Source organism: Salmo trutta, chromosome 38, assembly GCF_901001165.1.
Source record: "Salmo trutta chromosome 38, fSalTru1.1, whole genome shotgun sequence".
Classification (NCBI taxonomy): Eukaryota; Metazoa; Chordata; class Actinopteri; order Salmoniformes; family Salmonidae; genus Salmo; species Salmo trutta.
The window spans coordinates 14,816,320-14,888,408 of record NC_042994.1 but is presented as its reverse complement, the minus strand read 5'-3'; the positions used below and the strand labels follow the sequence as shown (position 1 = coordinate 14,888,408).

Sequence of the window (72,089 nt, the reverse complement as noted above, 5' to 3'; positions counted from 1 at the left end):
GCTGGTACTAAGACCGCACTCAGTCAGCTGTATAAGTAAATAAGCAAACAGGAAACCGCTCACCCAGAGGCGGCGCTCCTAGCGGCCAAGGACTTTAATGCAGGGAAACTTAAATCAGTTTTACCTCATTTCTATCAGCATCTTAAATATGCAACCTGAGGGGAAAAAAATTCTAGATCACTTTTACTCCACACACATAGACTCGTACAAAGCTCTCCCTCGCCCTCCATTTGGCAAATCTGACCATAACTCTATCCTCCTGATTCCTGCTTACAAGCAAATATTTAAGAAACCAGTGACTCGGTCTATAAAAAAAATGGTCAGATGAAGCAGATGCTAAACTACAGGACTGTTTTGCTAGCACAGACAGGAATATGTTCTGGGATTCTTCCAATGGCATTGAGGAGTACACCACATCAGTCACTGGCTTCATCAATAAGTGCTTCGAGGACGTTGTCCCCACAGTGACTGTACGTATATACCCCAACCAGAAGCCATGGATTACAGGCAGCATTCGCACTGAGCTAAAGGGTAGAGCTGCCGCTTTCAAGTTCTCTAACCCGGAAGTTTATGAGAAATCCTGCTATGCCCTCCGATGAACCATCAAACAGGCAAAGCGCCAATACAGGACTAAGATTGAATCGTACTACACCGGCTCCGACGCTCGTCGGATGTGTCAGGGCCTACAAACTATTACAGACTACAAAGGGAAGCACAGCCGCGAGCTGCCCAGTGACACGAGCCTAAAGCTAAATCACTTCTATGCTCGCTTCGATGCAAGCAACACTGAGGCATGCATGAGAGCATCAGCTGTTCCAGATGACTGTGTGATCACTCTATCCGTAGCCGACGTGAGTAAGACCACAAGGCTGCTGGGCCAGACGGATTACCAGGACTTGTGCTCCAGGCATGTGCTGACCAACTGGCAGGTGTCTTCACTGACATTTTCAACATGTCCCTGATTGAGTCTGCAGTACCAACATGTTTCAAGCAGACCACCATAGTCCTTGTGCCCAAGAACACAAAGGTAACCTGCCTAAATGACTACAGACCGATAGCGCACAAGTCCGTAGCCATGAAGTGCTTTGAAAGGCTGGTAATGGCTCACATTAACATCATTATCCCAGAAACCCTAGACCCACTTTAATTTGCATACCACCCCAACAGATCCACAGATGATGCAATCTCTATTGCACTCCACAGGGCCCTTTCCCACCTGGACAAAAGGAACACCTACGTGAGAGTGTTATTCATTGACTACAGCTCAGCATTCAACACCTCAAAGCTCATCAATAAGCTAAGGATCGTGGGACTAAACACCTCCCTCTGCAACTGGATCCTGGACTTCCTGACGGGCCACCCCCAGGTGGTGAGGGTAGGTAGCAACACATCTGCCACACTGATCCTCAACACTGGAGCCCCTCAGGGGTGTTTGTTCAGTCCCCTCCTATCCTCCCTGTTCACCCACGACTGCATAGCCAGGCATGACTCCAACACCACCATTAAGTTTACAGACGACACAACAGTGGTTGGCCTGATCACCGACAACGACGAGACAGTCTATATGGAGGAGGTCAGAGATCTGGCAGGGTGGTGCCAGAACAACAACCTATCCCTCAACGGTATCAAGACTAAGGAGATGATTGTGGACTACAGGAAACGGAGGACCGAGCACACCCCCATTCTCGTCTGTGGTGGAGCAGGTTGAGAGCTTCAAGTTCCTTGGTGTCCACATCTCCAACAAACTAGAATGGTCCAAACACACCAAGACAGTCGTGAAGAGGGCATGACAAAACCTATTCCTTCTCAGGAGACTGAAAAGATTTGGCATGGGTCTTCAGATCCTCAAAAAAGGTTCTACAGCTGCAACATCTAGAGCATCCTGACTGGCACTACAGAGGGTAGTGGGTAGTGAGTACGGCCCAGTACATCACTGGGGCTAAGCTGCTTGCCATCCAGGACCTCTTCACCAGGCGGTGTCAGAGGAAGGCCATAAAATTGTCAAAGACCCCAGCCACCACAGTTATAGACTGTTCTCTCTGCTACCGCATGGCAAGCGATACCAGAGCGCCAAGTCTAGGACCAAAAGGCTTCTCAACAGCTTTTACCCCCAAGCCATAAGACTCCTGAACAGGTAATGAAATGGCTACCCGGACTATCTGCATTGTGTCCCTGACTTAAAAATTGCACTGTTGGTTAGGGCTTGTAAGTAAGCATTTCACTGTAAGGTCTACTACACCTTTTGTGTTCACCGCACATGACAAATAAACTGTGATTTGAACACACTGTCCTATCTATCTATCTATCTATCTATCTATCTATCTATCTATCTATCTATCTATCTATCTATCTATCTATCTATCTATCTATCTATCTATCTATCTATCTATCTATCTATCTATCTATCTATCCTATTCTATTCTATTCAAGGGGCTTTATTGTAATGGGAAACATATGTTAACATTGCCAAAGCAAGTGAGGTAAATAATATACAATATACAATAAAAATGAACAGTAAACATTACACTCACAGAAGTTCCAAAAGAATAAAGACATTACAAATGTCATATTATGTATATATACAGTGTTGTAATGATGTACAAATGGTTAAAGTACAAAAATGAAAATAAATAAGCATAAATATGGGTTGTATTTACAATGGTGCTTGTTCTTCACTGGTTGACCTTTTCTTGTGGCAATAGGTCACAAATCTTGCTGCTGTGATGGCACTCTGTGGTATTTCACCCAGTAGATATGGGAGTTTATCAAAATCGGGTTTGTTTTCGAATTCTTTGTGGATCTGTGTAATCTGAGGGAAATATGTGTCTCTAATATGGCCATACATTGGGCAGGAGGTTAGGAAGCAGCTCAGTTTCCACCTCATTTTGTGGGCAGTGTGCACATAGCCTGTCTTCTCTTGAGAGCCAGGTCTGCCTGGCAGCAAGGCTATGCTCACTGAGTCTGTACACAGTCAAAGCTTTCCTTAAGTTTGGGTCAGTCACAGTGGTCAGTTATTCTGCCACTGTGTACTCTCTGTTTAGGGCCAAATAGCATTCTAGTTCGCACTGTTTTTTGTTAATTCTTTCCACGGCTCTTTTCTGGATTTTGATAATTAGTGGGTATCAGCCTAATTCTCCTCTGCATGCATTATTTGGTGTTCTACGTTGTACACAGAAGATATTTTTGCAGAATTCTGCATGCAGAGTCTAAATTTGGAGTTTGTCCCATTTTGTGAATTCTTGGTTGGTGAGCGGACCCCAGACCTCACAACCATAAAGGGCAATGGGTTCTATAACTGATTCAAGTATTTTTAGCCAGATCCTAATTGGTATGTTGAATTTTATGTTCCTTTTGATGGCATAGAATGCCCTTCTTGTCTTGTCTCTCAGATTGTTCACAGCTTTGTGGAAGTTACCTGTGGCGCTGATGTTTAGGCCAAGGTACGTATAGTTTTTTGTGTGCTCTAGGGCAACGGTGTCTAGATGGAATTTGTATTTGTTGTCCTGGCGACTGGACCTTTTTTGGAACACCATTATTTTGGTCTTACTGAGATTTACTGTCAGGGCCCAGGTCTGGCAGAATCTGTGAAGAATATCTAGGTGCTGCTGTAGGCCCTCCTTGGTTGGTGACAGAAGCACCAGATCATCAGCAAACAGTAGACATTTGACTTCAGATTCTAGTAGGGTGAGGCCGGGTGCTGCAGACTTTTCTAGTGCCCGCGCCAATTTGTTGATATATATGTAGAAGAGCGTGGGGCTTACGCTGCATCCCTGTGTCACCCCACGGCCCTGTGGGAAGAAATGTGTGTTTTTTGCCTATTTTAATCGCACACCTGTTGTTTGTGTACATGGATTTTATAATGTTGTATGTTTTTCCCCCAACACCACTTTCCATCAATTTGTATAGCAGACCCTCATGCCAAATTGAGTCGAAGGCTTTTTTGAAATCAACAAAACATGAGAAGACTTTGCCTTTGTTTTGCTTTGTTTGTTTGTCAATTAGGGTGTGCAGGGTGAATACGTGGTCTGTTGTACAGTAATTTGGTAAAAAGCCAATTTGACATTTCCTTAAGCTGCATCCCTGTGTCACCCCACGGCCCTGTGGGAAGAAATGTGTGTGTTTTTTGCCTATTTTAACCGCACACCTGCTGTTTGTGTACATGGATTTTATAATGTCGTATGTTTTTCCCCCAACACCACTTTCCATCAATTTGTATAGCAGACCCGAATTGTTTTCACTGAGGAAATGTACGAGTCTGCTGTTAATGATAATGCAAAGGATTTTCCCAAGGTTGCTGTTGACGCATATCCCACGGTAATTATTGGGGTCAAATTTGTCTCCACTTTTGTGGATTGGGCTGATCAGTCCTTGGTTCCAAATATTGGGGAAGATGCCAGAGCTAAGGATGATGTTAAAGAGTTTTAGTATAGCCAATTGGAATTTGTTGTCTGTATATTTTAGCTTTTCATTGAGGATACCATCAACACCACATGCCTTTTTGGGTTGGAGAGTTTTTATTTTGTAGCTCATTCAAGGTAATTGGAGAATCCAGTGTGTTTTGGTAGTCTTTAATAGTTGATTCTAAGATTTGTATTTGATCATGTATATGTTTTTGCTGTTTGTTCTTTGTTAAAGAGCCAAAAAGATTGGAGAAGTGGTTTACCCATACATCTCCATTTTGGATAGATAATTCTTCGTGTTGTTTGTTTAGTGTTTTCCAATTTTCCCAGAAGTGGTTAGAGTCTATGGATTCTTCAATTACATTGAGCTGATTTCTGACGTGCTGTTCCTTCTTTTTCCGTAGTGTAGTATCTATCTATCTATCTATCTATCTATCTATCTATCTATCTATCTATCTATCTATCTATCTATCTATCTATCTATCTATCTATCTATCTATCTATCTATCTATCTATCTATCTATCTATCTATCTATCTATCTATCTATCTATCTATCATCTATCTATCTCACAGCCCCAGTAAATCACCCCATCCATCTACCTCCACTTCCTACTTCCCCTCGCCTACATACAGTATCTGTCTCCCTCTGTCTTATCTATGAGTGCTGCTGTCACTCCCCCATCCCTCCTCCCTCTCACCAACATTGCTCTCCACTGTGGCTCTGATCAGGGCTTTGTGAGACTTCTCTCCATCATGTGGTTAAGGCCTGAGAGGGAAAAATGCCTGGCGGCGGGTTGAATTAGTCAACTGTTTCCTCTATTGCGGTCCAACCCACCTCCATCTCAAAGTTCTTACAGCTCTTTACTTATTCATCAATCACACCTGTCTCTGTGAGCACCTCAGACAAATTAAAGTTGAATTAGCCAACTGTATGCTGTATCTTACTGTCATCTTCATCAGCCCTTCACTCATTCTCCAATCACACCTGTCCCTCCACCTGTCACAACGTGAAGAGCTTCACTATGGCATTTCAATGATTGGCAAAAAGCCACAGCGGATCCCTGCGACAATGAAGGTCCCATCCCTCATGTCCCTCCATTTGTCCCTACGCAAATAGAAGAAATCAGGCCCCATGTACCAATACACAGATGGAAATCAATCTGAGAGATTACAGTGATAGCTGTACATCCACTTGTGAGCTGGCCCTGGAATTACCTTTCTTACCTTTGCGCTAGGAAGGCATCCTTTGGAGAGGAAGTCGGGGTGTCTGTGGAAAATGTAGATCAAATTTGTAAAGATACAGAGTAGCCTGCTAAAACCTGTGAGTGGATTGCATTTCAATTGGTTCAGGGGAACGTGATCTGGGTGCGAACATGGTGGTGTAGAGACATCAGAAGGAGACAGGGGAAGTGATAACTCAGCTGCCTGCTGTGACACAGGGCTATCTTCATATATGGGTTTAAGTCACGGGTTACGTCCCAAATGGCACAGTATTCTCTTTACAGTTTTTCTCCATTGGTTTGGCTCATTTCTTGAAACAGAAATTACATTCTCAAAACTACATGGACAAACCTCCAAACCACTTGGCAATTGTTCACAACAGAATTGAATTTCTCATTCATTTCATCAAATTGCAAATGCCTAAGTACATGTCTCAATGTCTCAGTACATCTTTGCAAATGATTAAGTACATGTAGCCTACATTTAGCACAATTTCCAAGTGAATAGATCTTATCGATCTAAACTGATTGTTGATTCTCAGTCTAATGGTTGTTCGCTCCAAAACGTGTCAGCGTCATTTCATTGTATAAGTCATCACATGCACAATAGTCTGTTCAATTGTCAAAATTAGTTAAGAACATAATACCATGAATACCATATATGAATCCCTTGGAACATTTGATAAATTTATTACAGCAATTGACAGTCAGGTGAAACTAGAACTTGACTAACGAAGGAGGAGTTTCACACATCTCAGATGACCAATCAAACAGTATGTTTAGTTACCTGACAGGTGCTGTCCATGACTGTGAATGCTGCCAAACATGTATGTAAAGAGCTTGACCATGCAGGACCAGTACAATTTCTGAACATGGAGGCACCTGGCCAAGTAAATGAACAAAGGCAACTGCCTGCTCGAGGAAGAGGAAGAGGAAGAAGAAGAGGAGGAGGAGGAGGAGTAAGGGTGCGTGGTGGTGGAATAGGGGGAAGAGTCCGAGGAGCACGAAGACACCATGCTGTCCCGGATGAAATTCAGGCCACAATTATAGACCATGTCATCAACCATGGCCTCACAATGGCGGAGGCAGGTCGCCGAATGCAGCCTAATGTGCCTCGCTCAACAGTCTCCTCCATCATCCAAACCTTTCGCAGGGAAAACAGGTATGTAGTCAGTCAATGGTGGAATTATATGTTGTATAGGACAGGACACTGTGCATAGAGCAAGAAATATATTTATTTACACATTTACCTATTCATTTAGTGTGTGTGTGTGTGTGTGTGTGTGTGTGTGTGTGTGTGTGTGTGTGTGTGTGTGTGTGTGTATGTGTGTGTGTGTGTGTGTGTGTGTGTGTGTGTGTGTGTGTGTGTGTGTGTGTGTGTGATAGGCCTACAGTAATATCTTACCTCAATGGGATGTTATGATACTAAAAATGACAAGAAAAACATTGTAGAAAATAAACTATGGAATAGTTTATTTTCTACAGTATTGATGATACAATTTACAGTAGTATTCCAGTCACTGTGCAGTGATGCATTAGAATTGTGGTAAAGTTACTGTAAGTAAAACAACAATACAATTACATAGGTAACTCATTCTGTAAGGAATACATAAGGTATACATTATGAATGGAGTGTTGTCCTTTGACTTCTATATCTAGGATTGGACGACAACCTTGCACGGGTGGCAGAGGAAAACTTCTCAATGAACAACAAGAACAAGAGATCTGTAACATGGTGATGGCAAATAATGCCATCACATTGAGACAGATCCGTGCTGCAATCCTACTAGACAATGCCATATTCCAAAATGTCAACTCTATAAGCAACTCCACAATAGACCGGATATTGAAGAAGCATCAGATGACAATGAAGCAAATTTACAGGGTACCATTTGAGAGGAACTCTGATAGAGTGAAAGAGCTGCGGTACCAGTATGTACATGTAAGTCAGTTACTGGTTGTCCATCATTATAACCTTTTTACAATTAAGCAGTGGTTCCCAAACTTTTTGGGCTTCAGTACCCACTTTACCTGATTTGTGTATCCAGGTAATCCAGGTATGGAAGTATTTGATTTATCTGACTTCAACATTTCGCCTAAAAACTGCAGCTTACTGTATGATGCAATTATCATTATAATCCTTATTTTGAAGAATTTAACATACAATAAGAAAAGGGGTCAAAGAGCTGCAATTAGTGCCTCGCATGTAAATCTATCTAATACTGTGGGTTTTATTGTAACATTTCAGTAAGTCTAGTCATTGATGATTTCCCCCCTCCCCTTTCTGTCAAATACCCCCTGTAGTACCTCTGCATAGGGGTACATGTACCCCGGGTTTGGAACCACTGGAGTAGTGGCCAGTAGTATATTGAACTTGTGGAGAACATAGAACATTCCTACATAATTGTCTGTAACTGTAGTGTATGACTCTTCTGTATGACTGATTTGATGTTTTCTTTTTTTACGCTATTGTAGAGAATAATGGCATTGGAAGGAAACGAGACCCATCACATCCTCGTGTTTGTGGATGAAGCTGGCTTCAACCTGGCCAAGGGCCGAAGACGTGGCCGTAATATTATTGGCCACCGGGCCACGGCGGATGTCCCAGGCCAGCGAGGGGGCAATATAACTATGTGTGCTGCCATATCTGAGAATGGTGTGGCCACTCACATCCCCAGTCTTGGCCCATACAATACACAGAAGCTCCTCATCTTCTTGGACCGCCTTCAATTTTATTTGATCCCTGAAAATGAGAGAGGTCTCGTAGGGCCTCACCTACCACAATATGTCATTGTATGGGACAATGTGAATTTCCACCGTGGCCCGCTCATCAGGGCCTGGTTCACTACTCACCCAAGGATGGTCATGGTGTTCCTACCACCTTACTCTCCTTTCCTCAATCCTATTGAGGAGTATTCCTCCGCTTGGAGGTGGAGAGTGTATGAGCATTGGGCTCAAGATCAGAGGTCCCTGCTCCATGCAATGGACGCTGCGTGTGAGGATATTACAGGAGATCAGTGTAGGGGATGGTTGCGACATGCACGCCGTTTCTTCCCTCGTTGCATCGCAAGGGAGAATATACGCTGTGATGTGGATGAGAATCTGTGGCCAGACAGACAGCAGCGTGTGGATGGCCAGGAGGGTGAGGATGGTGGCCAGGAGAGGGAGGGTGAGGACAGCGACCAGTGAACAACTGTTAGTTGTGAAACTCCAGCTTTATTTACAGCACTGTAGGCTGCATATCATTTTCATAGTTTTTGTTTGTGTGTTTATATTACAGTATATTATGCTGTATACATTTTCTTTTTACTCTGATGTATGGAAGTTACTTTATGTGTGTGAATGATAATGGTTACAATTTCCTTGGCAGTATGAGTGCAATGTGTGATGTCAAACCTTGGAGGCTACTCTTACCCTAAAATCCTATTTCTTTTTTTCAGTTTTATACACAATTGTATTCTGTTAGCTGGACAAAAAACAGTACAGTAACCATTGTCAATGAAGGACTGGGCTAAGACTGAAAGGTGGACATGAGGGATATTGCAATGGTCCTCTGCCATAGTGACAAAACATCTAAACATTTTGACTTGCAGTGCTTACACAATGCCAAAGGGACGAAGCATTTTGGGGGCAGTGACTGTTAAATGAGAAGGAAATTTAGTTTTGGTTAAAGCACCAAGAGTGTTGAGAACGTCCAGTCTGTTTCAAGAAATGAGCCAAAGCAATTGAGAAGGATCTTTGCCATTTTCGTGGCACTGACTCTTTATATGGGAAAGGAATTTGAGTGAACAGTTTTAGGAGAGATATGAGCTTTTGCAAATGAGCTATAGTGTTGTGCTGAACTGTAAGACTGTTTTGCCAAATTATCTTAGAGTTTTGAGAATGTAATTTCTGTTTCAAGAAATGAGCCAAACCAATGGAGAAAAACTGTAATATAGGGCCCTGGTCAAAAGTAGTGCACTACATAGGGAAAAGGTAACCCCTGTGGATATAATCACTGCAATATAGTTCTCGGTTAATAACCAATTACCAATTACCGTATTATCTCCCTTCTCTAGTGGACTTTATTTCTGCATGCTCCGCCATGGAATAATTAGACAAACCAGTCAGGTATTCTACAAGATTAAATTAATTAATAAATCACCCTTTTCTTAATTGAAGGAATGCATCCTCCTTTCTTTCACATATCCCCTAAAAGCACCTCTTGATCCCTTACTACCATCAAAAGGCCAGGGGTGTGTCCGAAGTGGCAATAGGATGCCATTTCAGTCGCGGCCCTGGCTCTGATGTACAGGAGAGCATCAGTGTGCATATCACTCACATAGGAATACATCTCCCTCCTAAACCTCCTTTTTCCCCCCGTGGCTCTGATAATCCTGGAATGTCTTATCTCAGAAAGACGTTAGCGAGAAACCCATGGCAGCTCAAAAATTCATCATCACATTCCCTTCACTCCTCCTCTCCTCTGTGTAATTTTTGTATACTTTTTGCAGTAATTTATGATTATTTGTGTACTTGACTGACATTTTACTGCATTGTTAGGAGCAAGTAACATAAGCATTTCACAGCACCTGCTATAACATCTGCTAAACTGTGTACGTAACCAATTAACTTTGATTTGATTTGTATATCCCCCTCTTTCTCTTTCTCTCTCTCCTTCTCCTCAATCTCTGGCACAGATATTGAGCTCTACTGTGCAGTGGCTGTGCAGTGACTGGTTTCCATGGCTTTTCAAGAGTATTACAACACAAACTAATTGCCACATCGATTCACTGTTCTACACAGGTCCACCGAGAGCCTCTACAGCCTCCACATTTGCATGTCAAACAGATAGAGGGGAGAACCACAGAACTGTCCTTCACTCAATACAGGTTAGCATTAAGACTGGATATGAATGATAACAAAGCTTCTAACTCCAAATAATAACGCATGATGTGTCAAATCAAATAAAATCATATTGTATTGGTCACATAGACATATTTAGCAGATGTTATTGAGGGTGTTCCTAGACTATGTAGTGACTATATGACTATATGACAAATAAAGCGGGGACACCCACTTTATTTGAAGGGTATCTTATGATTCCTTCATATAGACTTCATAAGCACAACAATAAGCACTACAATAATCTGCAACCGTATATCATGCTCTATAAAAATTCACAACGTGGCACAACTGTGTGACATAACCATCCATTTATTTGTTCACATGTATTCATCTTTTATAGAGCATGAAATACAGTTCTAGATGATTTGTGACCCATTTTGTAGTGCTTATGAAGCCTATATAAATGCTTTATGAAGCCTTCATAAGATGAACTTCGGGACCAGATGATGTATAGGCCTAATGACTATTAGTCCTAAGAGGCCATGCATTAAATCTTAACATTTACATTTTTCTTCTGTTTTAGTGAATCTTAAATAAACCATCAAGTAATTAATAGGTTAACACTATGTAATTACCAGTCTACCATATCATTTCTAATTAAATATCTCTGTTCCATAAAATATATCTAATTGCTAACCAAGTATTATGGTTATTGCATGAGCACAGGAGTAAAAGAGAGAGGGAGAGAGAAATAAAGGGAGGGAATGATAGCATATCCAAGGTTAATAGGTGGATGTCTTTGGCCCGTTTCTGTCTTTCCATCTGTAGTGGGCTCTCCTGTGCCCTACCTTCCTCATGGTGCCTTACTTTCTGTTTCTCGCTCTGTGGAGAGGGCCCTTGTGTCCTACTTGAGGTTCTCACGACTTTGGCCCACTCCAAATTCAACAGGCTTTGATCCAAGGAGCAGAGGAGTGGGAGGGATATCCTCCATCTTCCACACACACACACCAAGTGTTGTAGTACTACTTCAGTAGTTTTCGTTCGCATCTGTCCTTTACTTTACTATTTCAATTTTTTGACAACTTCTACTTTTACTTCACTACATTCCTAAAGAATATAATGTACTTTTTACGTCATACATTTTCCCTGACACTCAAAAGTACTCGTTACATTTTGAATGGCTAGCAGGACAAGAAAATGGTCCAATTCATGCACTTATCAAGAGAACATCCCTGGTCATCCCTACTGCCTCTGATCTGGCAGACTCACTAAACATAAATGCTTCTTTTGTAAATTATGTCTCAGTGTTGGAGTGTGCCCCTGGTTATCAATAAATAAAAAATAAAATGGGGCCATCTGGTTTGCTTAATATAGGGAATTTTACACTCAATACTTAAGTATATTTTAGCAATTACATTTACTTTTGATACTTAAGTATATTTAAAACCAAATACTTTTAGAGTTTCACTCAAATAGTATTTTACTGGGTGACTATCACTTTTACTTGAGTCATTTTCTATTAAGGTATCTTCACATTTACCCGAGTTTGACAATTGGGTACTTTTTCCACCACTGTCAAAGTCCACAGCTGAGTGTATAACAAGGCTCTCTATAATTAGACTGGTGAGTGGTGAATTACCATAACACTGCCACATCTCTCATGCAGTAACGACAGAGATGAGCGTGAGATTCATATGTCCAATTATAGAGAGGTTGTTTCATAAGACAGAGCTTTTGTGCTCAGAAGTAGAAGATAATTTCCCTTAGTATTTGTGTGTGTGTGAGTGAGTGAGTGAGTGAGTGAGTGAGTGAGTGAGTGAGTGTGTGTGTTTGTCAACAATTTCCCCCCCAACCTCCTTCGATAGTAATTCAAATATATTTTACTGCTCCACATGATTACAGTAGCGAAGATGGTCAGCTTTGTCCTTGCAGCTGCTGCCAACACAGACAAACGGTGGTTGCCTTGCGTTGTCCTGCCCACTATATGTACAAAAGTATGTGGACACTCCTTCAAATGAGTGGATTCGGCTATTTCAGCCACAACCATTGCTGATAGGTGTATAAAACCGAGCACACAGCCATGCGATCTCCATAGACATACATTGGCAGTAGTAGAATGGCTTTACTGAAGAGCTCAGTGACTTTCAACGTGGCACCGTCTTTCCAAAAAGTCAGTTCGTCAAATTTCTGCCCTGCTAGAGCTACCCCGGTCAATTGTAAGTGCTGTTATTGTGAAGTGGAAACATCTTGGAGCAAAAATGGCTCAGCTGCGAAGTGGTAGGCCACACAAGGTCACAGAATGGGACCGGCGAGTCCTGAAGCGTGTAAAAATCGTCTGTCCTCGGTTGCAACACTCACTACCTGTCACGCCCTGATCTGTTTCACCTGTCCTTGTGATTGTCTCCACCCTGTCCAGGTGTCGCTGATTTTCCCCAGTGTATTTATCCCTATGTTTCCTGTCTCTCTGTGCCAATTCGTCTTGTATGTTTTTCCAAGTCAACCAGCATTTTCCCCGTTCTCATGCTTTTTGCTATTCTCCTTTTTCTAGTCCTCCCAGTTTTGACCCTTGCCTGTTTCTGGACTCTGTACCCACCTGCCCGACCATTCTGCCTGCCTTGACCACGAGCCTGTCTGCCACTCTGTACCTGCTGGACTCTGATCTCGTTTTGGCCTTTTGCCTGTCCACGTCCATTCTCTTGCCTACTCCTTTTGGATTAATAAACATTGTAAGACCATCTGCCTCCTGTGTTTGCATCTGGGTCTCGCCTTGTGTCATGATAGTACGAAGTGGTCATGACAGACCCAGCAGACTTGGACCAGCTCCGCCACGCTGTCTCCCTGCAGGGAGCCACCATTGGGAGACATGAGGAGTTGTTACAGGGCCTTTTGGAAGGGCTCAGTTCCTTGACGGAATGCTACGACCATGGGTCAAAGGATATTATGGAGCAAATGAGGGAGTTAGCTCAGAGGCTGCCTTCTACCTCTGAAAAATCCCAATCACCCAGTAACTTTTTCCCTCTCTGAGGTGAGTTTGTATAGCCTATTCCTGGGTCCCCGAGAACCCCGCTTACCTCTTCCAGAGCGATATTCGGGGAATCCTGGTGCCTGCTGGGGTTTTCTTTCTCAGTGCTCACACATTTTTGAGCTACAGCCATCTTCGTTTCCTTCAGAACGATCGAAGATAGCGTATATCATTACGCTAATGTTGGGAAGCGCGCTCTCCTGGACTACGGCAGTTTGGGAGCAACTTTCTGCCATTTGTGGTCATCTGGAGGAATTTAGTGCAGAGGTGAGAAAGGTATTTGAGTCTCCGGTATCTGGGAGAAAGGCGGCCAGTAAACTGTTTGACTTACGTCAAAACTCCCGTAGTGTGGCACATGCAGTGCTTGAGCAAGCGGTGCCGTGCGGTCCAAAAGGCTTCTTAACATTTCTACCCCCAAGCCATAAGACTCCTGAACAGCTAATCAAATGGCTACCCGGACTATTTGCATTGTCCCCCACCACCCCCATTTTTATACTGCTGCTTCTCTCTGTTATTATCTATGCATAGTCACTTTACCTCTACCTACATGTACATATTACTTCAATGACCTCGACTAACCGGTGCCCCCGCACATTGACTCTGTACTGGTACCCCCTGTATATACCCTTGCTAAATTGCTTTTTTTACTTCAGTTTACTTTAGTAAATACTTTCTTACACATTTTTTCTTAACTGAATTTTTGGTTAAGGACTTGTAAGTAAGTAAGCATTTCACTGTAAGGTCTACACCTGTTGTATTCGGCGCATGTAACAAATAACATTTGATTTGATTTGTTTTGAAATCAATGAAAATTCAAAGTGTTCACGTCACTGTCTTGGTTGTGCTCATAGTGTCTAAGTCAATGTGTGTTTTGATACAGGCTTTTACACAACATTTGGCACACTCTCACTCCTTTATCCTTTCATCTAACCTCTCCCGCCAGTCTCCATGGCAATGCCAGGAGCACCAAGCCAGCTCCTTAAATGGGCAAGTGAATTGGCAGTGAAACACAAACCCATCTGGCTAGAGAGAGAGAGAGAGAGGTTGTGTCAACCTGGAGTACAACCCCTTCATTAGCTCAAATGATGATTGAACAGAGAACAGAGGCAGGGTAAACAACACTGTTTCTATGTACAGAGCATAGCTGACCGGGACACCACTCTGAAAATGTACTAGGGAACAACCCTTGTGCTTCACTTTCATATGTCCTCCTCCCTTACTTGACCTTGGAAAGCAGCCTGGGTTTGCAAATGATTATAATTTATTTGTTCTGTATATTTGCTACTCGTGCTGTGCCATCACACCATGTTATTACCAGAATTGCATGTAATTGCCTGGTTGTTATGCTGCAGTTAGAGCAGTGATCTCTATTAGAGGGTTTTTTAGACACGTGGTTAAGGGCAACTTCTACCTCACACATTTGACAGTTCATTTACATTTCAGTCATTTAGCAGACATTCTTATCCAGACCAATTTACAGTAGTGAGCAGATACATTTTCATTATTTTTTCATACCAGTCCCCCATGGGAATTGAACCCACAACCCTAGCATTGCAAGCGCCATGCTCTACCAACTGAGCTTCATTGGGACTAACCTTCATTAAGAGGAGGTTACAATGTCAAGGTTACAATGCCAAGTTTAGGCCGAGACACAGTACCTGAAGCACATTGTGCATCTCCTTCCATCCACATTCATGCTATCGTTGCCTAATGGTGTCTTAATGGTGTCTACAGTTTTTAGCAGTTGTAATAGTGCTGCTTGTTTGTAATCCCTGTGGGACTAACCTGTGTTTAAGTCAGGGGTGAGTCAGGGGTGAGTCTGGGTTGAGGTTCAGAGTGCGTCTGTCCTGCCCTTTCCTTGTGCCAAAACACTGCACATCTGTCATCGGCCCAGGAGACAGACAAAAGCCTCTGCCACCACTCTACCGTGCCCATCTACAGTAGCTGCACCTGTTCCCCTTCTACCCACCTGTCCCCAATGCCATGCAAGGGAGATTGAGTGTATGGAGTATTGAAGCAGGTCCAAACCAATCATCTACCCCATACCATCCCTCCTCCAGGGTGAAAGGCCATCAGCATGTGTGGGTTGACCAAACTGGAGGCTGCTGAGGGGAGGACGGTTCATGAAATTGCTTGGAACGGAACGGCATCAAACACATGGAAACCAAGTTTTTTCGTTTTTACCCCTTTTTCTCCCTAATTTCATGGTATCCAATTGGTAGTTACAGTCTTGTCTCATCGCTGCAACTCGCGTACAGACTCGGGAGAGGCGAAGGACAAGAGCCGTGCATCCTCCGAAACACAACCCAACCAAGCCGCACTGCTTCTTGACACAATGCCCGCTTAACCCAGAAGCCAGCCACACCAATGTGTCAGAGGAACCACTACACCGGACCACCATGTCAGCATGCACTGCGCCGGGACCACCACAGGAGTCACTAGTGTGCGATGGGACAAGGACATCCGTGCCGGCCAAACCCTCCCCTAACCCGAACAACGCTGGGCCAAATGTGCCCCATTGGTCTTCCAGTTTGCGGCCGGGAGACCGAGCCTGGACTCAAACTCAGAATCTCTAGTGGCACAGCTAGCACTGCGATGTAGTGCTTTAGATCACTGTGCCACTTGGGAGGCTGAAACCATGTGTTTTTATTTATTACATTTTTGTTTGATGTATTTGATACCATTCCACTTGTAACCGATGTGAAATGGCTAGTTAGTTAGCGGTGGTGCGCGCTAATAGCGTTTCAATCAGTGACGTCACTCGCTCTGAGACCTGAAGTGGTTGTTCCCCTTGCGTTGCAAGGGCTGCGGCTTTTGTGGCGCGATGGGTAACGATGCTTCGTGGGTGTCAGTTGTTGATGTGTGCAAGGGTCCCTGGTTCGAGTCCAGGTTGGGGCGAAGAGAGGGATGGAACCTACACTGTTACACACTAATTCTCACGTAGAAAGAACGAGTCATGAGTGGTGTGGTAGGTAAGTAAGAGCTTGTATTGCATGTATTCATGTGATCTAAAGCCATCTTGCCTGAGCTCTAAAGCCAACTGTCGCTCACAAAGTAATGGACAAGTTGCTCTCCTGGCTAAGCAATTGGTTTTGAGTAGTGTGTTGTTGTGCAGAAGGATGCGGGTTTGATTCCTGCTCGGGGCAGAACGGAATGCACCCTGTTACATGTACGCAACCTCCCCCACTTCTCCTTCACCCAAATCCAGATAGCTGATGTTCTGAAAGAGCTGTAAAATCTGGACCCCCACAAATCAGCCGGGCTAGACAATCTGGACTCTCTCTTTCTAAAATGATCTGCTGAAATTGTTGCAACCCCTATTACTAGCCTGTTCAACCCCTTTTTCGTATCGTCTGAGATTCCCATAGATTGGAAAGCTGCCGCGGTCATCCCCTTCTTCAAAGGGGGAGACACTCTAGACCAAAACTTCTACAGACCTATATCTATTCTACCCTGCCTTTCTAAGGTCTTCGAAGGCCAAATTAACAAGCAGATTACTGACCATTTCGAATCCCACCGTACCTTCTCTGCTATGCAATCTGGTTTCAGAGCTGGTCGTGGGTGCACCTCAGCCACGCTCAAGGTCCTAAACGGTATCATAAACGCCATCGATAAGAGACATTACTGTGCAGCCATATTCATCGACCTGGCTAAGGCTTTCGATTCTGTCAATCAAAACATTCTTATTGGCAGACTCAACTGCCTTGGTTTCTCAAATGATTGCCTCGCCTGGTTCACCAACTACTTCTCTGATAGAGTTCAGTATGTCAAATCGGAGGGCCTGTTGTCCGGACCTCTGGCAGTCTCTATGGGGGTGCCACAAGGTTCAATTCTCTTGCCGACTCTCTTCTCTGTATACATCAATGATGTCTCTCTTGCTGCTGGTGATTCTCTGATCCACCTCTACGCAGACGACACCATTCTGTATACCTTTGGCCCTTCTTTGGACACTGTGTTAACTAACCTCCAAATGAGCTTCAATGCCATACAACTCTCCTTCCGTGGCCTCCAACTGCTCTTAAATGCAAGTAAAACTAAATGCATGCTCTTCAACCGATCGCTGCCCGCACCTGCCCGCCCGTCCAGCATCACCACTCTGGACAGTTCTGACTTAGAATATGTGGACAATTACAAATACCTAGGTGTCTGGTTAGACTGTAAACTCTCCTTCCAGACTCACATTAAACATCTCCAATCCAAAATTAAATCTAGAATCGGCTTCCTATTTCGCAACAAAGCATCCTTCACTCATGCTGCCAAACATACCCTCGTAACACTGACCATCCTACCGATCCTCGACTTCGGCGATGTCATTTACAAAATAGCCTCCAACACTCTACTCAACAAATTGGATGCAGTCTATCACAGTGCCATCCGTTTTGTCTCCAAAGCCCCATATACTACCCATCACTGCGACCTGTACACTCTCGTTGGCTGGCTCTCGCTTCATACTCGTCGCCAAACCCACGGGCTCCAGGTCATCTACAAGTCTCTGCTAGGTAAAGCCCCGCCTTATCTCAGCTCACTGGCCACCATAGCAGCACCCACCCGTAGCACGCGCTCCAGCAGGTAAATCTCACTGGTCACCCCCAAAGCCAATTCCTCCTTTGTCCGCCTCTCCTTCCAGTTCTCTGCTGCCAATGACTGGAACGAACTGCAAAAATCACTAAAGCTGGAGACTCTTACCTCCCTCACTAGCTTTAAGCACCAGCTGTCAGAGCAGCTCACAGATCACTGCACCTGTACATAGCTCATCTGTAATTAGCCCATCCAATCTACCTCATCCCCATACTGTATTTATTTATTTATTTATCTTGCTCCTTTGCACCCCAGTATCTCTACTTGCACAGTCATCTTCTGAACATTCTACCATTCCAGTGTTTAATTGCTATATTGTAATTACTTCGCCACCATGGCCTATTAATTGCCTTACCTCTCTTATCCTACCTCATTTGTACATGCTGTATATACATTTTTCTACTGTTTTATTGATTGTATGTTTGTTTATTCCATGTGTAACTCCGTGTTGTTGTATGTGTCGAAGTGCTATGCTTTATCTTGGCCAGGTCGCAGTTGTAAATGAGAACTTGTTCTCAACTAGTCTACCTGGTTAAATAAAGGTGAAAGAAAATGAAAAAGAAACTCGCACACCCCTATCCACCCATCATCACTGTGCATTTTCTAAAATATCAGTCACATTTGACTGCTGAGCTGAATGTCAACTGTCAATGAAACTCAATAGTGAGCACTGCTGAGATCTCGCTTAAAAACTGCTGAAGGAACCGCTTGTTGTTGCTACGATCGTTTGAGTGTGCTCTCCTATCCGATGCCTTTCACTAATTCAATCTGATTGCTTCAAACTATTTTGGGGAACAGGAGCAGGGTGCTGATTGATTGATTGTGCCTCAAACGTTTTTGAAGACGGTCATTGCGACCCAATAACCAGAAACCCCCTCAGCTCTCCTTTAGCTGTCCTTAGCTGTCGCCCAACCTGCAGGCTGAATGTTCCCAATGGCACCGCATGTCCTTATTTGTTCAACTCAATTGAGGCTTGTTGCTTTGAGTCTTTTTAGGACATTGATGGTCCTAAATGGCATCCTATTCCCTATGGGCCCTGGTCAAAAGTAGTGCACTAAACAGTGCCACTTGAAAAACACCCAATGTATCTATGCATGTAAGGCTTCAACTAATGCAGGATTAAGCAGTCTTTCATTTTCCTGACTGTGTGCTTGCGTTTTAACTTCCAGTACAATGACCGGTACTGTGGTACAGATGATTAGTAAACAAGCTAAGCTATAGCTACTCAACCCTTGGCCTAGTATTATCAACATCCACTATCTATGATATCTGTTTTCATCCAGTTTATGCTCAGCCATCAATAATATGTATTCACACCTTTTGGAATAACAGATTTATTGATTTATAAATGTTACTTTTGCTGTACAATGTTTATGCATACTTATTCTCAGTCAGCACATGAGATAACAAAACAACACTGGAGCTGAATAACAGTTGAGACAAAGGCTTGAGATACAGACTGTCAGCTGTTCACTCAGCTGTTCACTCTTTCCATGGATCAAACGAGGACTCGTGACTGATCTTTGTTTCACCGTCTCTCTAAAGCCATGTATTATCTCATACCCGGACCAATATTACCTCATGTCAACTTTTGATATTTGATTATGAGGAAGTCGATTTGCATTGACACTGTGCCCGGTCCAGTACATATTTGGAACAGGAGACAACAACCGAAATGATGAATCAATATTTAGATTGGTTCTCATTGGTCCGGTGGGAATATTGATTTAACCAGATTTGGGTTCCTGGCGCCTTGCTGGCTCGTGTTGCCTCTCTTTCCAAACGCATTGTGCGTTTTCAGTCTGTGTTTGCAGACAGTCGGAAGGCTTAATGTGGTTGTGTTTCCACAAATCCAGTGTCAAAAGGAACAGACGGTGTGTCAGTGTTCTGGGTACATAACAGGTAGTTGCTTCCAATGGGCGCACAGTACCCTGAGACTGCCAAGCAACTCTGCACGGAGCACAGAACAATCAGACCACTGAGAGAGGCACGAGGTTGAATTTCACTCAACTTTCTAGAGTTTTCCCTGTTAACACTATCAACGTTTACCCTTTACTGTGGCAAATGTGATCGAATCAACGCAATATTAGCACATTTCAATGCAACGTACCAAAACAAAACAAACTATGCAAGACATTTTGTTGTGGGCAGAACGCATCGGAGTACGATTCTATTGTGCATAACTCTGCCCCTACTCTACACAGACCTGTGCGTCATAACCAATCAGAGCTGCAGTAGGCCTATATGCAAATAGATCATTGCCATATATGGATCTGTGCCATTTACTTTGAACTGGACTGTGTTTACAGCTGTGGCCTTGAATAGATGCGTGCACATTTTGTTCATATCCTTTGCTAGTTAGTGAGTTATTAGCCCAGTTATATATCATTTGTAGTCAGCAATAGGGGAGTGATTGCTTCCTAGACATCTTTGAAAAGTAAGTCAGGTAAAGAGCTTTTTTTTGTCTTAAAGGGGCAGTGTTGTATTTTGAGACAGGCTTGAATAAGCTAAGTAGTAACAGTGTGTTAGTTGCATAATTTGTCTGATTCTCTGTAATAATGGTATGCGAATAATAATGCATTTTATTTTGTAAAGTGTTTTTTTTGCATCAAACAGCACAAACATTTTCAGTTACCTTCTCTGAAGGACAAGTGGAATGTAGGCCTACACTGAACACCACACATTAGGCTATACCACTCAACTAATCTTCAAGCCTTTGATTAATTGAATCATGTGCATTGGTGCTGGGCTGGAACAAAATTATGCAACCATTGGAGCACTCAGAGGTTGAGAAACTCTAAGTGACTGTTACTGCCTCTTCCCCCCATTTGCCCAGCAAGATAGAGGAGTCCATGCCTAATAAGGAATTGAATATGAGGGTAAACACCCAACAATCCCTCCTCCTTCACGCCCTTCCTATCCATTTCAGGCACTCTCTGCTCTTCAAAGGGGCCTCCCACTGTATTTGCCCTATGGACTGTGTGTGAGGGTGTGTGCATGTGTATCGCCCTCAGCCCTTGGGCCAAAGTCTGAATGATTGGCCCCATCGGTCTGTTAACTGGCTTCCCAGTCAGGCCTGTCCCACTTACTCTTTATAATAGTGACTGACACTGTCTTCTCTCTCTCTCTCTCTCTCTCTCTCTCTCTCTCTCTCTCTCCAATTCAAAGGGCTTTATTGTCATGGGAAACATATGTTTACATTTCCAAAGCAAGTGAAATTGATAATTAACCAAAGTGAAGTAAACAATCAAAAATGAACAGTAAACTCTTCATCTCTCTCTCTCTCATACCCTATCTCCCTTCAAAGTCCTATGTTGTGCTGCAAAGCACTCAGGCCTAATGGAGGAGACTCTGGAGTATAAATACAACAAAAGCAGAGGAATATGCCCTCAATGCTTTCAAGACAACCTAGAATGTGAGGAGGGGGAGGAGGGCTGGGTTGCCAGGCGTTACATAAACACAGCAACATAGGTTACTTAACCGCCTCCCCCTTTGATGAGAAGGAAATGGCCGAAGCAGTGGTGCATGGGAAAGGTGTGGGGGTCTTCCCTAACGAGATCCATCTGCAGCCCTATTCTCTGTGTACTCTGTGTATACATTGACCACATGTCCCCATTCAAGCCAGCACCGGCAGGACTATTGACTCATCTGCCCACATGAAGAGGACTTTGATTTCAAGGAGCAGAAAGCCACAGACATACATTACTGTAGATTCTTCATAGTTTGGTCAATTATTCTTGGAACTAGGAATTGTTGAGGCAAGACGAATCTAGAAGTTTGCTCTTTAAATGGAGAGGTAGAGAGAGTTGCTGTTTGAGATGAGCTCATTAATTGTCTATCTTGCTGTGAGAGCGCGTGTGCCCGTGTTCTCAAGGGTCTGTGTGTTAGTGTGCAATAACAGCTAGTATGCAGAGCAGGTGTATCGATTCATACGGGATCAATGCAGCCTAAGTATTTGATTTGAATGGTGCTTGATTCAGCCTTGGTTAATGCATACGAAGAGATTGTAACCATGAGGCTTGCTGTTTATTGGTGCAATCGAGCAGAACTCAGTCATTGCCATGCGCATTATGCACAATTACGCAATAAGCTTCTTCATTATTTATATTAAATCATATATCTGCATCAGTGGAGAGTGTCTCATAATGATGGATTTGATACCATTCCACTGATTCTTCCCCAGTCATTACCACGAGCCCGTTCTCACCAATTTAGGTGCCACCAAACTCCAGGGATCTGTATCGCATTGATCAAAACAGTTCGATAGACAACAGAAAAGACAGGGGCGTTCATTGCATTAGCAGGTGGGTTACACGTGGAATGCGACAGCTGGACTTATAAACAGAGATTTGGATATGATTCTCTCGTAGAAGGTTTGAGTATATGACAATTTGGTCCGTATCCAAGGGCAACAGATGGAAATCCTTTCTTTTAAAAATACATATTTCCTTACACAAGATAACTTTTTATTTTTATCTAAAAACGGATTTGAATGATGACTTGCTCCCATTTTCATATGTTTATGACCCAGAGTAGCAGAGAGTCATACACACTGGACAGCTGTCAACCCATCCAATATCAACCCAGGAAACTGCAGTGGATTCCGTGCTTCTGTGTTCCAGTGTGTTATTGTGTAAGTAGGTTAGTGTTAGTGTAACTGTTAGTGGTGTTAGTGGTAGCGTCCCTGTGGACACTGTGTATACTGGTGTTGCCCTACTTGCACTCATGGGAGTGTTATTGTGCTGGTGTGCTTGTGTTATTGTGGACAGTGTTTAGTCTACTTTGTCCGTGTTTTAGTGTGTGGACAGTGTGGATACTACTGGTGTTGACCTCCTGGCATGATGGGCATCCTACAGCCTGGCACTTAACCTGAATCATGCCATGTGTGCCCAGCTGCTGCAGAAATGAATCATAACACGCTGTAAGGCACGCTGTGGTGTTGACATGTTAGTTACCGTAGATAAGAAACTCCAATATAATAACACAATCCTAGAACTATACTGGAGCTAATGCACTATATTGACAACAGTCAGACAATTCGTTGGTGTTATCTCAATTGCGTCATTCTTAAAGGGGCAGTTCAGTTAAAACGTGATTTTTCGGGTTAAAAAAAGAAGATATTTCCACACTATGAGGTCGAAATAACACTCTGAAATTGTGAAAATGATGATAATGCCCTTTTTGTGTAAGAGCTGTTTGAAAATAAAATACCTGGAATTTCAGCCTGTTCAGGTGAGATGGAACTTTTGTCCCACATCATCACACCACAAAGTGATCTGATTACAATAGATAAAGGATTGTTCATCTGGGTAAGGGGATGGGCTCTAGATCATCCTATCATCCAATCAGGGCTGCATATGTAAATATCTTCAAATTTGTTTCCTAACACCCACACGATCAGACAAAGCATTTCAATGGCCAAATGAGGCTCAGGGAAATAAATGATTCAAAATATATTTTTGAGTAATTTTCATTAAATTAACACACAGTGGGTTAATTAGACATACAATAACTTAAAAATACAATTACAAAGACTGCATGGGGGCTTTAAACCGTCACATGACAAAAAATGCTTATAGAAGGAAATGCATGTTACATATCAGATGAAAAATGCAGACAGAGCAGTATCACCAACCCCGCATTACAGTTTGGCCAACATTGTGTGGTCTTCCGTGGCAACAAAGCATAAATGTACATGCTGTGCATGTACTGTACTACCTGACAGCTCACTCACACCACAGAACTCCAGTTTTAATTCTATCGCCTAACACTGATCCAAATGATGTAGATGGGTTAAAATGGTCGTGGCAACCAGGCTAGGACATCTCTGTTCCAGTGAGGGAACAAGAACATGGACAATCTCAGACAGCTTGGTGTGAATGGGGGTTTGAGGTATGACTTGGCGCACTGGTACATCCACTTATTCTGGGAGTTGAGTTGAGATGACATTCAGGATGTTGAACAGCTAGTGCCAAATGTCGACAGTCCCTCTGGGTGGTATTCATTAGGCACCAAACGGAAGGAAACAGACTGAAACAGGGAGGGACTACTTGGACTTGATCCAATAAAAAATGCTCATTTTGGTTTCCCGTATGAAAATGTTTTCTGTTGCATGTCCTAACGAATACCACCGAGGTCTCCTGTTTCTGGCCCTACGGTACAGCTACATGGTGCTCGGACATTGTCGCGCCTGATGGGTTTTCTGTAAAGTGAACCACTGTCCCATCGGAAATGAGAATTGGAAAGAGAATTGCATTCGTGTACTGCTCATGGGGATTCTAGAACAGAGCACGCCTCTCCTCTGTCCTCACTCTGGAAGCTGGTAGCTCAGCTTGTGGTGAGGAGCTGTAGCCATCTGTGTCTGTTATACAAGTCTTACGCAATTGTTTTGGTCTTGTTTCTGTATCTCCAAAAGACTTTGCAATCTTGCTCATCCTGGATTATGTCAAACGATACGAAGGAGAATGGTGTCAACAGAGCACGGAGGGTTCAGTACAATGAAGCTTTTTGCTTCGATGGAAGATTTTCTTCCCTATTCTTACACGGCAACCTCCGGTGTCAAGCAGAGCTAGAGTCTCAACGCCTTGCTGTTTACATCAAAGTAGCTCCAGCACGACTCCGTTCTGCGATGTTATTCACATTATTGATTTCCAGAGCTATAGCGTTATATAAGCACAGAATATCGAATTCTCCTTCTGTCTGCATAGAGTACACATAAGTCTATCTATCCCTATGAGGTTCACAACATAAAACCTTCCCCATTTCCATTATGCCCTTTCATTGAACTTTGACTTATTTTTCTTTGCTCTTTGAAGGCCATAATAATCTGGAGAGAAACTGTGTCATGATAATTGTAGGCCCATTTACAGTAACAAATCAATGTCACTTCTCTCTTTTATTTATTCCCAAAGCAATTAGTCCCAAAGCCAACTGCCATTTTAGCGTTAGGTAACCCACTTACCTGTTCTTTACATAAATCCCAGGCCTGTGTTGACAGAATGGCCTTCCTCACCATGTTGATATGGCCAGCTGTGGATAGGACAGCTCACCTGACCATCGGCCAGCAGGCTGTCAAGGCTGTAATGTAAACCACTCTGAGGGGAGATAACAGTGGCTAGACTAATTGGCCAGGGAGAGGAACACACGGCCCCTCTCTGTGTGTGTGTGCGCGTGTGGCAGAGAGGCATCAGAGGGCTTCTGGTCCCCATGGCAACGGGGCTGCATTCCCCACTGTGTTCCCTGGGTTGGGTGTGTGTGCGTATGCGTGTGTGTTTTGAGACAGATCAGAGTTCCTATGGCTAACCACTTCACTTCTGAACTCTCTCACTCCACCTTCTTTTTTTCTGCTGGCTTGGGTTTGTTGCGTTTTCAAGAGAGGGATCCGGAACATCTTCAAACAAACACTAGTGTGGTGATGTAACAAGACAAGCAAGACATTTCAGATAGTGAGGAAGGGGGTTATCCAGTGTCAAATCACAGTGAGTGGTTTTTCATGGTAACGTACTGTAGGATGACATGCATCCACAGGAGCTCGTTCCAATCAAACTCTGTAAGTATCCATGTCAAGTCAAACACATCATTCTTCTTACAGCATGCTGCAAAGGTGTTCTCACGCACTCAAGAAAATTTCTTTAAACCTGGAAACCAGTTACTAGTTTTGATTGAATAGGCCCCCCATGGTACTGTGGGGATCAGTGGAGGCTGGTGGGAGGAGCTGTAGGAGGACAGGCTTATTGTAATTGCTGGAATGGAATTAATGGACCGGAGTCAAACGTGGTTTCCATACGTTTGATGTGTTTGACACCGTTCCAATAATTCCATTTCAGCCATTGCAATGAGCCTGTCCTCCTATAGCTCCTGCCACCAGCCACCACTGGTGGGGGGCCATTATGTGGGTGTGTGATACGCTGCCTGAAATTATTCCTCTTTGGTATGTTAGTTTCCATCTCTCCCTGCACTCCTGAGGCATTTTCTAATCACGGCTAAGAGATATGGTGAATATTCACTAGTGCACTACATAGTGCACTTTATAGGGAATAGGGTGCCATTTGGTACGTACACTATATGTAAGAGGATTGCAGTCCTGGTACACTGTGTGGTTGAATTTTCTCCAGGCAAACCGATACTCACGATCTCTCATAGTTGGTGTGTCACTCTCCTCCTCTTGTGGTGGAAAGGGGAAGTGGTTGAAATGCTGCTCTTACTCTGAACAGAAATGAAGCACAAAGACAAACATTTCAGTAGTAGTGGACTAAACTCTACTCCATCGTGAAGGAAGTTTATGAACTTCGCCAACGGTGTGGAGTCGAGACCAGGCTTTGTGGAATCTAGCTCTGACTACATCGATTCGCCCAAGGCCAATACTGAAATGACGCAACGCCCAACTTGTACCTATGTTTTTCCTCTGTAGTTGCATGCCTTTCTTTGTTTGCTGAAATCCATACTTTTTCAAAAAAAGTTAATAAAATACAGCCACTGACTGTTTGCACATTGCTTTTGCTCTGAGATGGCAACTCAGGGCAAATGCACATGCCAATTGAATCTCAACAAGGAAACAGTTGATGGTGGTATTTGATTAACGTTTATCGAAAAAGTATAGATTTCAGCAACCAAAGACGACAAACATAGGTACGAGGTGGGCGTTTCCTAATTGAAATGTTTTGAAGTATTGACGGAGCTGGATTCCACAAAGCCTGGTCTCAGCTCCACACCGTTGGTGAAGTTCATCAGAAACTTCCTTCACCGTGGAGTTTAGTCAGCAGTGTAAATCATCATTTATCATCATGATGATGATTGGGATGATGATAGTGTCTTGATTTGAATAGCTTAGGGTTTTATTGCATGTGGAACATTGAATTCGATAGCATCAAGTCTTTCCGACAGATGAGAATGAAAACACACAGACATTAATGTACATTGATAACATCGGTTACTAATGGAATTGGATGATGATTATTGTTATTTATGGGGCTCCCGTGTGGCGCAGGCTAAGGCACTGCATCTCAGTGCTAGAGACGTCACTACAGAAACCCTGGTTTGAATCCACAATTGGCCCTGTGACGCCCGGGTTTGGCCGGTGTAGGCCGTCATTGTAAATAAGAATTTGTTCTTAACTGACTTGCCTAGTTAAATAAAAGGTAAAGTAAAATAAAAAAATGACCGTACATTTTAAGATCAGGTGGACTTTCAAATATGAACCACATACAGGAACCACTTAAGCCTTCAGCATGCAGAGTGTTAATGTCTATATGAGAATTACACTGATAGCTGACGTACTTCAGACAGTCACACTGGGCCAATAGTGTGCCGCCCTATGGGACTCCCAATCACGGCCACTCAGGAGCCCCAATTATAACCAAGTACACCTGTCATGAGGAACTATTAGGTTCCTCAGTGACTATAAGGTGTGGTGTGTATGTAATATTCCAGTCTTGACAGAGGGCATTTTTAACCCGACTCACTAAAAGCACAGACCCCGTTTAGCGCTGACTTTAACTGGACCATTTGAGCAAAGTGGGAAGATTTGAAAAGCCTCCCAAAAAACCTTGTTTAAATGTTTGGCCCCAAATCAAATCAAAAATCAAATCAAATGTATTTATATAGCCCTTCGTACATCAGCTGATATCTCAAAGTGCTGTACAGAAACCCAGCCTAAAACCCCAAACAGCAAGCAATGCAGGTGTAGAAGCACGGTGGCTAGGAAAAACTCCCTAGAAAGACCAAAACCTAGGAAGAAACCTAGAGAGGAACCAGGCTATGAGGGGTGGCCAGTCCTCTTCTGGCTGTGCCGGGTGGAGGTTATAACAGAACATGGCCAAGATGTTCAAATGTTCATAAATGACCAGCAGGGTCAAATAATAATAATCACAGTTGTCGAGGGTGCAACAGGTCAGCACCTCAGGAGTAAATGTCAGTTGGCTTTTCATAGCCGATCATTGAGAGTATCTCTACCGCTCCTGCTGTCTCTAGAGAGTTGAAAACAGCAGGTCTGGGACAGGTAGCCAATGCACTTAGCCCAAGAGGGTGAGATGGGTCACTGTGTATAGATAACTTTTGGACCCCATACTAATGGCGCGTTCACAGACATTTTCAACATGCTAACCGGATGATCGAGGCACGTGTATAAATCCAACTTGTTAGCAATTTGACATTATTTTGTTTCATAGTTCCGACTAGCACGTGAACGTGGCATAAGGGCCAGATGAGATATGGAGAGAGGTTCTTATTTTAGGGGTATATCCCAGAGCATCTATTTCCCTTCTTACAGTAAACTCTTATTTAGTCAGCGTATTTTGATCACTCATACTGAGAGTGAGGTTGGCCACAGTTGCAGCAGCAGACAAAATCCAGCAGAGGGCAGCATTTGGCAACAAGAGACAGATCAACATTCAACACAGTTGTCTGGTTTGCCCAGTGGTATTCCCTGTATTTCTTGGATTATAAAATATTTTACGTTCTGTATCTCCTAAACATCTATTGTGTTTTAGATCTAAGATGCAAACAAGGTCATTTATCGTATGCACGCACAGCCAGCCTTGCTCAGATATTACCTGTGCAGTATACTGTGTACAAAACATTAGGAACAGCTTCGTAATATTGAGTAGCACTCCCTTTTTGCTCTCAGAACAGACTCAATTCATCAGGGCCTGGACTCTACAAGGTGTCAAAAACATTCCACAGTTGTGTCAAGTTGGCTGGATGTCCTGGTGGGTGGTGGACCATTCTTGATACACACGGGAAACTGCTGAGCATGAAAAAACCCAGCAGTGTTGCACTTCTGGACAAAAACCGGTGCGACTGGCACCTACTACCATACCCCATTCAAAGACGCTTAAATATTTTGTCTTGCCCATTCACCCTCTGAATGGCACACATTCACAATCCATGTGTCAAGGCTTAAAAACCCTTTAACCCATCTCCTCCCCTTCATCTACACTGATTGAAGTGGATATAACAAGTGACATCGATACGTGTGTACAGCTTTCACCTGTTCAGTCCATGTCATGGAAAGAGTAGGTGTTCCTAATGTTTAGTACACCCAGTGTATATTGAACACATGCCGACTAGGGATACCTAAAACGGCACAACTACCAGACTACTAAAGTTCCTGTTAATGAGGGGGAACACCTCAACCAGTATAGGATGCATTGTTCAATAGGTGGCCTGTCACAAATGTAATGGACCAGGCAACATGATCAAAAATAAATATATATTCTTCCGTTTCAAGATAAAAAAAAAAAACTACAGTTTTTGTTTACCAGTATAAATAGCAATAAATACCCGGATGGTGACTTGTGCACTACAAGACAATTATAATACCTAGGACTACAATCACATTACTGTCTCTTTAAGAGCAATAAGTTATGCGTTACATCATTTCATCCTCATAAGGAATCTATCTGCAGGGGGAGTGGCCCTACTAGCAAAAACTACAAACAAAGAAAGATAGCCGACAACAATGAACGCAGGGCAAACAATGTTTAGGATGCACTCCACTGTGAGCTAGCTTCAGACATTGTACTACAGCTTGAATCTTGTACTCTCTGCTCTCCACACTGCCGGAGGTGCTTGCCACTGAACACAGGTGCACCAAAGGTTATAAAGGAGGCAGAGGGCGTGAACTGCATTGAAAGAGCGTAGTTAAGGGATGCTCCAATCACAGGAAGGGTGGTTAAAAAGTTGATACAATTAAGTACAGCAAATTTCCAAGTCACAGCACACACACTCAATCAATAAAGGGCAATTAGCAATCCATTAAGGCAAGGCATTTGTGAGAGCATGCAAAGATCAGTGAGAAATCAATTCATAGAAGAGCTAAAGTCCACCATGACATCATAGGAGCTCCCGTGACTAACGTTTTAAAAGCAGCAATACCCAAAACGCACAAACATTCTAAAAATGTCTACTTAACTTGCGATGGTCCTGGTGCACCTTGACCCCCGTTGGAGGCAGCAACGCGGTCCCACTCCGGAACCATCTTGGGCTCTTTGCACTCCAGCAACCGCTGAGAACTTGGGACCTCCTTGCCAACAGAACACAGGGGATACACAAAAGAGAAACGGCCCCATACACACCCCTCTTGCACATTGTAATAGCGCAACCGCTGAACAGGTAGAGTCATGTCCATCGCTGCAGACTATCCGCCGAGATGTAACAACTCCCAACTAGGGTTACCAGACTACGCCAACTGTAGTGCGGGAGAGTTTACACAAAATGTTCAATTCCTGTAGCAGTCCTACGTCACTTTTTTTTTTTTTAATTGGCGAGAGGAGGTCCTCATGACTAAATCTAAAACACACAGGTTCTTTGTATCAAGGAGTGGAGCATGGGATAATCAGGATGCAGCCATTTATTTACATCCATCCTAAGCAGGAATATCACCTCACAAACAAACATCATTACTAACAATACGTTTCTCACACAATTCTCATTCAATCAAACGTTGGTGTTACAACACTCACGGAGGATGTGTCTAGGTGGACTATGGGCGCCAGCAAACACTACATTTACCATCGTACTTAAAAAAAAAAAAAAAATCAACCCAGTTAAACCACCGCTCCTGTCCGCCCATAGCACGCCCACCAGTAAGGGGATCTCTCTGATTAACGCAAACAGGAAGGCTTTTCTACAAAAGGTCACGCCCTTAAAGGGGCAATCAGTAGTTGTTACATCATTTTTTTAAATATGTACACATTCATTCTTGAAGAATGTAACTTAGAAATGCCTCATGAGCTTAGTGCAACTGTCTTACCCCATCAGAAGCTTGTTCAACTCCAATTTAATAAAACACTATATAGCCTCAAAACATTGTTAAAACTATTATTTTGATATCATGGATGGTCAGTCCATGCATCCAAAGCGCTGTCTATGAATTTGAGAGTGGTTACATTTCTCCAGCCCCATCCCTCAGCTTTTTACCAAAACTGGCAGGAAGTAAGCTTTGTTATTGTTTCTACTGCCGTTTGCAGTTTTTAATTAACAATCATTTATATCTGGCACTGGCAGACCAACAAGGGTGCGTTCACAATAGGTTGATCAGCCGCTCTCATCTGTTCATCATTTCCTTGTTCTACGCAGCCAAGGAAACCTTTGGACCATGAAAGGAACCTCACATAATGGCTCTTCCATATTCTTATTAAATGATCCTGGCACTTGCTTGTCAATTTGTTAATGTTTGTTTTCAAGACGTCACACCAGGAAGAGAGTACTCAGGAGGACTAGAAAAGGTTTCCACAAAGGACCATTGGACCCTGACCCACTGGCATTGGGCTGCACAACCCTGGCTTTATCATGCTCTGGTACCACTAAGCTGCTGGTCAGGTAGGATCCGGTACTGGGGATCCACAGGGAGCAGTTGTAGGCCTCTTCCCCAGAGACTGTCTTTCTTTTCAGGGAACTAGTTATAGTCAATGACGCTCCATCTTCCACTTGTTTAGTGTTGATTGTAGAGTCCCCAGTCACGTTGTTGGCTCCCTGGAACCAGTGCACCTCTCCATCAGGATAGACCCCAGTGAAGGTGCAGGTTGGGCCCTCATCACTGATGCTGGGCTGGACCTCCCTGTAGCACTCTGAATGGAAACAGAGAAAGTTTTTTAAAAACACAGAATATGGCTGAGGTTGGAGAGTTCTTGAGAAATTGTGCAATGCGGTTCTGTAAGCCCCCTGACACCATTAGTCATACATTTTGCTCAGTAGAGGCACGGTAATGTCCCTTGTACTTCCTGGTGGTTAGGCAATGTCCATTTACTATGTCCATTATAGGAGGACTGGCTCATTGTAATGTAATGGCTGGAATGGAATTAATGGAACAGAATCAAACATGACGACCGTTCCATTTATCCCATTCCAGCCATTACAATGAGCCAGTCCTCCTGTAGCTCCTCCCACCATCCTCTGGCCAATGGCGTTGGACTACATGCATGACAGATGTCTAGGTTATGACAGTATTACATGAGTGAGAATGGGCTAGGACACTCGCCTTGCAGCTTCACCGTTGTAGTGGCCTCCTTTACTCCATGACTGGAGCGCAGCTTGCACAAGTACTTTCCCTGATCCAGTGGCCGTACCTGCAGCAGAGTCAGGGTCAGCTGTGTCTGTGGGGTATAACTACACTCCATGGCACTAGGTGTGCTCCCTGGGTGGGTCCCGGTCACTCCAGTTTCGTTAACATCACACAGGTGCTTCCCGTCCTGGCAGACCCAGGCCAGATGTTTGATCAACAGTCCCTCCTGGGAGGTGGAGATGTTACATTGGAGGCGGACACTCTGGTGACACGGCACAATGACAGAGTCAACAGTGCTTAGCTTCACCAGCTCTGTGGATTAAGGAGATATTGAAGTTAGTTTCTTCACTTAGCTCTCTTGGAACGACTGTGCTCAACTGATGCTCGTTCCCGACTCGAACCATTCCATTTTGTGTTATGGGCCTACTAGCGTGGGGGCCCAAGCTACATTGTTGTATTTGCAAGTACCAAAGACTCATCCACATGAAATGCAAATCATCTACAGTATGTCATTTCAGAAACGGTGTAGTTATGGTCAGCTGTGTATTAGTACTGCAAGTCACAAACTTCAGCTTGTAAAGAAAACGTGTTGATTGACTGGTTGTGCTGGTCCAGGGCTACAATGAGAATGTATACTGTTGGCGGTACTCGAGGACCAGGGTTGGGAAACACTGTGTCACACAAATGAAGAGTGCCTTTAAAAGTCAACTTTCAACTTGATTTGCTTACCTGCCGTCGTGAGTGTACGAGCAACACAGAGCCAAAGCATCACAGTTTGCTGGGTGAACAGGTTCATCTTGTGTCTCTTGACTTGATCTCCTATAGACGCACACAAGTTACACATTGGTCATGTTACACTAGTATGTCACTCTCACCCAGTCTACCTGATATTCACCGTCACCTGTCGCAAACACAGTGCACTTATTCATTTAACTGATTGATCCTTACAAGAGACGTACAGATGAATGATCCTGTTGCACGAGAACTTTTCTGCATTGCAAGAAATGTAAAACTTATAGTGCATTTGATTATTTTCCTGCTGTAGCAAACTGGTTCGAATTAAGATCAATATCTGTACATGGTATCAGAATGTTTCTGTCCTTCGGAGTCTTAAATCGTTTTTATAAGCAGAGTGCACTGTGTAATATTTTGCTTCACAGACCAATAGTTTTTCCTTAAAAGGTCCAATGCAGCCATGTTTATCTCAGTATCGTTCGGGTCTGTGGGACCCATTTTCAATGTTTACTAAGCTGTCATCAAAGCTGTCGTCAAGGCAAAGGGTGGCTACTTTGAAGAATCTCAAATATAAAGTCTGTTTTGATTTGTTTAACACTTTTTTGGCTACTACATGATTCCATATGTGTTATTTCATAGTTTTGATGTCTTCACTATTATTACAATGTAGAAAATAGCAAAAAATGAAACCCTGGAATGAGTAGCTGTGTCCAAACTTTTGACTGGTACTGTATATTACCTATATGTGGTGTTTGGGACCACTGGACCTGAGGGTAATAAAAGTGTGTGTGTGTGTGTGTAGGTGAAAACAAGTAAAAATGCTGTGTGCCTTCACTCGGTCTTCCTCCTCCCTGGGCCTGCTGTTTCAACATAGCACCAATAACCTGTCTGCCTGTCTCCCACTTTACCCTTTGTAGCGTGTGCAACTACAATGTCTTCTGGGAACCTGCACAGTGCTATTACAATACATTTCATTACATTGTAAAAATGTAGTATTTTCCCACAATCTACCCCAGCCAGGTGCAAATTGGGGAAGGGACACAACAAATAAATAGCTTTGCATGTGGAGCTCCTTACCACAATCAATCAGTATGGCAGAGGGCCTTAGAAATCCGTTTTGCAGAGAGAGAAGCTAGTGTGGAAGGACCGTCTTCCACTTTGGAAGATGAAGAATTCAATTTGGAATCTGACAGTGAGTTGGAAGAAGAGGATGAGATTAACCCTCAACCAGCCTGTCAACAGCCAGCCCCAGGACCAGCCCGTCAGCAACCAGCTAATCAGCAGCCTGCAGGAGGAGAAATATGGATGAAATATGAAATTGGATGCTCTTCTTGCCCAAGGAATGAGCCACCCCGCATGGCTGCAAATGGATGCAACCAGGGCCGACGCGGATGGCGGTTACTCATGTGCAGGACATAAAGTCTTCATTTGAACTGTTCATCCCAGACACCATCCTAAAAATCATACTGGACTGCACTAATTTGGAGGGAAGGTGTGTTTTTGGAGAGATGGAAGAAGATGGACCAAACTAATTTACATGCACACTTTGGGTTTCTTAACCTTGCTGGTGTTTTCAGATCCAATGGGGAATCCACATAATCCCTGTGGGATGCAGAAACTGGCAGAGAACTTTTCCGTGCAACAATGTCTCCGGAAAACTTCCACATTAATTCCAGGATTATCCGCTTCGATAACGGAGACACGACCAGCTCGGCGGCAGAGAGACAAGCTAGCTGCAATCAGGTCAGTGTGGGACAAGTGGGTGGACCGCCTTCCCCTGTTTTACAACCCTGGGCCCAACGTTACCGCCCATCAGGCAGTACACACCGCCTAAACCCCCAAAATATGGAATCAAGATCTGGGCTGCCTGTGATGCTGCTTCATCATATGCGTGGAACTTGCAAGTGTACACGGGGAAGCCAGATGGAGGAGCACCTGAGAAGAACCAAGGGATGCGGGCCACAACATCACATGCAATAACTTTTTTACTTTGCACAAGCTGGGACAGGAGCTTCTCAAGAGGTAGCGTGCGACGGTACTAACAATACGAAAAAACAAGCAAGAGCTCCCACCTCAGCTGTTTAATACACGGAGCAGGCCTATCAATTCCTCTGAGTTTGTGTTCGCGGCCGACATGTCCCTAGTGTCCTATGTGACAAAGAAAGGCAAAAATGTGGTACTCATGAGTACGCTGCATAGGGATGGGAGAATCTGTGGCCACAGCTGCAAAAGAAGAACCCTACGCTGGACACTTCTTGGACATCTCGGCATACAACGCCTTTGTCATTTGGATCGCGTTAAACCCAGATTGGAACAGAGGGAAGCTGCAGAGACGGCTCTTTCTCGCAGGAGCTGGGCAAGGCATTTGTAAGACCTCAAATCCAGAGGATGCAACATATCCCAAGGACCCCAGCTTCTGCTGCCATCATGAGGAGGATGCTGATGCCCAGTCCACCCGACCCACAGAACCAACAACTCCAATACTGGAAGTTAGTGTGAGTGATGTTGTTGTATGTGTGTGTGTGTCTGACTCTCCTACCTTGGCCTGCTGTAACTATATGTGAGTGAGTGAGATGTTAGTAAAATTCCTGAACTAAAGTGTTTATCGTTCTAGATTTCAGCTGGTAGCAACAAGAAGAAGTGCTGCAATGTGTGTGGACCCAAGAAGGACAGGAAGACACAGTACACATGCATCACGTGGAAGAAATACATTTGCAACACACACACAGTAAAACTCTGTCCCTCATGTGGTGTGTAGACCGGCCTTAAATTGTGTTCAATGTGGCTCATTTATCATTTCCATTAAATACTGTATGTAAAATGTGTCCTTCCAATTTGTTCAGTTCAAAGCAATAAACATAAATAGTGTTAAACTTTGTTTAATTTATATTTGTTCAAGATAAACATGATTCATTCCCCCCATGTCTTGATTATAATTTTATTTTTAAAAACTAATAGTGATTTTAATGATAAACGTGATCTAGCAGAGGTAAATAGCAAATATTAACCATGTCTGCTGTCTATATTGCTTGTAATTGATATAAGTAAACATCAAAGTATTTTTATGTAAATTGTTATGGCTGTATTGTTTTAAAACCCCAATAATGTTGTGGGTTCATCAGACCCGCGAACATTGGGTGAATAACAAAAACATGAACACCACACAAGGGTTAAGGACTTTACTGTGATTGTTTTCAATTAAAATTGTCAAAAATAAACAAAAATAGCTTCTTGGCAAAGAGCAATTTCTCAAGCAAGAATTTTGCTAGGACTGTCTGGGAGTGGTGTGAGTGGGGAGGGGAAAACTGAATACCAGCGGTTATTGGCAGAGAGGTTTGGAACTGTCTTTCTTATTGGTCTATTAACTCATTTACCATATGGTGATGTCACCATGGAAAGGCCAAAACTCCATCCCAGTCCATAGTTTTGACAAGTTGGCTGGATGTCCTTTGGGTGGTAGACCGGGAAACTGTTGAGCGTGAAAAACCCAGCAGCGTTGCAGTTCTTGACACAAACCGGTGTGCCTGCCACCTACTACCATACCCTGTTCAAAGGCACTTAAATCTTTTGTCTTGGCCATTTACTCTCTGAATGGCACACATACACAATCCATGTCTCAATTGTCTCAAGGCTTAAAAATCCTTATTTAACCTGTCTCCTCTCCTTTGTCCACACTGATTGAAGTGGATTTAACAAGTGACATCAGGAAGGGATCATAGCTTTCACCTGGATTCACCTGGTCAGTTTGTCATGGAAAGAGCAGGTGTTTTGTACACTCAGTCTATATAAAACACAGGACAATCAGGTTTTTGACTGCACTGTGCCATTAAAAGTACAGATAGATACGTTATATTGCTGGTGACATAGGTCTGACAGATACAGTAGCAAACTTGACTCACCCCAATATGAAGACATGCTTGTCCCTTGCTTCTTTGAGTAACTGTGTCTGATACCTTCTGAGCTCCTGCTAAAATTAGTCCTCCCATTTCCTTGTAGGTTCCTTTACTTACCAAAGTGTCGATCGTTAATGATTAAGTAAGGAGGCTTTGTGTGGCTGCTGTACTTATCTCTGAGAAGGGTGTGTCTCATAACTACCTCTTGCTGCTGTTCTGAAAGAGAGCGAGAGAACGTGTGTGTAACAGAGAGCGTGATAAGTTAATGCTAAGACAAGGGAAACTGTTATATGAAGTTGTAATGGGAGATGGTGCTCTGATTGGGTGCCAACATCAAGGGGTGAGAGTGTTGTTGCAGATATCACTCCCACTCACGTGATTGGCTCATTCATAAGAAGGAAGTGCTTTCACTTGATAGGTTTCAGTATTAACTTTTTTAATGTCATCGCTTAGACATGGTCAAATGGATAGAATGTTTCTGTATACTTGGTAATAAAACTTTATGAAGGTGTTTTGACTGAATCTTTACAGCCAGCATATTCAAGTAACTCATACATTTATTAATGTTGTAGAACAAGGGTGAAAACACAGATGTTCTGCAAATGATCCTGCAGTAACAGGATCTTTGAGAGTGTATGTTATAAAAGTTATTCGAGAGTTTGCGAAGTTCAAAAACACATTTGAACCCTTTTAGCTTGAATCATCTTTTATCACACAGCTAGACAGATACGATTTCATTAGTGAGTGTTCATGATCACCCTCTCCGTTAGCATGACACACACCTACGCTCATCACTCCAAAGTGCCCTTCAGACTGTCCATGTGCGTTTGGCACTCTGTAAACTGAGTAAATCACTAACCACTGTATCTGACAAGCCTTTCTCCTGCTCCGAGCTTGTATTTAAGCTGTAACCGTTCTACTCTGAGGAAACAGGTCAGGTCCCCCAAAACTGTGCCTTGAGTGTTGTGGGTGTGAGGCAACTCAATATGCATGTAGAATTCTGACTTCTGACTATACCTTGACCCCTCAGTGGTGGATGACCTCTAGTGGACCCCCCCCCCCCCCCACCCCAGCGTGGGAGACAACGGCAAAGAGAGAGGAGCCTGGCAGGGTCTCACTGATGTCTGACCCACAGGGTTGACCTCTCTGTTGGTCCTATGTGGTTTGCTGTGTGGAAGTGGTGTGTGTGTGTGTGTGTGTGTGTGTGTGTGTGTGTGTGTGTGTGTGTGTGTGTGTGTGTGTCGCAGTTCTTCTGTCTGTGTATGTACTGCGTATGGTGTACTCTCGCGCGCGCGTGCGTGTGTGTGTGTGTGTGTGGATGTATGTCTACTCTGTGTGTGTGTGTGTGTGGGTGTTCAGGCTTACTGTCTCCGCTCTAGGGGCATCAGTTCTCCTCCCACATCAGCACTGCAGTAGCTGCCAACAACGATGATATAGAACACGCTGCAGGCTTTAATAACATGAAGGCTACATCTCCACTAAAACAATACAATACACCGCTACAGAACAGAGAGCCTCTGTCTGCTTCATCACCAGCCCACTACCACGCTTACATTTGAGATTGAACATGGTGGTAGCGTGAGACGAAGAGATTTTCTGCCGTGCTCTGACCTTTTGTGCTGTACCCCACACTAGGCCGTGTTGATTTAGCAATGTGCTGCTTGGATGCCTCTGCACTGATAAGTGTGTATATTCCTCAGTGCATCTTCATTTTAATGCTCCATTGTTTGGTCTGCCACCAGCATGGCCACCTTATGTGATGGGAAACAAGCAATGTGCTAAGAGCAACTTTGAATAAAACAGGAAGTCTAATAATAAGTGTTGCTGCCACCGACAACGGGAAACCTTTGCCAACGACGCCACACTGCATTTCACACTTTCAGCCAACCGTTTCCCTGCAAATGACAGAATGTGGTGACTCTTTCTATCTCTGTCTCTCGCCCTGGCATGACACACTGCGCAACAGTTTATTTTCACAGCTTGTCGACTCTCATCCGATACTTAATTGCTGTTGGGGCAGATTACCCCCGAAACGCAGGGTTTTTGTCCCCGTAATGGTGTCTAAAAGGATCCAGCTCTAGTGTGGGTGACTCATGCGACTTTGCCGAGGTAGTTCATAAAGTCGTTAAGTTAACATTTTCGAAAGTTGACACTAATTCCACACTGGGAGAGAGGCTGTGGATTGAGTTCCTGCACTCTGGGTTGTCGTCATGGTGATTAGTCAGGTGGATTTACGATCGCATTTCCGTGGTAATCCTAGACCAGAGGCGACAGCGGCCTATCGGTACCAAGCGCATACTTTATGCCCTTCCGCCTCATCCTTCTCCCCTTTTGGCATTTGGACATATCCCTGTCTGGCTGTTTTAAGCTTGTACTAGGTCAGCTTACTGTATGAATCACACTTCTCCCATATATCATGATCCAGAGTGCTGAGGGACAAAGTCAAAAGTACACTCCAAAGTACCAATCGTTATTCAACTCCTTAGGCCCTGACTATTACGACTAAAGCCAAAGCTGTACAAATCTTATGCCAATTTCAGCTAACCTGGTTTGAGATGTACAATTCTGATGGGCACCAAATTGGCACCAGTAGTTTGGAGGACAGTTTTCCAAACTCTGTTTACTACAGTTTTGTTCTTAAACCAGACCAACTCAGCTCCTCTGAGCAGTGACAGGTCAATGAATGAGCTTTTGGTCGTTCTTTCTGGCTGAATTTCTTAAGTGTTCTTCTAATGTCTGTCCCCTCTCTCCCGCTCTCTCTCTCTCTTAGGACTGGACAAAGCAAGAATAAAATAGGATGGTTAGCTTACACAGCCAGAGGGCTGTTACATGGGACCTGCAGAGCTGCCTGACCTCTGTACTCTGGCTGCCTCTGAGCGGCTGAAAGGAGAAGGAGCTTTTAGGCCTGGTCCATTAACTAAAGGGCAAGCGAGTAACTGTTCTCCCTCTCCATTCCATCTCTCCATCCCTCCATCTGTCCATGGAGGTTTTCTCAGCGCTTTGTCCACTTCAGGGGCACTGGGGCATCTTCGAAATGAGATGGAACGTTGACCAACTCCCACCACATTTCCTACCCCCTCAAGACTGGAAAGCTACAAGAAAAGAAAGTGGACTTTTTGTTGTTGTTTCATGGAGAAGTGATGGAGTGAGTGGTAGGCCAAGAAAGAGTTGGTTGTACCTCTCACCATTTGTCATTGATATGCGTTTTGTCCTGTATGCCCCTTTCTAAAGTAGTTCCTCAGCAGGTTACTGTACTCAGGATTGTTTTTAGACCTTTTTTTAATCACGAAAGAGTTGATTTCAAACACCTAAGACCTCAAACAATAGTCTGAAAACAACACTTCAAAGAAGAGAGCTAATTTAAAGGAAATGGGTTGTACTCTATTCAAATGAAAGAATGAAGGGACATTTGGGACTTTCCTCTATTTCTCATGAATAAGTCGTTGATTCAATGGCTTGCAATGGCTTGACAGAACATTTCTGTTGCATGTGTCAAGGTTTCGCACAGCCTTATAAACTTTCCCCCAGGAATTAATTCAAATGTTATAATTTCATGCATGGTTGCAACTTCGACATACCAGACACAGTAAGGTTGAACTCTCCTGTGCATCTAAAATGTAGCTACACCACAACATCTAACATCGAAATATAACATTGTCATCATGTGTGAGTCATTATGAATGAGGACTATTGGGGACTTTCTTCCTGCCTGTATCTACCACAAGGCCAATGAAAAGCCATTTGAAACTCCATCAGACCTTGTGGCTTTCTCTTTCACTTCAACATGCAATCACAATAACCCAACGACAGACAATACTATATGGGAGTCATTGACACGTGGTGGGCCGACTGTTACACAAAGTAACATCTTGGAACAGACATTCATAGATGGCCACCTGGCTTTGATTTTCTCTCATAGAAGATGCATCTCAATACTCTAAAGCAGCTGCTTTCCTCGTTTCCTTTCCCTCATCCGCTCCACTGGTGAAACTATCCACCTAAAAAATACCCACCATGTTGCTTTTGCCTATGCTGTATTTTCATCTTAGTGCAGATCAATGGGAGAGGAAGCCAGTGGAGTGGACTTAGACTATTGAGATGTACCCAAAGTTCTGTACAGGCTCCTTCACTCACAGTAAGCAACAGCAGCACTCAGTGTCACTGAAAATAGCTGCATGGTCAATCCCATGCCTGTAATTTTTATTTATTATTTTTTATTTTTTCACCTTTATTTAACCAGGTAGGCAAGTTGAGAACAAGTTCTCATTTACAATTGCGGCCTGGCCAAGATAAAGCAAAGCAGTTCGACAACATACAACAACACAGAGTTACACATGGAGTAAAACAAATATAGTCATTGGCAGCATTTCCAGTCATTGGCAGCAGAGAACTGGAAAGAGAGACGGCCAAAGGAGGAATTGGCTTTGGGGGTGACCAGAGAGATATACCTGCTGGAGGGCGTGCTACGGGTGGGTGCTGCTATGGTGACCAGTGAGCGGAGATAAGGGGGGACTTTACCTAGCAGGGTCTTGTAGATGACCTGGAGCCAGTGGGTTTGGCGACGATTATGAAGCGAAGGCCAGCCAACAAGAGCGTGCAGGTCGCAGTGGTGGGTAGTATATGGGGCTTTGGTGACAAAACAGATGGCACTGTGAAAGACTGCATCCAGTTTGTTGAGTAGGGTATTGGAGGCTATTTTGTAAATGACATCGCTGAAGTCGAGGATCGGTAGGATGGTCAGTTTTACGAGGGTATATTTGGCAGCATGAGTGAAGGATGCTTTGTTGCGAAATAGGAAGCCAATTCTTGATTTAACTTTGGATTAGAGATGTTTGATGTGAGTCTGGAAGGAGAGTTTACAGTCTAACCAGACACCTAGGTATTTGTAGTTGTCCACATATTCTAAGTCAGAACCGTCCAGAGTAGTGATGCAGGACAGGCGGGCAGGTGCAGGCAGCGATCGGTTGAAGAGCATGCATTTAGTTTACTTGTATTTAGGAGCAGTTGGAGGCCACGGAAGGAGAGTTGTATGGCATTGAAGCTCGTCTGGAGGGTTGTTAACACAGTGTCCAAAGAAGGGCCAGAAGTATACAGAATGGTGTCGTCTGCGTAGAGGTGGATCAGAGAATCACCAGCAGCAAGAGCGACATCATTGATGTATACAGAGAAAAGAGTTGGCCCAAGAATTGAACCCTTGGCAGTGCAGCATTTATGTTGATAAGGCCTCTAAAGAAGGCAGGGCATTCATACTTCTTGCGCTTCGCGGAGCAGCGCAGAGCTGTTGTGAAGGAAGTTGTCAAGGAAGTGAGCTTGTGTTTATACAGGACCTCCTGCCCCCACCTACCGTCAACCAATCATGTCAATGCGGAGCTATACAGAGCCCTCTGCATTGTTACAAAAGCTGAGAGGCTCACGGCGATGTGGTATGGAGCTTGATTTTCCCTCTGCCCCTTCTCATTGACGCCACGGAAATTCAAGGGCGACCGTAGTACTGCAGGCATTGTTTGCAGAAAACAGGATCCCCCATTACAGTGAATGGAAAAATGCCGATCTTCGTGATAAATCTTTGTGTAAATAAAATACAAAATCAAAGGCAATCATGGCACCAAAAACTGCTTGTAATATACCAGACGTATGTTATTGAACCGATTATTTTAAAATCACACACAAAAGAAGTCATAAGACTAATTTTGTAACTAATGGCAGCCTGCAGTGCCCCTGTCAGCCTTCAACTTCAGTTACGCAATGAGGGATCAGCACTGAGCTAGCCTGAAACGTCACTTCCTAGAGTAGCTCAAATTGCGCATGTTATGTCTCCATGAGACGCCATCTTAATAAAGGGGAACTGCCTCCTATAACAAACTTCACTGGTTATAAATGGCCTATGCAGCATCGATATGAGTCAGAAACATTAATTATAGTGTCAAAATTTACTACAAAATGTAAATAAGATCATTTTTGTCATAAAGTCAGTCTCGTCCACAATGAGATTTGGAAGTGAGTGCGTCATGAGGAGTATGGGTTGGGTATGGATTATTTACATATTTATTTACATATTTTCATATTATTTACATATTTCGCATGCCCACTTTTGCTAATGATGTCCAATTTGCAAAGAGACAACAGGGTGTGGTCCGCCCCCAGCCGCCATGTGTTGTGGACATGTTGTCAAGTCTGCAATGCATGGACACTTGCTCAGCATAGTGAAAATTGTGCTCTACACACAACTTATTTTCATTTGCTAGGTGAAGTGTAGGCATACTGTCTTTATAAGCGAATCAATATGATGAAACATTTTCTGCTGTAAATAGGCTGTCTTTGTAACACAAACACACCCATCGATTTTTTTGTTGTTGATAAATGTAGTTACATTCAAGCTAGCCATGTTTGTGCAATGTCCACATAAAGCCTACACCTTTAGGGATATTAGTTCAAGACGAGACAAAACTAGCCAGTTATGTTGAAAGCTGTGCTGACTGAAGACCGGGCATTAAACTCGCAGTTGTTGATATAATTTCCACGGTAACATGTCTTTACATTACGTAATATAACTTCAAGTTGCAAGTTACTTTCGTAGTAAGGTGTTGTATAACGAGTGTCTCATGAAACACATTCCAGACACTTGTACTTCTTGGCATAACTGTGATTTGACAGAAATATCAGCTAGCTAGATAGGCTAGCCAGCTTCAGCTATCCCCAAGCTATGCTAGCTAGCTAGCTAGCTGCTGTCAGGTTGGCTAAACACAAGGTCTGCGAAGGCTTGAGCCTACATACTGTATATAACTGAATTAGCAGATCATCTTGAGATGGTGAGTCAGTCAGGGGGAACACGTCCTCAACTTCAAAACTTCTCTCCATAGCAAAGCTAGCTTAGCTTACTTCGCTGTCACTACGTTACTCACTACTGCCCTTGTTTGTTTGTTGTGATTGAATGGCAAAGACACACCCACATTAAACTACACCCTAAAAGACAACTCTCATTTGGGCTTCAGTAATGGCCACTGCATTTCTTAATGAGGAAGAAACACATTCATAATAGGTGAGTGCAGTTCACCTTTAACCGACTTAATTTGTCTTCAATGCGCTATTGAATCTTCACATATGAATGAATGGTATCACGTGATCGATGGCTTTGTTCATTCATATACAGTGCCTTCAAAGGATTCATACCCCTTGACTTATTCCACATTTTGTCGTGTTACAGCCTGAAGTTAAAATGGATTTAAAAAAAAAAAATCATACCCATCTACACACAATGCCCCATAATGACACACTGAAATCATGATTTTATAAATTTTCGCAAATTTATTGGAAATTAATATCTAATTTACATAAGTATTCACACCCCTGAGTCAACAAATGTTAGAATCAACTTTGACAGTGACTACAGCTGTGAGTCTTTCTGGGTGAGTCTGTAAGAGTTGGAAAACAGACTGAGCCAGGGATTCCTTTATTTTTCCCCTAAAACACTCCCTAGCAGTTTCCTTCCTCTCCGGCAACTAAGTCTCAATACACCTGGTCACTACAAAGACACACCTGTGTCTTTGTAGTGACCAGGTGCATTGAGACGCCATCCAAAGTGTAATTAGTAACCACCATGCTACCATTTACCAATAGGCGCTCTTCTTTGCAAGGCATTGGAAAACTTCCCTGGTCCTTCTGGTTGAATCTGTTTGAAATTCACAGCTCGACTGAGGGACATTACAGATAATTGCATGTGTGGGGTACAAAGATTAGGTAGTCATTCAAAAATCATGTTAAACACTATTATTGCACACAGAGTGAGTCAATGCAGTTTATAATGTGACTTGTTAAGCACATTTTTACTACATAACTTATTTATGCTTGCCATAACAAAGGGGTTGAATACACATACTGTACGTAGAAGCACATACTGTACATTTTGTGCATGCACGCACGCACACACCCTTCACTGAGAAATGACAGATTTGGCATTTGTTAACTCCAGCTAGGGACACAAATACATTAGCGACACAGGTCTAATGGACTAGGCCTCTGGGGCTTGTATGGATCACTAATGCGCTTGCCGACCACATAAGACCCCAAGGGACAATTGGCCCTAACTTTAGGCCCCTCCGTCTCTAAGCCCCTAAACTTTGAGGACACCTTAACCTCTGATTGCGACGGTCTGCTTTACGAGCCATCCTGCCGCTTCACCGCTCCTTATCGTAATGGCAGCCCAGCGCCTGTACCACAGTGCATAAAGACAGAGATCACACGGAGACTGCGGACATGCGCCTGCAATCAGAACAGACATAGAGGGGGGTTGAGTAGAAGAGGGAATAGTGTGTTTTAGCCTGAGCTCCCTCTCATTTGTTTGTCACTTGATGGCCATGCCTGAATGTATGGGTCGATGTACTTCTGCATTATGCAATCTTTGTCAGAAGTTGTAAAGGCTTTGTGAGGTTGTTTGGACCATAAACCCTCTCTTGATGTTGTTTCTCTTTTGATGTCACTGCCAAATGTCCATAGGTTAATATTGGGCTCTTTGTTTTGATAAGGTTTCTTATTTCATCTAAAATGCCGTCTACTCAACATTCCATCGGGGGGGGGGGGGGGCTGAATCTCTGAATGGGTGTAAAAGAGATATTTATGATATCGGTCTCTCCTGACAGAGGAGAAGGGGACACGTCCCACTAAGGGTTGGTGTTAACCTGAACAATGAAAGCCCAGTGAAGACAATTAGACAGGAGAGGCCAACTGGCAAACGGGGCAGCCTTAACTTTTTATCCATGTCACTTGCTATTGAACTTACACTTACATCCATCTTTCGATTATATGAATTAGTATCATAATCATGTCTATCCCTGTCACTTACAGTTGACCTGAGACTTCATTAAATATTATACTGAACAAAAAATATAAAAGCAACATGTGAAGTGTTGGTCTCATGTTTCATAAGCTGAAATAAAAGATCCCAGAAATGTTCCATACACACACACAAAGCATATTTCTCAAAAGATGTGTGCACATATTTGTTTTTTAGTCCCTGTAAGTGAACATTTCTCCATTGCCAAGATAATCCTTCCACCTGACAAGTGTGGCATATCAAATAAAATGTTTATTAGTCACATACATATGGTTAGCAGATGTTAATGCGAGTGTAGCGAAATGCGTGTGCTTCTAGTTCCAACAGTGCAGTAATATCTAACAAGTAATCTAACAATTTCCCAACAACTACCTAATATATACATCTAAAGGGGGACCAGTATTGGAAAAAAGGTATAAAATGAATGCATTCACTACTGTAAGTCGCTCTGGATAAGAGCGTCTGCTAAATTACTAAAATATAAATGTAAAGGGGTGAATGAGAATATGTACATATAAGTATATGGATAAGCGATGGCTGAGCGGCATAGGCAAGGTGCAGTACATGGTATAAAATAGAGTATATACATGTGATAGGAGTAATGTAAGATATGTAGAGATTATTAAAGTGGCATTATTTAGAGTGGCATTGTTTTAAAGTGACTAGTGATCCATTTATTAAAGTGTCCAGTGATTGGGTCTCAATGTAGGCAGCAAACGTTTGTCAGGGTTTTAGGTGACAAGCCAAATTTCTTCAGCCTTCTGAGGTAGAAGAGGCGCTGTTGCGCCTTCTTCACCACACTGTCTGTGTGGGTGGACCATTTCAGTTTGTCTGTGATGTGTACGCCCAGGAACTTAACTTTCCACCTTCTCCACTGCTGTCCCTTCGATGTGGATAGGCGGGTGCTACCTCTGCTGTTTCCTGAAGTCCACGATCATCTCCTTTGTTTTTTTTATGTTGAGTGAGAGGTTGTTTTCCTGACACCACACTCCGGGTGCCCTCACCTCCTCCCTGTAGGCTGTCTCGTCATTGTTGGTGATCAAGCCCACTACTGTTGTGTCGTCTGCAAACTTGATGATTGAGTTGGAGGCGTGCATGACCACACAGTCATGGGTGAACAGGGAGTACAGGTGAGGGCTGAGCACACACCCTTGTGGGGCCCTAGTGTTGAAGGTCAGCGAAGTGGAGATGTTGTTTCCTACCTACCTGAGCTGTAGTCAATGAACAGCATTCTTACATAGGTATTATTTTTGTCCAGATGGGATAGAGCAGTGCGATGGCGATTGCGTCATTTGTGGACCTGTTGGGGCGGTATGCAAACTGAAGTGGGTCTATATGATCCTTGACTAGCCTCTCAAAGCACTTCATGATGACAGAAGTGAGTGCTACAGGGCGGTAGTCATTTAGTTCAGTTGGGGCGGTATGCAAACTGAAGTGGGTCTATATGATCCTTGACTAGCCTCTCAAAGCACTTCATGATGACAGAAGTGAGTGCTACAGGGAGGTAGTCATTTAGTTCAGTTATCTATGCCTTCTTGTGTACAGGAACAATGGTAGCCATCTTGAAGAATATGGGGACAACAGACTGGGATAGGAATCGATTTAAATATGTCCGTAAACACACCAGCCAGCTTGTCTGCGCATGCTCTGAGGACGCGGCTAGGGATGCCGTCTGGGCCAGCAGCCTTGCGAGGGTTAACATGTTTAAATGTTTTACTCACGTCAGCCACTGAGGGAGGGGGGGTGCGCAGTCTTTGTTATTGAGCCGCGATGGTGGCACTGTATTATCCTCAAAGCGGGCAAAGAAAGTGTTTAGTTTGTCTGGAAGCGTGACGTCGGTATCTGTGACGTGGTTTCCTGTAGACCCTGCCACATACGTCTCGTGTCTATGCCATTGAATTACGACTCCACCTTGTCCCTGTACCGGCATTTCGCTTGTTTGATTGCCTTGCGGAGGGAATAACTACACTGTTTATATTCAGCCATATCACCAGATCTCTTTCCATGGTTAAATGTGGTGGATCGCTCTTTCAGTTTTTCACGAATGCCGCCATCCATCCACAGTTTCTGGTTAGGGTAGGTTTTAATAGTCACAGTGGGTACGACATGTCCAACGCACTTATTTATAAACGCACTCACCGAGTCACCGTATAGATCAATGTCATTCTCTGAGGCTGACCGGAACATATTCCAGTCCATGTGATCAAAACAATCTTGGAGCATGGCTTCCAATTGGTCAGACCAGCGTTGAATGGTTCTCGTCACTGGTACAACCTGTTTTGAGTTTCTGCCTGTAAGCCTGGATGAGCAAGATGGCGTCGTGATCGGATTTGCCGAAGGGAGGGCAGGGGAGGGCTTTGTATGCATCGCGGAAGTTAGTAGCAGTGGTCGAGAGTATTAGCCCTACGTGTTGTGCAATCAATATGCTGATCAAATTTAGGTGATATTGATCTCAAATTTGCTTTGTTAAAATCCCCAGCTACAATAAATGCAGCCTCCGGGTATTTAGTTTCCAGTTTACATAGAGTCCAGTGAAGTTCCTTGAGAGCCGTCTTGGTGTTTGCTTGAGGGGGTTGTACGCAGCTGTGACTATAACTGACGAGAATTCTCTTGGTAGGTAGAATGGCCGACATTTGATTGTAAGGAATTCTAGGTCTGGTGAGCAGAAAGATTTGAGTTCCTGTGTGTTGTTATGATCACACCATGAGTTGTTAATCATAAAGCATACACCCTCACCCTTCCTCTTCCCAGAGAGGTGTTTATCTATGTCAGCGCGATGCATGGAGAAGCCCGGTGGCTAGACCGATTCCGACAACATATCCCGAGAGAGCCATGTTTCCGTGAAACAGAGAATGTTACAATCTCTGATGTCTCTCTGGAAGGCAACCCCCTGCTCTAATTTTGTCTACCTTGTTGTCAAGAGACTGGACATTAGCGAGTAGTATTCTCGGGAGAGGTGAGCAATGTGCCCGTTTACGAAGCCTGACCAGAAGACCTCTCCATCTGCCCCTTCTGCGTCGCCGTTGTTTTTGGTCAGCTGCTGGGATTAGATCCATTGTCCTGGGTGGTGGTCCGAAGAGAGAATCTGCTTTGGGAAAGTCGTATTCCTGGTCGTAATGTTGGTAAGTTGACGTTGCTCTTATATCCAATAGTTCTTCCCGGCTGTATGTAATAAGACTTAAGATTTCCTGGGGTAACAATGTAAGAAATAATACATAAAAAAACTAAATACTGCATAGTTTCCTAAGAACGCGAAGCAAGGCGACCATCTCTGTCGGCGGCAGAAGCTGATTAAACAGCATGACCATTACACAGGTGCACCTTGTGCTGGGGTCAATAAAAGGCCACTCTAAAACGTGCTGTTTTGTACCACAACACAATGCCATAGATGTCTCAGGTTTTGAGGGAGCGTGCAATTGGCATGCTGACTGCAGGAATGTCCACCAGAGCTGTTGCCAGAGAATTTAATGTTAATTTCTCTACCATAAGCTGCCTCCAACATTGTTTTAAAGAATTTGGCAGTACGTCCAACTGGCCTCACAACCGCAGACCACGTGTAACCACACCAGCCCAGGACCTCCATATCCTGCTTCTTCACCTGCGGGATCGTCTTAAACCAACCACCTGGACAGAGGATGAAATTTAGGAGTATTTCTGTCTGTAATAAAGCCCTTTTGGGGAGAAAAACTCATTTTGATTGGCTGGGCCTGGCTCCCAAGGCCCACCAATGGCTGTGTCCCTGCCCAGTCCATAGATCAGGGCCTAAGGAATTTATTTCAATTGATAGATTTGATTATATGAACTGTAACTCAGTAAAATCATTGCATTTCTATTTTTGTTCAGTATACATTCGATTCTTCTGTGGATATACAATGGATAGAGATTCATAATCATTGTAAAATTCCCATTGTTATCGGTCCATAGGACCATTGATCCATTCTCAATCTCTGGCTGTCATTAAAGGTCATATCGCTCCACCTTATACATTTTTGTTTGGAATAAACACCGTTGTCATAAACTGGATGGCGATATATTGATTGACATAAAAGCAGCATTGTCACAGCAGTTAGCCTAGGGCCGTTAGCGACGCTACAGACGCTGTACGACCATAAAGAGACTGAATGGCGCTCGATTAAGTTAACCCCACCATCTGTGGCCTCATCATTATGGTTTCATCAATGGTTTCATCAAACCATTTACAGCTGACCATCACTGGAATAACAAAGCCCTCAGTCGCACACAATGATGATTAGCTGGACCTTAGCCAACACAGCAGCCAAGAGACTTATCTGCCTATACGGATTGCCTATATAGCTTTGAAATGATTGTTGACAAGAAAAATTGTCTAATAAATGTTGCTAGGACCAAGTGACAGGCTCAAATTGCTGTCTCTCTTTCATCAGCTGACTAATTGCTAAGGGTATCAGGCCTCATATTTTAAATGCCACTGTATTGATTTTCTAATCATGACAGTTCATGGAAATCTTGATGGCTCTCACCTAGAGGTGGCTGGCATTTTGTGCCTTTGATGCACTGATCTGTCGTTCCGCACAATTTTGTCCGCATGGAGAGGGTGACAACATGTTAAAGTGCATAGTTCACTCCGAAATCAAAGTTTGCGAGATTCTTTCAGACCTCAGAAGCAGTCAAACGTTGATATTGGTGCACATCCCCTGACATCTGGTGTGTAGAACCAGCTACATGCCTCAACCTTCATGTGATTTAAGGCAAATCCAATCTTTCCCACTCATTTGGAATTGAAAAACATAGCTGGATCAACACAACAGACGGTCCGGGACGTGGACTCAACTCGACATTTGACCACGTTTTGAGGGCGTACATTGGAGTGAACTATCACTTCAAAGTTTTGCCACTAGACTTGAGAAATCCAAGAGTGATATTATTAGCATCATCGTGACCACTTCACTTCGGCTCTCCAGCCTTGAAGTGATATGAGGAGGACTCATCGATACTCATCCCACTGAAGTCATCCCGCTTTCTCTCTAATCAGAAATAGCTCCGTCGTTGTAATCCCCTCTAATCTATGGAGGAGAGGCCATCTCAGAGACGCATGTTGTCCTTTGTCTCCTCTCTAGATTGTAAACGGCTTCCGTGTTTGCCCACAGATTATCCCAGACGCATGCATCCATACACGCATGTAAACACACACACACACACACACACACACACACACACACACACACACACACACACACACACACACACACACACACACACACACACACACACACACACACACACACACACACACACACACACACACACACACACACACACCATAATCCACATAGTGAAGCTTTGATGTAGGATGCCAGTGTTAAACTCGTGTTTGAAGGAGAGTTATCCCTCGGAAAATGAGCTAGCCGGAGATCAGGGACACGTTCCGTTGGAATCAGGGACGCTAAGCTGTCTCAAAAACAACATTAGCTACCTGCTACGATGCACAGCCATGCCCAAACCCAGGGCCAGTGTTTGCTGAGGTAGAGGATTATAGCCCATAGTGTTTGCCTGCACTTTGTTTAATCTACCTGCTGTCTTGATATGTTGGTCCCTCTGGTCTGCGTCAAACATAGGTGTGTTGGAAATAGCACCCAATTCTCTATTTGACAATAGGGCTCTCAAAAGTACTGCACTATTTTACATTTTAGTCATTTAGCAGACGCTCTCTTCCAGAGTGACTTAAAGTAGTGAGTTCATAAATGTTCATCATTTTTTCATACTGTTCCCCTGTGGGAATCAAACCCACAACCCTAATGTTGCAAGCTCCATGTTCTACCAACTGAGCCACACAGGACAAACCTATACAGGAAACCTATACAGGAAACCTATACAGGAAACATATACAGGTGCCATATCGGTCACAGCCATAGCCCTAGTTCTGGCTTCGTTCCTGGATATAAATGCTGTTCAGATGACGGCTGGAGGTGGTATTATGATATTATGATTTATTGCAGAGTAAATTCCCACGGCTAAAGTACTGACCCGGGGGCGATGAGCAACACTCAATGTCCACTTCACATAATAATCGCTAATAGAAGAAAGTGCTATTTTTATTGCCCAAGCTCTAAAGTGGATATTTCTCCTCAATTATAAGATTATGATCATTATAACAATTTGGCAAGAGAATCCTTGGCCGTGAAATGTCTTTTCTTCTTAAATGCTTTAGTTCACACCCCCTCATCAGCTGTTAGCGCTACACAAAACTTTAGTCACAGCTAGGAGGCATCTCCATAGTCAAAACAACAGCCAATTTCAAACTAATGTTTTCTAATTGATAATTTTATTACTTTACATACAGTATGTTGCGAAGGACCATGGACTCCAATTGCTTCCAATTACCCAGGCCACGCACCTTCCCTCCACACCTGTTCCCACTCCCTTAATCACCTCTCCTCTACCTTTTTCACTCCTCTGTTCCCCCATATTAGCAGCATGCCTCTACCTGAGCACTAGTAATGGGTCATGCCTGGTGATGCCATGGGGCGGCCATTTTAAGTGCCTAGTTATTGTTGTTGGAGATACTATGCGCATATGCTGCCTTAACTTTGCCCTATGTTATCTCTTTTATATATCCATGTGCTCAGTTTGATAATGCTAATGCCCTTTTTATGTTTAGTCCTGGCAGCCTCCTTTGTCTCATTTCCTGTAATAGTCACCTGGCACTACTTTGTCATGCCTGCACCTTTTATTGTTGTGTTCCTAATGTTTCCCTTTTGTATCCTTCTTCCAGACCACCACATCCTTGTTATCCACCTCCAACCTCCAAGGCCTTACAAGCCACAACTCCTAACCCTTCCATCCAACCTGCCTACCTACAAGTCCCCTCCCCCCGTGGGTGTGTGTGTGTGTGTGTGTGTGTGTGTGTGTGTGTGTGTGTGTGTGTGTGTGTGTGTGTGTGTGTGTGTGTGTGTGTGTGTGTGTGTGTGTGACCCCTAAACCTGGATTCCTTCTCCACTTCATTTGCATTCTGACCGATGTGCCATGGTAGCAGCAACAGTCCTGAACCTATCTTACAGTCTGTCCGAGTCCATTTCTTCAATAAACATACTACACATGATGCATCCTCTCGGGTTCATAAGCCATCTGCTTATGGTATAGTAAACATTTGGCAGGAAGGAGAACTTTTGACATAAACGTTACTCCCAATCACAAATATCATTTGGCAAGTCATTTGAATCAGTGCCTGCACTCTGTTTCGACGCTTGTTTGCTGGCATCACACACAATCTACAAATTACTAACCTGGGAAGATGACTGCCATTTCACCCATAAATCTCACCCATAAAATATGGCCTAATGGTGCAGTAAAGAGAACACTCCTCCATGATACTCCTCGAGGCGTTCTGTTCGCAACACTCTGATTTCACCCCTGCAGATGTTGTTAGGGAGGAGAAAGGGCGACTCAGAGGGAACGGGAACGTGTGCAGAGCTGGAGGAGTGAGTGCAGAAGACTTTTACTTTCAAAGAAGAAAGAAGAAAGTCTAGACTTAACCGTTCATTCAGCTTTAGTATTCTGATAGATCATTGCATTCCGAATGCGTCATGCGTCTACATCTAAATGTGTCTACCGTGTCTGGATTCCCTTGTCCCGCACCATATTCAAATGCTAGTATGCATTCTACAAACTGGAATAGGCTAAATATGATAACACAACTAATGGCAGTAGCTAACTACTGTAGCTAACTAGCCAGCTAACCTCTGTATCAAGCTAGCAAGCAACTCTAAAGGGATTGCAAACGGGTTAGCATAACTCTAGTTTTTCTAAATATTAGCTTACCGGCTAGCATTTCAGGCCAGCAAACATGTTCCTCACAGGCTAAGAATGTATTTTCCTCCAACGTTATGATGAAAAGGTGCCTCTCGGCCCCAAAATACATTTTCTGAGATTTGTGGGAGGAGTGCTGATGACGTTGCCCACTTTATGCGCTTTTGGTAGCCTGATTGCATCCAGACGGAGGAGAAATCCGTACGCAATGCATCCCAGATCTGATCACAATCAGACAACAAAGTGACTTTTGTGCGTCTAGACCAGTCTTTTCAATGCGATCTTCGTATTCTGATAGCAGAAGTCACATGTAAGGGTCAAGTGTGTAGACATGACCAAGGACTAGTGAGACAGACAGTTCCTCTTTTGATTACAGCAGACAGGAGCAGATATGCCTCTCTTCCCTGTATCAAGGTACTGTATTGCCACAGGCAACAACTTTTTTGTAACACAGCTTTGTTTTCTTTGCCAAGAAAAGCAAACAGTCCAATTAGGTGTTGGTGTTTGGTCAATGTGCGTGTCTGGAGTGGGTCTACACTTTCTTATTTCTTTGATATACAGTTGAGTCTAATTTTGTTAAAGAACAATGGTTTCAACTTTTTCTGGATATCTGCATACCAAATTTGATTGAATAGTGATCACGTGTCGCCTCTCTCAAAGACTCCCCAAGCCAGCCACCCGCAAATGACATTCAACACTACTCACTCCACCAACACGCCGCTCTGATCATCTCCACCAGTCACCACTGCAAAGTAGCTCGTCACGGCGGTGAGACAAGGTGACAATGTCACCTCGCACACAAGATTCCTTTTAACAAAGCGTCGGTCAGATCGTTAGCCCCTTTCATAGCATCTAATACAAGTATTACCTTTCAGGATGATGAACTTGTCCATTAGAGAGAACAACATATTATGATGAGCTGTTTCCTCCCAGGGATGCTGCTGATGAGAAAATGGCCGCCCTGCTCCATCAATGTTCCCACACCATTTGTGACCCTGAGACTGAAGCCATCTCCCAGGAGAGCGGCTGGCTGCTCGCATCAGCAGTGTCGTTTATTATCTACGAATATCTCCCTGACGTAGGCAACCAAAACAAATACGCCAGGACAAACATCAAGTACGCCCTAATCGATGACAACGGCACTCCACTGGGGTTTAAAAGTCTGTTTTAAACCCCCCAGATTGGTTCCTGAAGGAGGCAAGTAAAAAGTGTGACACGTTGATGAGTGGTGAAACTTGTTGGCTGCGGTCTGATTCGCTACCCTTCTCAACAAAGTGTGTACTCGTTCACTCTAATGGATTGGACTGTTCAGTCAAACTGTTGATAAGCCATCACTTGCCCGGTACTCAGCCCTGCACCTTTCGACTAATGTCCCAAGTATATATTCATTGAATGCTGGTCACCTCACTTTCTGTTTATATACTGTTGTTTACTCACTGTGTATGCACATGTACTATATCCTTGACATAGCTCACCCTAATATACCTAGTACTGGATTTCTACATATATTTCAAGGTGTTGTGTATCCATGGAAATAATCAGAATTCATATAAACATTAGTTTTAAAAACAGCTTGTCCAAATAAAAGTGGTCACTTGGCACAACTTATCCCGCGTATGGGGATAAGTAAAAAAATAAAAATAAAATGTATGTATTGAATTAAATATTACCACTTCCTTTTTAAAACCATGTCTATCTTTATTTCGCAAACACAATTACAATATATTTTTTTTGTCTTTTAAGCATCTTTTAACAGAGGCTTAACACCTACAATAACACAAACGTTGTACATTTTTTAACACAACATAGGCCAGGCCCTGTTGTTACCTCATATCCCAGTGATAATGTCTTGCATTACACCTGGGAAGAAAACACTTTCTACTCAACTTGCCGTTGGCTCGACCATTGGCTCAACTTACCCCAAGGAAAACATTTTGCTACATTAGCCACATAGTTACAAGGACTTTCATGCTAGGTTAGAACCTCATATTGAAGCTTATCTATAAAATGATCTACTTTGGTTTAGATACAGGCATCATGAAACGTCTTACACAAATTAATGTTTTTTTTTTTACCTAATTTGCTTACCGCTTTTTCCATGTGATTTCTTCCTTCACACCCACTGGGGTGCCATGCCCAGCCAATCAGAATTAGTTTTTTTTTCCACAAAAGGCTTTATTACAGACAGAAATACTCCTCATCCCTGAGGCCGGTTGGACATACTGCCGAATTCTCAAAAATTATGTTGGTTTCGGCTTATGGTAAAGAAATTAGCATTAAATTCTCTGGCACAGCTCTGGTGGACATTCCTGCAGTCAGCATGCCAATTGCACGCTCCCTCAAAACTTGAGACATCTGTGGCATTGTGTTATGAAAAAACTGCACATTTAGAGTGGCCTTTTATTGCCCCCAGCACAAGGTGCACCTGTGTAATTATCATACTGTTTAATCAGCTCCTTGATATGCCACACCTGTCAGATGGATGGATTATCTTGGCAAAGGAGAAATGCTCACTAAAAGGAATGTAAACAAATTTGTGCACAACTTTTTAGAGAAGCTTTTTGTGCATATGAAACATTTCTGGGATCTTTTATTTCAGCTCATGAAACATGGGACCAACACTTCACACATTGTTTATATTTTTGTTCAGTGTACTCTGGAATATCTCTCTATTGCTTGTTTAGATTTGTTTGATTATTTGTGTATTTATATTGTATTTGCAAGAAATTCTACTGCATTATTGGAGCTAGTAACATAAGCATTTCACTGCACCTGCTAAAACACCTGCAAATCTGAGTATGTGATCAATAAACTTTGATTTGAACACACAAACATCTACCGTAACCTGACCAGTAGGACCATAAGCACCGTGTCAGTTGACCTGGCAATGACCCTTAGTCAAAGTCCATTACATTGGTGTAAGTAAACAGCCCAGAGGAAGTTTTCACTCCATTCCTAAACACAACCCAAAGCAAACACTCCTTATCCGGCAACTGTTCCACTATTGTCTTAGCTGTAGTTCTTAGGAAGTAGGTGGAGTTCACTGAACATCCTTTTCAACAGGCATCGAGAGTCATGCTAGTAGAATTAAACCTGAAACATTCTGTCACTCTGTCGTTCCATGCGGCACACGCATCAGCTCAAATTATCTTTCTGGACGGTGCTGCTTTGAACAACTTCAAAGTGTATCTGAAAAGTAAACTGACACGCTGTTATTGACTTTCACAACCTGTCAAAAACTGGTTTCAACAAGCTCAACAGCAGCCAGCAGGGCTTGACTCCCTGTCAGAACGAGGTTTGTTGCTGAACAGAGCTCTAGGTGACAGTCTGAGATACACTCATCAACAGAGAGAGCTTTGCGTTGGGCGGCACACCTGTTAATTCCAGGTACCTCATGAAGCTGGTTGAGAGAATGCCAAGAATGTGCAAAGCTGTCAAAGGCGAAGGTTGACTACTTTGAAAAATCTTAAACATATTTTGATTTGTTTAACACTTTTTTGGGGTTACTACATGATTCCATATGTTATTTCACAGTTTTGAGGTCTTCACTATTATTTTACAATGTAGAAATAGTAAAAAATAAAGACAAACCCTGGAATGAGTAGGTGTGTCCAAACTTTTGACTGGTACTGTATGTGGAACTGCATAATTATTATTTTTTTTAGTTTGAAACCATTTTAAAATATTGATCTCAATGTCACATACTGGCCCCATTATTTATAAAGACCCGTATGAAAAACGTAAGTTTCTCTTGTAAAGATATATGTATGATAGCAACAACTTAATTGTGTTTCTGATACAGACATTTAAATTGTAATAAATAATTAAAATATATTCCTATTAAATAGAAAAAGCGCATTGGCCCAATGTTGGCAGCCTACATGTGGCCAATATTTTAGCCCGCATTAGGCCCACATCGTGTCAATGTGGACATGCTTTCTGGGGTGCTGAGGCGGCCGTTTTGTAATGGCATTACTTACATGGCCTGAGGGCTCAATCACTGTTGGGCAACCAGGGAAAGTTATTATAGGGAAAGTTTACTGCAAAAGATGAAGGCAACAAAGTAACACCTCCATCTTTGACAGTTTTGCTCAGTATGATGGCCTGAAGCTACACAACATGTAAACATACACCACCAACACAGCAAAGACATAACTTGAACATTGCAGGAGATGGAGTGAGGATTTTCATATGGTGGTTAGCAGTGGCAATTTTAGCATGTAAATCTTGGTGGGGCAAAAATAAAAATGTGTGATGAATGTCAGCAAAGCCACAACACTAAACAATACATTAATTGCACTATAACGGTAACAAATGATGCCCACAAACTGTTAGGGCCTACATAATAGCTGTCCCAACAGCAGAGTCCCAACAGCAGTCCCAACACCTTACCACTGCTACACCTGGCTTTCAGCGGAGCCTGTCTGGCAGCGAAACAGTTCATTCAGCCTCATTTACTGCCTTTTAAAAAAACATAGCTGATATGGCAGACTTGCTTAAACAAATGTGGTTTCTACTGACAATTGAAATGTACTGTACAAACTATGGCATAAGAGGCAATCCGTAATTTCGATTAAGACATTAATGAGCGAGCGATGATGGACTTAGTCAATATAACTATTTGTTCAGCACTTTTGAAATGTACAGCGACAGAATTCAGAAGATGGGCCATTCTTACAGTGTACTCTGTACAACAAGTCAGAACAGTAGGATTGTAACGCCTGTCGTTAGAATTAGACCAAGGTGCAGCGGAGGATGTGTATTCATTATTAAAGATTTTAATGAACATAAACACTCTATACAAAACACGAAACGACAGCAAACAGTCCTGTCTGGTCCCAAATGAACACAACAGAAAACAATCACCCACAAAACCCAAAGGAAAAATAGGCTACTTATGTGTGACTCCCAATCAGCAACAACGAACTTCAGCTGTGCCTGATTGGGAGCCACACACACACGGCCCAAAACAAAGAAATACAAAAACATAGAACGCCCACCCAATGTAACACCCTGGCCTAACCAAAATAAAGAACAAAAACCCCTCTCTATGGCCAGGGCGTTACAAGGATAAATAAATGGGGCATATAAATCAATCAATCAATCAATCAAATGTATTTATAAAGCCCTTCTTACATCAGCTGATGTCACAAGGTACTGTACAGAAACCCAGCCTAAAACCCCAAACAGCAAGCAATGCAGGTGTAGAAGCACGGTGGCTAGGAAAAACTCCCTAGAAAGGCCAGAACCTAGGAAAAAACCTAGAGAGGAACCAGGCTATGAGGGGTGGCCAGTCCTCTTCTGGCTGTGCCGGGTGGAGATTATAACAGAACATGGCCAAGATGTTCAAATGTTCATAGATGACCAGCAGGGTCAAATAATAATAATCACAGTGGTTGTCGAGGGTGCAACAGGTCAGCACCTCAGGAGTAAATGTCAGTTGGCTTTTCATAGCCGATCATTCAGAGTATCTCTACTGCTCACAATGAAAGCTCTTACAATATTCGATGATTACATCGGTGAAATTAGGAGGTGAAAATAGACCAAATTATTAGGGTGAGGCACATTGAACGCCATTTGGGTCAAAAAAGATATACACGTCATATATTGCTATTTGACGTGTTAAATAAGCTTTTAACTTGATACTTCACATAACACAATTCTATTATAGAATTATAGAGTGCTGAATTTGCACGCGCAAGCCAAGCGCCACAACTACTATCAGTTGCACTGTCAAAGCTGTACAAAACAAGCACACACCAGCCACGAACGATGTGTGTACAATACCGCGTTGGTGAAAATAGACCAAATTATTAAGGTGAGGCACATGGGCTACTAACAGCTTACTACACAACATACACTTAGTATTACTTTCTTAGCTACAGTATACATATCTCCCTGGTATATTACATAATTTATGCAGAAGCATACAATACATTTTTGGACTCACCTTGTGAAGGTGATGCAGCAAATTTTGTCATCAAAGTCTGGCATGTGATGGGAACTCGGGAAAAAAAAAACACAAGACCATTACATTAAATAGCAGGCTAACATTAGTGGTTGCTTTGCAATGCTTGCAGTTAGCCAGTGATTCCTTCCAAACCACTCATTGTTGAATTTGGGATTTCCAACTTGTTGTGTAATCTTTATGTCCAATGGCCGATATGTTTTATCTAGAATTTCTCTTCGTAATTTCTCTTCATATGACAAGGAATAAAAAGGATTTGCCAGTAGATTGTCAACTAGATTCATGATGATGACTGATAGCTAAGATTTTGAAAGTAAGATGTTGAGTCCAATCAAAGCTACTGCAGATATAACGTGATTTGACGTCATTTTATCTGTGGCCGATGACCACAGACAGCCTTCTTGGAAGGGCATTTGTAATGTAACTCTATGGCAGGACACAAAGGGCTGAAAATCTGGATGTCTACCCTTACTAAGGACATAAACTTTGCGGTGACGTACTGTCCCCATGAGTGACAGAACACTGAGCCAATCACGGCGCAACGCTCCTATTTTCTGCTGGCTCGCCCCACCACCACAGAAGCACTGAGCTAGGCTGAAACACCTGCATTTTGGAGCTGCCTTACTCAAGAAAACAAAAAAGAGACCATGTGTGAATGCAGCTTTATGATATATATTTTGATATATATATTTTTTTACATTGTTTGTAAACTGATATGTGACACTTATTAATGCCAAAATAACATGCAAAACAGGCAAGTCCCCCAAGAAATAACAAATAACACACACATATATATATATATTTATATATATATATATATATATATATATATATATATTTATATATATATATATATATATATATATATATATATATATATATATTTATATATATATTTATATATATATATTTATATGTATATATATTTATATTGTTGCTAAAAATGTGGGCTAAAAACACCTTCCCTGAATAACAGGTAGCCACTGGTGGTTAGGGTTGCTTAGGGTTTGCCAGATTTTTGTAGAATTCCCAAAAGGATTTCTGTAAAACCTCGGAATTTTGGAAAGTGGAGTTTTGCAACCATACTCTTGCTCTTGCTTTGCTACAGTGCAGACATACAAGTAACTATAACTGTAGTAAAACAGTATCATAACAATGCTTATTCTCCTAATCGCAACAGACCACTCACCCAAGAACTGAAACATGAATCCACAGATGATTATCGGTTCTTGCTAGCAATCAGACATCCAGCTATTAAGACCATTCAGCACACTGCACCAAGTACAGCAACTATAAACTGAATCTTACTGTTGATCTGCTGTACAGTTAGAACCGTTCAGAAATCATCATCACCATTAATATTGAAAGTAGCCATCCACGTACATACCTTGTCTTGCCTGGCTGCTTGTGAAATATGAACTGATTGCTTCTCAGTTTCGCTTTCATTATTTAACAGACTGCTCTTTCATTTCAATGTATTTCCTGTAACCCTTTCTGACAATGTCTTAACATGAAGTCACTTCTCTATTGGAAAGTGGACTTTCCCTGTCGTTACGTCACACTCCTTATATATATATATATATATATATATATATATATATATATATATATATACATATATACAGTTGAAGTCGGAAGTTTACATACATTTAGGTTGGAGTTATTAAAACTCGTTTTTCAACCACTCCACAAATGTCTTGTTAGCAAACTATGGTTTTGGCAAGTCGGTTAGGACATCTACTTTGTGCGTGACAAAAAATAATTTTTCCAGCAATTGTTTACAGACAGATTATTTCACTTACAATTCACTGTATCACAATTCCAGTGGGTCAAACACATACACTAAGTTACATACACTAAGTTGACTGTGTGTCACATCCTGACCATAGAAAGCTGTTATTTTCTATGGTAGAGTAGGTCCACAGTAAAACAAGTCCTATATCGACATAACCTGAAAGGTCGCTCAGTAAGGAAGAAGCCACTGCTCCAAAACCTCCATAAAAAAGGCAGACTACGGTTTGCAACTGCACATGGGGACAAAGATCGTACTTTTTGGTGAACTGTCCTCTAGTCTGATGAAACAAAAATGTTACTGTTTGGCCATAATGACCATGGTTATGTTTGGAGGAAAAAGGCGGAGGCTTGCAAGTCGAAGAACACCATCCCAACCGTGAAGCACGGGGGAGGTAGCATCATGTTGTGCGGGTGCTTTGCTGCAGGAGGGACTGGTGCACTTCACAAAATAGATGGCATCATGAGGTAGGAAAAGTATGTGGATATATTGAAGCAACATCTCACGACATCAGTCAGGAAGTTAAAGCTTGGTCGCAAATGGGTCTTCCAAATGGACAATGACCCCAAGCATACTTGCAAGCAAAGTTGTGGCAAAATGGCTTAAGGACAACAAAGTCAATGTATTGGAGTGGCCATCCCAAAGCCCTGACCTCAATCCTATAGAACATTTGTGGGCAGAACTGAAAAAGCGTGTGCGAGCAAGGAGGCCTACAAACCTGACTCAGTTACACCAGCTCTGTCAGGAGGAATGGGCCAAAATTCACCCAACTTATTGTGGGAAGCTTGTGGAAGGCTACCCGAAACGTTTGACCCAGGTTAAACATTTTAAAGGCAATGCTATCAAATACTAATTGAGTGTATGTTAACATCTGACCCACTGGGAATGTGATGAAAGAAATAAAAGCTGAAATAAATCATTCTCTCTACTATTATTCTGACATTTCACATTCTTAAAATAAAGTGGTGATCCTAACTGACCTAAGACAGGGCATTTTTAATAGGATTAAATGTCAGGAATTGTGAAAAACTGAGTTTAAATGTATTGGGCTCAGGTGGATGTAAACTTCAACTGTAAATATATACACATATTTGTGTTGTATAATGTTGTTTGGCATTGACAACAACCATCGGAGATCTGGCACCAGGCTATAATGCCTAAAGAGGAGAATTCTATTTCTCACATTAGGAACTCATTCCCTCTCATAGCAACTCAGCGAGCTGAAGTAAGCTTCTGTTATTGCCAAGAGCATTATGGGTCTCTGATAAGTGCCCCCTAAATATTTAATAGAAACTCTCTCGATCTACTTCACTGAGGGCCACATAGAAGCTTTTCTTTCGGTGGTCTAGTAAAAACATGGACTGCGTCTCAAATGGTCCTCAATCCCTTAATAAACTCAGCAAAAAAATAAACGTCCTGTCACTGTCAACTGCGTTTATTTTCAGCAAACTTATTAACATGTGAAAATATTTGTATGAACACAACGAGATTCAACAACTGAGACAAACTGAACAAGTTCCACAGTGTGACTAACAGAAATTAAATAATGTGTCCCTGAACAGTCAGTATCTGGTGTGGCCACCAGCTGCATTAAGTAATGCAGTGCATCTCCTCCTCATGGACTGCACCAGATTTGCCAGTTCTTGCTGTGAGATGTTACCCTACTCTTCCACCAAGGCACCTGCAAGTTCACTGACATTCCTGTCTTGCAGGAAATCATGCACAGAATGAACAGTATGGCTGGTGGCATTGTCATGCTGGAGGGTCATGTCAGGATGAGCCTGCAGGAAGGGTACCACATGAGGGAGGAAGATGTCTTCCCTGTAACGCACAGCGTTGAGATTTCCTGCAACGACAACAAGCTCAGTCCGATGATGCTGTGACACACCGCCCCAGACCATAACGGACCCTCCACCTCCAAATCGATCCTGCTTCAGAGTACAGGCCTCGGTGTAACGCTCATTCCTTCGACGATAAACGCGAATCCGACCATCATCCCTGGTGAGACAAAACTGCGGCTCGTCAGTGAAGAGCAGTTTTTGCCAGTCCTGTCTGGTCCAGCGACGGTGGGTTTGTGCCCACAGACGACGTTGTTGCCGGGGATGTCTGGTGAGGACCTGCCTTACAACAGGCCTACAAGCCCTCAGTCCAGCCTCTCTCAGCCTATTGCGGACAGTCTGAGCACTGATGGAGGGATTGTGTGTTCCTGGTGTAACTCGGGCAGTTGTTGTTGCCATCCTGTACCCGTCCCGCAGGTGTGATGTTCGGATGTACCGATCTTGTGCAGGTGTTGTTACACGTGGTCTGCCACTGCGAGGACGATCAGCTGTCCGTTCCGTCTCCCTGTAGCGCTGTCTTAGGCGTCTCACAGTACGGACATTGCAATTTATTGCCCTGGCCACATCTGCAGTCCTCATGCCTTCTTGCAGCATGCCTAAGGCACGTTCACGCAGACGAGCAGGGACCCTGGGCATCTTTCTTTTGGTGTTTTTCAGAGTGAGTAGAAAGGCCTCTTTAGTGTCCTACATTTTCATAACTGTGACCTTAATTGCCTCCCGTCTGTAAGCTGTTAGTGTCTTAACGACCGTTCCACAGGTGCATGTGCATTAATTGTTTATGGTTCATTGAACAAGCATGGGAAACAGTGTTTAAACCCTTTACAATGAAGATCTGTGAAGTTATTTGGATTTTTACGAATTATCTTTGAAAGACAGGGTCCTGAAAAAGGGATGTTTCTTTTTTTGCTGAGTTTAGAAGGGATCTGGATCCATAGGGTTCTGGTTAAAAGTAGTGCACTATATAGTGAATAGGGTGCCATTTGGGGCACAGCCATGCTTTAGTGGCATAGTTGTTATAGAGTGCTGTGCAGCTGCTTGAAATATGAGAAACCTTGTAACCCCGGTGTAAGGAATGCCGTAGTATGTCATGCTTCAATGAGAACAATTTGTTGATGCCACAACCCGGCTCAAATCAATCAGTCAGTCATACAGCATTTCTATAGAGCTGAATTTCTATACTGCTTTATAAAGCTATTAGACACAGATGAACGCTTAGCATTCAACGCTGATGAATGGATATTATTAATTTTGCACGTAGATCTATAGCGCGTTAGATAGGAACCCTAGAATGAGCATATAGTGACAAACCTGCATTTCATCAGTGCTCTATGTGTGGAGGTGGAAGTGACAGAACCTCAGGGACACTGGTACCAGAGACGGTGCTCTCTGAAAACCTCTTCTCTAATCTGTATTCCTCTCTCCTCCTCTCTCCTCCTCCTACTCTCCACACCTCTGCTGTTGTTCCGCTTTTCCCTCCGGCACCCACAGGACTGCCCAACTGAAATAAGGGGATTTCTCGGTGGCCGCGTTTTGTTATCAATCCTTTTAGCCATGCTCCTCTGTCCCTGTCTCACTCCCTCTCCACTTCTCTCTCTCTCTCTCTCTCTCCCTTCCTTACTCCTGCTCTCCTTCCCCATCTTGGTCCATTGATCGGCGGGCCTCAGACATTGTGAAAGACTCCAGCCACCCAAGTCATAGACTGTTCTCTCTGCTACCGCACGGCAAGCGGTACCAATGCACCAAGTCTGGAACCAACAGGACCCTGAACAGCTTCTACCCCCATGTATTAAGACTGCTAAATAGTTAGTCCTGCTAGCTATTGGTTAACTATTTAACTATCTACATCTACCTCAATTACCTTGTACTCCTGCATATTGACTCTGTACTGGTACCTCGTGTATATAGCCAAGTTATCGTTACTCATTGTGTATTTATTTACTTTTATTATTACGTGTTTTACTCTTCTAGTTTTTCTCTATTTTCTTTCTTTCTGCGTTGCTGGGAAGGGCCCGTAAGTAAGCATGTCACTGTTAGTCTACTCCTGTTTTTACCAAGCATGTGACAAATAACACTTGATTTGTCTGAGCCAAGCTCCCTTAGGCACCTAGCCACGTGGCTATACAACACTGGTCTACTACAGGGCCTTCTGTTTTAATGAGAGACACACACACACACACACACACACACACACACACACACACACACACACACACACACACACACACACACACAGAGAGAGAGAGCAGATAGATCCAGATAAATAATTACCTGTGCTGTGGAGGAATCCCTTTGGCATTTAACATGAGGCCCATGTCTCACGGCTGAATGGGAGATTTATGTGTGAAAGTCAGGGGCCGTGGCTCAAACCCATGCTGGTGGCAGGTGTGTGTGTGTGTGTGTGTGCGTGCAGGGGCTAGTTCTGTAGTGAAAGATAGCTAATAAAACTGACAGGCAGGAGAAATGGGAAAAACAGTAGGAATCCTAATGTCTTACAAGCTGGCGGGTGAGACGGAATCGATGTAGGAAGGGAGGAAGTGAATGAGGGGGGCTAAGACAACGAAAGAGGTGGGGGGGGGGGGGTCTCTAGGTAGAGTAGAGAGAGTCGGCTGTGGAACAGTGGTGATGGATCAGTGGAGACACTGCAGTGAAAACCTCCTCTCCTGCCTGTACAGACAGAGACCAGGTGTATTGATCTATCATACCTACCGCTTGTAAAGTAAATAGAACCCCAAATCAATAGATTCGCTGTTCCTTTCATATGGTAGTTGGTGAAAACGAAAATCACATAAATCGATGAGCGCTTCCTGCTTTCTGCACTCTGGATCATTTATTCTGAATAGAGACGTTTTAAGAGTGTGGCAGTTCATCCGTTTGTTGAACAACAAGGGGCTGAGCCTGTAAATTACTCCCTTCAGCCCCCAACTTTCCACCCCAATGAAACCTAATGTCTACACTGACCCTCATATGTGTTCAGAGTTTGAGTGTCCTGAGAATTCCTGCCTGGGTCAGTACACAGCGCCATCTCTGCAGCCAAGCATATTAGGGCATAATGGACTTAGCCCCTAGTAGTCTCATAGCCCCTAGTAGTCAGCTGGAGTGTGTGTGTGTGTGTGTGTGTGCTTGAGTGTGTATTAAGGAATGACTATGTGTGCGTATGTTTGTGCGAGTATCTAAGTGTGTATATGTGTGTGTGTGTGTGTGTTATACTGTGTGTGTGTGTGATATTTTGTGTGTGTCTGCGTGTGTCTCTGTGCGTGCCTTGGCCTTGATAGAAGCAGTGCAGGCTGATGAGCTGTGCACTATAGAATCTTTTCTCTTTGTTTTGCATCCCATTGCCTCCTGGCCCGTCAGCCGATCAATAATGTCATTCTTAACCAGTCAGTGCTGCGCCGGGTTGAGACTGCAGTAATTACCTTCTCCATTATCGGACCACATCTCCCATTATACTGTAAGCAGCTTTCATTTGCCTCCTCTCTGCTGCCACTGCCAGGCCCTGCCAAGGGCCAAAATACATACTCAGGAAGTCATCATGCGCGCGCACACACCAACTCAATCTTGTACTTGCAAATACATTCACATGTATACACACACACACACACACACACACACACACACACACACACACATGGGTACACTCAATTTGGCAGCCAGTGTACCCATCACAGAACACTGACTTGGTAATGTCTAATGTAGTAATTATATTTCTATATGGCTGACCACCCAGTGGTCAGAGTCTATTAGCCTGGAGTCAGAGACAAAGAGCTAACATCTCTCGGTATATATAGTAAGTCAATCTTTACTCAAAGACCTTTCAGCCAAGTCTGATTCATCTCTTTGACCAATGCTATCTTCTGACCATAGGTCTATTCTTGCTATTTGACCAATCAAATTGATTGCCAAATATGGTTTTGACACTGCAGTTATCTGGGTATATTTCAAGGAGACAATAATGTTTTCTCTATAGGCTTGTGAAATTTGTGAAAAGAGCACAACCACAATCCAAAGACCCATTTCATTATATTCTCCCTGAGTGTCTAATAAATGAGTCCTTTTCTTTGTGCTTAGGGATGCGTGGCCTGACCCGAGAAAAGGAAGTGCATTAAAAAAGAAAACGTTATCCATCTGCATTCTCTCTGGCACCACATGTTCCGCTATCTCCCTGAATCAATGGCAGTGTGCTAATGGTGTCAGGAGACTTCAATTAGCTCTCTGCCATGCTCCGTCGCTCGCTCTGTCCTTTCTCCGGGAGAGGGCCTTAAATCGTCTGAAATACCACAGCCATTAAGTGTTATTGCCCTAATGTCTGTTTAAACAGGATACAGAAACAGGCAGGCAAGGCAAAGACCCTCGGTGCACTCTTCGTCATGATGCAGATCCCTTTGGAGTCTATAAGTTCACCCCACAGGAGGTTTGTGGCACCTTAATTGGGAAGACCAGGCTCAAGGTAATGACTGGATCAGAATTAGTAGAATGGTATCGAACTCATCAAATACATGGTTTCCAGGTGTTTGATGCACTCATTAACTCTGTTCCGGCCATTATTATGAGCCATTCTCCCCTCAGCACAGTATGTTTTTCTTATGATCTGCCTATAGCTTTGCAAATGCCTTTGAAAGACCAAGGAATATTATACAGACTAGACTGTCACTAGCTAGTGTCTGTAACTGTTGTCACCACATCAGGTCAAGGTCAAGTATTGATTTATTCTGTTGTATCCAGACTGTCTAGCCTGCCTGACAATAGAATGTCATCCTCTCCTGTCTCTGGCAAACCCCTTTGTCTTCAATATGCTGATATATTGAACTGCGGCAGAAGCTAAATGAAATCACTAAACTGTATTTAACACAGATACCACAGCCACTGTAAGAAAGAACGACCACTGACTCTCCTCCCCAAGAACATTCCCAAGGTCCATAGATGCTAAGTAAGAAACTTCCAAATGGTTGACATACACATGATGATACAAAGTAAGTGAAAGATTTTTGACCTCCTCAACAGCCACGGGAGGTGACCCGTGGCTGTTGGCAGTGGGGTGTGAAAGGCACATTGGCACAGCGTGAGAGCCCGCCAGCCATAACTGGCACAGCTACCACTAACGCCAGCCATCATGCCCGTGCGGTGCAACTCACAGGTTCACCACACGTCAGAACCCACCGCTCTCACCAAGCTGAATTCATTAAAGGTAAACTGCCCCTTAAAACCATATTCTCTGGATTTACACTGCCCATGTGGCATCGATATGAGTAAGAAACGCTAATTCTAGTGTCAAAATTGGCTACAAATGTAAATAGGATAATTTCGGCCATAAAGTCAGTCTCTTCCATAATAGAGTTTAGTCAGACTTACTTGAGGGTTTGGTTTGGATTACAATTATGACAACAATTCATGCCCATTTTTGACCTGTTAACACGTTACGGCAACGTGTTTTCTGTGAAAAGCCTGGGCGAGTTCGCTTTGCATGGTTCGGTGCCCTGGGTGGGCAGAGACCTCTCCTTAGGAGGACCAATGGAATGGTCGAACATGAGCAAACCCTGCCCACCTGGGGAACCGGGTCACACAAAACGAATTTGCCCACTGGAACCTCTTCCCCAGACAACATGTGGTTAGTACTTGCCCTTGTATCAGGAAATAGCTACTCTAATGATAATGGGCTTCCATAAAGTTGCTCAACAAACGTCGGGAGATGGCCTGGATGTGGATTACATCCGACTAGTTTATATTTAGCTTGTCAACCGTCAAACCTGAGACTAGTGTGTTGGTAAGTGGCTAAGTTTAGCTACGTTAGCTAGCTAGCTGCATGTCATTATTTGATAGGCTATGCTGCTATGATACTAGGCTAAGATACCGTGATGTAACTAGCTAAGCACATAGTGTCTCCCGAACCTTCAACGTGAGAAGATCGTTTGAAGAAGAGCGTTATGAATATAAGCATAAGTATTACTTATACACTGCCATTAATCTATACCGTTATTTTCATGCTTTGCTTAAGTTTAATAACATGCCCATTCATCCATTTTGTGAATTTTACTACATTTCTGCAAGTGTGTGTTTACTATATATTCATTTGAAGTCATTTGGTTGAGTCATGTTTGAGTTTGACTGAGCTCCATGCTTGCCAAGGTGACACCCAAATTGAAATGGACAAATTGAAATGGACTTGGCTTCGATCCAGGAGATGTTCCTCTGCTTGGATATCCCCTCCTACTAGGCTGATCATTACGACCAATCAAAATGCCTCCAAGCGTTTGGAGACAGAAATATAACACCTTTCCAATGGTGTCACCCTGACAACCTGTTTAAGGCTATTTCCTGACATGTCGATTAAAAGTCACTTGTCTTATTTCTGCCACCCTCCCTTTAAAGACCCACTCCTCAATGGGTAGACCTATATACCATTCATTTAAATCAGGGGTGTCAAACACATTCCATGGTGGGCCGAGTGTTTGCAGGTTTTGGGTTTTTCCTTTCAGTTTAGACCTAGACAACCAGGTGAGGGGAGTTCCTTACTAATTAGTGACCTTAATTCATCAATCATGTACAAGGGCGGCGCAAAAACCCACAGACACTTTGCCCTCCATGGAATGAGTTTAACGTCATATAAATGATCAAAACCAGCTGGAAATAACAGAGAGTGGGTCTTTTAATACAGGCTTTGATTCAGCCAGACTCACAGATACCCCGCTGCTTTAAAGGCTGTTAAAGGGGACTCTGGTTGGTCTTCTTCTAGGGTCCTGTGTCGTCATCTCCTCACTTGTCCGTCTTTCCGATTCACCTACCGCTGGCATGAGATCACACGTTCCCGGCGTGAGATCCCACGTTCCCGGCGTGAGATCCCACGTTCCCGGCGTGAGCGACCTCGGGATCAGGGAACACCGCTGACTCATTCCCGCTAACTTTCTCAGATGAGGGGATCTCCCATGGCATTCTGTTATTTCGAGTTTTCCCCTGGTTTTCCCCCCCATCTGTGTTGTTACAGGCAATTAAGGGGTGACATAAGTATTCAGCTGGCCTGGCGGCAACGGTGGCGTGGCAGCCTGTGCATGTCATAGCCAATCACATTCAAAGTGACAAACTGGTGGTGACACCTTACCGTGATAAATAAATGATGGAGTGTGGAGCTGAGGGAGAAGAGGGATGGATGTTTCATCTTTATGGGCGCTATACAGGCTACACTGTCCCCCCTCTCTCTCTGACTCTCCCCCTCTCTCTCTGACTCTCCCCCTCTTTCTCTCTGACTCTCCCCCCTCCTCTCTCTCTGACTCTCCCCCCTCCTCTCTCTCTCTGACTCTCCCCCCTCCTCTCTCTCTGACTCTCCCCCCTCCTCTCTCTGACTCTCCCCCCTCCTCTCTCTGACTCTCCCCCCTCCTCTCTCTGACTCTCCCCCCTCCTCTCTCTCTGACTCTCCCCCCTCCTCTCTCTCTCTCTCCCCCCTCCTCTCTCTCTCTCTCCCCCCTCCTCTCTCTCTGACTCTCCCCCCTCCTCTCTCTCTGACTCTCCCCCCTCCTCTCTCTCTGACTCTCCCCCCTCCTCTCTCTGACTCTCCCCCCTCCTCTCTCTCTGACTCTCCCCCTCCTCTCTCTGACTCTCCCCCTCCTCTCTCTGACTCTCCCCCTCCTCTCTCTGACTCTCCCCCTCCTCTCTCTCTGACTCTCCCCTCCTCTCTCTGACTCTCCCCCCTCTCTCTGACTCTCCCCACCCTCTCTCTCTGACTCTCCCCCTCCTCTCTCTCTGACTCTCCCCCTCTCCTCTCTCTGACTCTCCCCCCTCTCCTCTCTCTGACTCTCCCCCCTCTCTCTCTCTGACTCTCCCCCCTCTCTCTCTCTGACTCTCCCCCCCTCTCTCTCTCTGACTCCCCCCCTCTCTCTCTCCCTCTCTGACTCTCCCCCCTCCTCTCTCTCTGACTCTCCATACTCCTCTCTCTCTGACTCTCCCCCCTCCTCTCTCTCTGACTCTCCCCCCTCCTCTCTCTTTGACTCTCCCCCCTCTCTCTCTGACTCTCCCCCTCCTCTCTCTCTGACTCTCCCCCCCTCTCTCTCTGACTCTCCCCCTCTCCCTCTCTCTCTGACTCTCCCCCTCTCCCTCTCCCCCCTCTGACTCTCCCCCCTCTCTCTCTGACTCTCCCCCCTCTGACTCTCCCCCCTCTCTCTCTGACTCTCCCCCCTCCTCTCTCTCTGACTCTTCCCCCGCTCTCTCTGACTCTCTCTCTCTGACTCTCCCCCGCTTTCTCTCTGACTCTTCCCCCGCTCTCTATGACTCTCTCTCTCTGACTCTCCCCCGCTCTCTCTCTCTGACTCTCCCCCCTCTCTCTGACTCTTCCCCCGCTCTCTCTGACTCTCCCCCTCTCTCTCTCTGACTCTACCCCCCCTCTCTCTCTCTGACTCTCCCCCCTCTCTGTGTCTCCAAAACACCCGCCCATTACTCTGTCATGGAGCATATCTATATGTTCACCACTCTGTATGTATCTGCTGGAATGTGACACATTAAGTCATTTTCCCTCCACTACATCGTGAATGTGAATCCTAACCGGAGAGAGCTGTTTGTGGCTATGGAGATTCATGAGCGTCCTTCTGACTAAGTGGCTAAGGAGCCAGGATGAAATTGTCCCATTTATACATTGTAGTATAAACAAACAGAGGTGTGACTCTAAGAGAGAGAGAGAGAGAGAGAGAGAGAGAGAGAGAGTCCAGGATGAGCCACAATCACACTCACATTTAGTGCACCGGTTGTGATGGGCCCTGGTGAAACGTAATGCCCTATATAGGGAACAGGGTCCATTTGGGATGCAGACTAGATCTCCCCAATGATGATTCATGGGTTTAATCCAGTCTGCCCCACACCCTCCCACCAACAAGGCCTGAGCTTAACACATCACTGCCTCCGCGGGACCCACCACCATTTGTCCTATTTAGGACACCGTCATCCCTCTGATATTCCTAGACAATTCAGGCACAGTGTCTCGCTCTGCCGGCAGGCAACCCCCTCACGTTGGGCGGCAAGCCACCATCGAAGACATAGAGCATAACATGGGATGATACCAACTCCAGTTACTTTTAAAAACAGGTTGAATAGTGTAGTTTAAGTATATTGTTATTCAACAACTTATATCATCACAAATGAAAGATAAGTAGAAAATGAAAGAAAAGTTGTTTTTCTGCCTATCTGACCTGGAAGTAAACAGCATCTGTCTACAGGACATTG

The 72,089-nt window shown here is 43.6% G+C and overlaps 1 protein-coding gene across 5 annotated transcripts; it reads right to left on the bottom strand.

The window, feature by feature from the left end:
• Positions 1-30,379: 30,379 nt before the first annotated feature.
• Positions 30,380-59,404, bottom strand: LOC115178038 (uncharacterized). 5 transcript variants are annotated; one of them, XM_029739054.1, is made up of 5 exons: positions 59,244-59,279; positions 36,685-36,894; positions 32,780-32,869; positions 32,027-32,362; positions 30,380-31,616 (listed from the first exon to the last, which is right to left on the bottom strand). In XM_029739054.1, exons 2-5 carry the CDS (start codon positions 36,698-36,700, stop codon positions 31,237-31,239), a joined length of 822 nt encoding a protein of 273 aa, XP_029594914.1. In that variant the 5' UTR covers positions 36,701-36,894; positions 59,244-59,279; the 3' UTR covers positions 30,380-31,236. The 5 variants fall into 5 exon arrangements, with proteins under 5 accessions (XP_029594914.1, XP_029594916.1, XP_029594911.1 ...); XM_029739056.1 differs by lacking the exon at positions 59,244-59,279 and adding an exon at positions 33,863-34,070 and having other exon boundaries at positions 36,685-37,712; XM_029739051.1 differs by lacking the exon at positions 36,685-36,894 and having other exon boundaries at positions 59,244-59,404.
• Positions 59,405-72,089: the final 12,685 nt, after the last annotated feature.

Excerpts from the sequence above, each read along its gene's own strand:
- LOC115178038 (XM_029739051.1), bottom strand. The coding sequence starts at position 59,274 with ATGACAAAATTTGCTGCATCACCTTCACAAG. Across the intron at positions 32,870-59,243 it reads TGCTGCATCACCTTCACAAG|GAGATCAAGTCAAGAGACAC; the intron begins GTGAGTCCAAAA and ends GTGCGTCTATAG. Across the intron at positions 32,363-32,779 it reads TCGTACACTCACGACGGCAG|AGCTGGTGAAGCTAAGCACT; the intron begins GTAAGCAAATCA and ends CTTAATCCACAG.